We start from the raw sequence: 72089 nt of genomic DNA, 5'->3' as shown, positions 1-72089 counted from the left end.
CCAAACGTTTAAAACGTTACGAAACAAATCCAAACGTTTCATATTTTTAGTGATTTAAGCCAAACCTTTACAAATGCTAAGAAACAAAACCAAGCTTTTCACCTTTTCAGCAATATAATCCAAACTTTTGCAAACGTTATGAAACAAATCCAAGCGTTTCATCTTTTTAGCAATTTAAACCGAAAGTATACAAACGTTTCGAAACAAATCCAAGCGTTTCACCTTTTTAGTAATTTAAGCCATATGTTTACAAACATTACGAATCAAATCCAAGCGTTTCACCTTTTTAGAAATTTGAGCCGGACGTATACAAACGTAAGAAACAAATCCAAACGTTTCACCTTTTTAGCGATTTAAGTCAAACGTTTACAAACGTTACGAAACAAAACCAAAGGTTTAAAACGTTACGAAACAAATCCAAACGTTTCACATTTTTAGTGATTTAAGCCAAAACTTTTACATATGCTAAAAAACAAAACCAAGATTTTCACCTTTTCAGCAATATAATCCAAACCTTTACAAACATTACGAAACAAATCCAAGCATTTCATCTTTTTAGCAATTTAAGCCGAATGTATACAAATGTTCCGAAACAAATCCAAGCGTTTCACCTTTTTAGTAATTTAAGCCTAACGTTTACAAACGTTACGAAACAAATCCAAGCGTTTCACCTTTTCAGAAATTTTAGCCGGACGTATACAAACGTAAGAAACAAATCCAAACGTTTCACCTTTTTAGCGATTTACGCCGGACGTTTACAAACAATACGAAACAAAACCAAACATTTCACCTTTTAAACGATTTATGCCAAACGTTTACAAACGTTATGAAACAAATACAAATGTTTCCCCATTTTAGCGATTTAAGCCAAACGTTAAAAACGTTACGAAATAGATCCAAATATTTCAGCTTTTTAGCGATTTATGCCAAATGTTTACAAATGTTATGAAACAAATCCAAACGTTTCACCTTTTTAGCAATTGAAGCCAAACAGTTAGAAATGTTACGAAATAAATTCAATCGTTTCACCTTTTTAGCGATTTAAGCCAAACGTTTACAAACGTTACGAAACAAATCCAAACATTTCACCTTTTTAGTGATTTAAGCCAAACGTTTACAAACGTTATAAAACAAATCCAAATATTGAAACTTTTTAGCAATCTAAGCTAAACGTTTACAGATGTTACAAAAAAAATCCAAGCGTTTCACCTTTTTAGCAATTTAAACCAAACGTTTACAAATGTTACGAAACAAATTAAAGCGTTTCACTTTTTTAGCGATTTAAGCGAAATGTTTTCAAACGTTACGAAAAAAATCCAAACGTTTCACCTTTTTAGCGATTTAAGCAAAACGTTTACAAACGATGCGAAACAAAACCAAACGTTTAAAACGTTACGAAACAAATCCAAACGTTTCACATTTTTAGTGATTTAAGCCAAACCTTTACAAATGCTAAGAAACAAAATCAAACTTTTCACCTTTTCAGCAATATAATCCAAACGTTTACAAACGTTATGAAACAAATCCAAGCGTTTCATCTTTTTAGAAATTTAAAACGAATGTATACAAACGTTTCGAAACAAATCCAAGCGTTTCACCTTTTTAGTAATTTAAGCCAAATGTTTACAAACATTACGAAACAAATCCAAGAGTTTCACCTTTTTAGAAATTTGAGCTTTTAGCGATTTAAGCCAAACGTTTACAAACGTTACGAAACAAATCCAAACTTTTCACCTTTTCAGCAATATATTCCAAACTTTTGCAAACGTTATGAAACAAATCCAAGCGTTTCATCTTTTTAGCAATTTAAACCGAAAATATACAAACGTTTCGAAACAAATCCAAGCGTTTCACCTTTTTAGTAATATAAGCCAAATGTTTACAAACATTACGAAACAAATCCAAGAGTTTCACCTTTTTAGAAATTTGAGCCGGAGGAATACAAACGTAAGAAACAAATCCAAACGTTTCACCTTTTTAGCGATTTAAGCCAAACGTTTACAAACGTTACGAAACAAAACCAAAGGTTTAAAACGTTACGAAACAAATCCAAACGTTTCACATTTTTAGTGATTTAAGCCAAACCTTTTACAAATGCTAAGAAACAAAACCAAGCTTTTCACCTTTTCAGCAAAATAATCCAAACGTTTACAAACATTACGAAACAAATCCAAGCATTTCATCTTTTTAGCAATTTCAGCCGAATGTATACAAATGTTCCGAAATAAATCCAAGCGTTTCACCTTTTTAGTAATTTAAGCCTAACGTTTACAAACGTTACGAAACAAATCCAAGCGTTTCACCTTTTCAGAAATTTGAGCCGGACGTATACAAACGTAAGAAACAAATCCAAACGTTTCACCTTTTTAGCGATTTACGCCGGACGTTTACAAACAATACGAAACAAAACAAAACATTTCACCTTTTTAGCGATTTATGCCAAACGTTTAAAACGTTATGAAACCAATCCAAATGTTTCCCCATTTTAGCGATTTAAGCCAAACGTTTAAAACGTTACGAAATAGATCCAAACATTTCAGCTTTTTAGCGATTTATGCCAAATGTTTACAAATGTTATGAAACAAATCCAAACGTTTCACCTTTTTAGCAATTGAAGCCAAAAGTTTAGAAATGTTATGAAATAAATTCAAACGTTTCACCTTTTTAGCGATTTAAGCCAAACGTTTACAAACGTTGCGAAACAAATCCAAACGTTTCACCTTTTTAGTGATTTAAGCCAAACGTTTACAAACGTTATAAAACAAATCCAAATTTTGAAACTTTTTAGCAATCTAAGCCAAACTTTTACAGATGTTACTAAAAAAATCCAAGCGTTTCACCTTTTTAGCAATTTAAACTAAACGTTTACAAATGTTACGAAACAAATTAAAGCGTTTCACCTTTTTAGCGATTTAAGCGAAATGTTTACAAACGATACAAAAAAAATCCAAACGTTTCACCTTTTTAGCGATTTAAGAAAAACGTTTACAAACGATGCGAAACAAAACCAAACGTTTAAAACGTTATGAAACAAATCCAAACGTTTCATATTTTTAGTGATTTAAGCCAAACCTTTACAAATGCTAAGAAACAAAACCAAGCTTTTCACCTTTTCAGCATTATAATCCGAACTTTTGCAAACGTTATGAAACAAATCCAAGCGTTTCATCTTTTTAGCAATTTAAACCGAAAGTATACAAACGTTTCGAAACAAATCCAAGCGTTTCACCTTTTTAGTAATTTAAGCCAAATGTTTACAAACATTACGAAACAAATCCAAGAGTTTCACCTTTTTAGAAATTTGAGCCGGACGTATACAAACGTAAGAAACAAATCCAAACGTTTCACCTTTTTAGCGATTTAAGTCAAACGTTTACAAACGTTACGAAACAAAACGAAAGGTTTAAAACGTTACGAAACAAATCCAAACGTTTCACATTTTTAGTGATTTAAGCCAAAACTTTTACAAATGCTAAGAAACAAAACCAAGCTTTTCACCTTTTCAGCAATATAATCCAAACGTTTACAAACATTACGAAACAAATCCAAGCATTTCATCTTTTTAGCAATTTAAGCCGAATGTATACAAATGTTCCGAAAAAAATCCAAGCGTTTCACCTGTTTAGTAATTTAAGCCTAACGTTTACAAACGTTACGAAACAAATCCAAGCGTTTCACCTTTTCAGAAATTTGAGCCGGACGTATACAAACGTAAGAAACAAATCCAAATGTTTCACCTTTTTAGCGATTTACGCCGGACGTTTACAAACAATACGAAACAAAACCAAACATTTCACCTTTTTAGCGATTTATGCCAAACGTTTACAAACGTTATGAAACAAATCCAAATGTTTCCCCATTTTAGCGATTTAAGCCAAACATTTAGAAATGTTAAGAAATAAATTCAAACGTTTCCCCTTTTTAGCGATTTAAGCCAAACGTTTACAAACGTTACGAAACAAATCCAAACGTTTCACCTTTTTAGTGATTTAAGCCAAACGTTTACAAACGTTATAAAGCAAATCCAAATGTTGAAACTTTTTAGCAATCTAAGCTAAACGTTTACAGATGTTACAAAAAAAATCCAAGAGTTTCACCTTTTTAGCAATTTAAGCCAAACGTTTACAAATGTTACGAAACAAATTAAAGCGTTTCACCTTTTTAGCGATTTAAGCGAAATGTTTTCAAACGTTACGAAAAAAATCCAAACGTTTCACCTTTTTAGCGATTTAAGAAAAACGTTTACAAACGATGCGAAACAAAACCAAACGTTTAAAACGTTACGAAACAAATCCAAACGTTTCACATTTTTAGTGATTTAAGCCAAACCTTTACAAATGCTAAGAAACAAAACCAAGCTTTTCACCTTTTCAGCAATATAAAACGTTTACAAACGTTATGAAACAAATCCAAATGTTTCCCCATTTTAGCGATTTAAGTCAAACGTTTAAAACGTTACGAAATAGATCCAAACATTTCAGCTTTCTAGCGATTTATGCCAAATGTTTACAAATGTTACGAAACAAATACAAACGTTTCGCCTTTTTAGCAATTGAGGGCCAAACGTTAAGAAATGTTACGAAATAAATTCAAACGTTTCACCTTTTTAGCGATTTAAGCCAAACGTTTACTAACGTTACGAAACAAATCCAAACGTTTTACCTTTTTCGTGATTTAAGCCAAACGTTTACAAACGTTATAAAACAAATCGAAATGTTGAAACTTTTCAGCAATTTAAGCCAAACGTTTATAAAGGTTAAAAAAATCCAAGCGTTTCACCTTTTTAGCAATTTAAACCAAACGTTTACAAATGTTACGAAACAAATTAAACCGTTTCACCTTTTTAGCAATTTAAGCCAAATGTTTTCAAATGTTACGAAAAAAATCCAAACGTTTCACCTTTTTAGCGATTTAAACAAAACGTTTACAAATGATGCGAAACAAAATCAAACGTTTAAAACGTTACGAAACAAATCCAAACGTTTCATATTTTTAGTAATTTAAGCCAAACCTTTACAAATGCTAAGAAACAAAACCAAGCTTTTCACCTTTTCAGCAATATAATCCAAACGTTTACAAACGTTACGAAACAAATCCAAGCGTTTCATCTTTTTAGCAATTTAAGCCGAATGTATACAAACGTTCCAAAACAAATCCAAGCGTTTCACTTTTTTAGTAATTTAAGCCAGACGTTTACAAACGTTACGAAACAAATCCAAGCGTTTCACCTTTTTAGAAATTTGAGCCGGACGTATACAAACGTAAGAAACAAATCCAAACGTTTCACCTTTTTAGCGATTTAAGCCAAACGTTTACAAACGTTACGAAACAAAACCAAACGTTTAAAACGTTACGAAACAAATCCAAAAGTTTCACATTTTTAGTGATTTAAGCCAAACCTTTACAAATGCTAAGAAATAAAACCAAGCTTTTCACCTTTTCAGCAATATAATCCAAACGTTTACAAACGTTACGAAACAAATCCAAGCGTTTCATCTTTTTAGCAATTTAAGCCGAATGTATATAAACGTTCCGAAACAAATCCAAGCGTTTCACCTTTTTAGTAATTTAAGCCAAACGTTTACAAACGTTACGAAACAAATCCAAGCATTTCACCTTTTTAGAAATTTGTGTCGGACGTATACAAACGTAAGAAACAAATCCAAACGTTTCACCGTTTTAGCGATTTACGCTGGACATTTACAAACAATACGAAACAAAACCAAACATTTCACCTTTTTAGCGATTTATGCCAAACGTTTACAAACGTTATGAAACAAATCCAAATGTTTCACCTTTTAAGCAATTGAAGCCAAACGTTTAGAAACGTTACGAAATAAATTCAAACGTTTCCCCTTTTTAGCGATTTAAGCCAAACGTTTACAAACGTTACGAAACAAATCCAAACATTACCAAACAAATCCAAACGTTTCACATTTTTAGTGATTTAAGCCAAACGTTTACAAACGTTATAAAACAAATCCAAATGTTGAAACTTTTTAGCAATTTAAGCCAAACGTTTACAAACGTTACAAAAAAAAATCCAAGCATTTCACCTTGTTAGCAATTTAAACCAAACGTTTACAAATGTTACGAAACAAATTAAAGCGTTTCACCTTTTTAGCGATTTAAGCCAAATGTTTTCAAACGTTACGAAAAAAATCCAAACGTTTCACCTTTTTAGCGATTTAAGCAAAACGTTTACAAACGATGCGAAACAAAGCCAAACGTTTTCCCTTTTTAGCGATTTAAGCTCAACGTTTAGAAATTTTACTAAACAAATCCAAACGTTTCACCTTTTTAGCGATTTAAGCCAAACGTTTAGAAACATTACGAAACAAATCCAAATATTTCGCCTTTTTGGTAATTTAAGCCAAACGTTTATAAACGTTATGAAACAAATCCACACGTTTCGCCTTTTTGGCTATTTAAGCCAAACATTTTCTAACGTTACGAAACAAAACCAAACATTTGCATTTTTAGCAATTTACGCCAAACGTTTGCATTTTTTTTACCCATTTTCATGAATCGTGACCGGCGATAGGGTATGGGTAATGTAGTACCAAAACCGGTTAACATACAATTATAATAAACCTGCAAGAAAACCAATGCTCGGGGGCAACCGAGACTACAACCTGATTCTAGCAGTTATAATATTCAACATTTAATATTATAAATACTCGTTCAACTACGAGTCTCCAATATGGCATAAAAATAAGCAGAGTAAACAGTATAAACATGCCAAAGCAATATATCCAGTCGGACCAATCCGACAAATAACTGCAATAAAAATAAAGACGTCTAGTCAACTACTGCGGTCTAAGAATAAAACAGTTTGATAGTTTTACTAAAATAAATGAAACCTCCGAGAAAAGTAAATACGGAGATCACCAGACTCTTTCAGATCATAACCCTGGGAAAAATTGGGAAAACAACGGGGTCAAATATATTGAGATGAGTTTATACCACTATTTACATTTATCAAGTGGAAAATCTTTAAATAACGATATTACGATTAATAGTTGGAACCCTAATCCACAATTCTATATAATAAACATAATACAATAGGCCTGGTCCCGAAAGCTGAGCTACACCGAGTTACCACTGACCACACTTTTACCATATCTAGAGTCCTGAGAGCTGTGCTACACCGAGTTACTCTATTTGGTCCCGAGAGCTATGCTCACACCGAGTTGCTCTATTTGGTCCCGAGAGCTATGCTCCCACCGAGTTACCATATTTCCATAAATACCTTACCCAGATCATTACCGGTGCGCACGCAGTCCTAATGATGCCCATTAGGTAGCATGTTCCAACTAAGAGCCATAATATAAAAACAGTTCGAAATATACGTGCAGTATATATATTTAATATTAAAATAACAATTTACTTAATAAAGCGGTAAATAGTAAGTAAAAACTTACTGCTTGCTAATCCACGTGATAACCTGACAAGCAACTAATCATGGTTCGTCTTCGAAGCACGAACAGTCGACGAGTCTAGACAAAATAAAAATAATTAAAACATACCCTAACTCTAGAGAGTACTAGACACCACATAGGACTAGCACAAACAACAAGTCAAGGTAAACCAATTCATAGTAAACACAATACTCAGATAATTAACAAATCATAAACAAGCCAAGTCTATTGAGTTCCCACTTACAAATTCGTTTCGTAAAATATTATTTAAATAATTATGAAATAATAAATCAAGTACTTTCCAAATAGTGGGTTAGCCGAGTTACCGATAACCACCAAGCTAACCTCACATGTCGGGTGACCCATGTCTAGCCCGACCCAACCATTTTATCAAAAATATAAACCACGGTCTATAATTCCAATAATAATAATAATTTGATAAAATAATCGATCATAATTGAAAATGGAACTCAATAGCTTTAAACAAAAGTAACCATTAGTTACCGACAATCACTTAACTAAATTAAGTTAAGAAAACGTTTTAAAGTTAGAAAGTAACTTTAGCCAAGATGGCACACCAAGCCAATAATTTCAAAACAATAATTACCCAAGTAATAATTTGATTTAATAGTTAACGTTTTCAAATATAATTATCAACACGATCCATTTATAATCCAAACAAACTTTATTTCAGATCTGAATAACTTTATTAATCGGTAGTTTAGAAATCAAAATGATGATCAAGCAACTAAACATGAATCATTCAAAAATCTCACACACTAGCTATTGAATTAAGGAATACCAACAGACATAACGTAAGTATCCATGCTGACAGCAAAAAACCCAATTCAACAAAATTCCATATCAACTAATGAACTCCAAGCTTAGCAGTAATGATAATGAGAACAACCAACAATGGCAGCCATAACATATTGATTCGAAATAGCAAATTCTAAACGAACAACGCACAACAATCACAACCTTAGCAATATACATATCAGCTAAGAACAATAGATCAGCCAAGGAACCCAAGGTAGCAACAAAATCAGAATACGGCAGCCAACAATAATGACACGATTCAGCATAAAATCGAGAGGTTCGATGAAACCCAAAACAGTTCAGACATCAAACCATAACATATCAGTTAATAACCTTAAGAACAAATAAATATCAATGACAAGGAAACGCAAAATCGGCAGCAACAAAAACATGAAGAGCATAGCCACAAAACTCAAAAACCAGTGAACCGAACGTCTCTTAAACGAAAAGATTGAACGTACCGAATTAAGATTTACAACGTCCAAGGATTTGAGAACAATAGAGGCTGATGCAATGATGAGTACATACTCACAATGATGCTAAAACAATCAGAGAATAACGAATAACGAATCGAGAACGAAGTGAACGAATGAATAACAATAAAAGGGATGCGAATAACTTACCGTATTCATAGCGATTGCGAGGGGAAGAGGAGAGTATGATCTCAGAGTGTCTAAGAGTGTTAGAGTCGGCTAGGGTTTTAAGTAAACGAAAGAAAATAGATTTAGTCTAGTTATGGGGTATTTTTATATGCTAATACATTAATTTTGACAGAGGGGCGCGATGGAAGGCGCGTTGGACCCATCGCGCCTTCCTCAGCAAAAGAGAACAAAACAGCCTGAGGCGCATACGCGCCCTCCATCGCGCCCCATCAGAAACACAATCCAACTGTACAATTTTTAGAAATTTCTTTTATAAAAAACATATTCGAACGGCAGCCCGATCCGACGGTGCAATTGGGAGATATGGACGTTTTACTAAAACATGACAGATTCAGAAGGCACACGATCACATCTTCAATAATTATTCGGAAACAAATCAAATTGACATCGAAAGCCCACACGACACATGTGACAAATACAAGATACAACTCATGCCCCAAACAAAGTGTCACACTTGCTAATTCCACCATAAACAATCCAAAACCAAGCCGGAATTGCAACGAAACCATGACAGAAAAACACGGGATATTACACCAAATGTTAACAAACGTTATAAAAAAAATCCAAGCGTTTCACCTTTTTAGCAATTTAAGCCAATCGTTTACAAACATTTTGAAACAAATCAAGCGTTTCACATTTTTTGGAATTTAAGCAAAACGTTTACAAAAGTTACGAATAAAATCCAAGAGTTTCCCCTTTTTACCAGTTTAAGCCAAACGTTTACAAACGTTATGAAACAAATCCAAATGTTTAACCTTTTTAGCGATTCAAGCCGAACGTTTACAAACGTTACGAAACAAAACCAAACGTTTCACCTTTTTAGCAATTTAAGCAGAATGTTTACAAACGTTACAAAACAAATCTAAACGTTTCCCCTTTTTAGCAATTTCAGCCGAACGTTTAAAACTTTACGAAACAAATCCAAACGTTTCCCCTTTTTAGCGATTTATGCCAAACGTTTATTAATGTTACGAAACAAATCTATATGTTTCACCTTTTTAGCGATTGAAGCCAAACATTTACAAACGCTACGAAACAAATCTAAACGTTTCCTAATTTTAGCAATTTAAGCCAAAGGTTTACAAACGTTACGAAACAAAAACCAAGAGTTTCACCTTTTTAGCACTTTAAGCCAAACGTTTACAAACGTAACGAAATAAATCCAAGCATTTCACCTTTTTAGCAATTTAAGCCAAACGTTTACAAACGTTACGAAACAAATCCAAGCGTTTCACCTTATTAGCAATTTAATCCAAACGTTTATAAACGTTACGATACAAATCCAAACATTTTACCTTTTTAGCGATTTAAGCGAAACGTTTACAAACAGTATAAAACAAATCCAAACGTCTCACCTTTTTAGCCATGTAAGCGAAACGTTAAAAAACGTTACGAAACAAATCCAAGCGTTTCAACTTTTTAGAACTTTAAGCCAAATGTTTACAAACGTTACGAAACAAATCCAAGCGTTCCACCTTTAGAGCAATTTAAGCCAAATATTTAGAAACGTTACGAAACTAATCCAAACGTTTCACCTCTTTAGCTATTTAAGCCAAACGTTTACAAACGTTAAGAAACAAATCCAAACGTTTCAGCTTTTGAGCGATTTAAACCAAACGTTTACAAACGTTACAAAACAAATCCAAACATTGAATCTTTTTAGCTATTTAAGATAAACATTTACAAACGTTACGAAACAAATTCAAACGTTTCATCTCTTTAGCGATTTAAGCCAATAGTTTACAAATGTTACGAAACAAATCCAAACGTTTCGCCTTTTTAGCAATTTAAGCCAAACGTTTCAAATGTTACAAAACAAATCCAAAAGTTTCCCCTTTTTAGTGATTTAAACGAAATGTTTACAAACGTTACGAAACAAAAGCAAACGTTTAAAACTTTACGAAACAAATTCAAACGTTTCACATTTCTAGTGATTTAAACCAAACCTTTACAAATGTTACGAAACAAAACCAAGCGTTTCACCTTTTTAGCAATTAAAGCCAAATGTTTAAAACGTTACGAAACAAATCCAAGCGTTTCATCTTTTTATCAATTTAAGCCAAATGTTTACAAATGTTCCGAAACAAATCCAAGCATTTCACTATTTTAATAAGGGTTAATTACTAAAAAAATCACGAACTTTACACGAAGTTTCACTTTAATCATGACCTTTAAAAGTTTCCATTTAAAGCCACAAACTTTCATATTGTTCCAAATTGATCATTTCAGTGTATTTTTATTGACTAAATTTGTCACTAAACCATTAATTAAAGATCCAAGTTATTATCTTCAAGTTAGAGTATCTAGGATAAGGAATTATTAGTCTGATAAAATACACCGAATTTTACTTTGGTGATAGATTTGAAATAAAATGAAAGTTCATGCCTTTAAATGACAACTTTTAAAGGTCATGATTAAAATGAAACTTCGTGTAAAGTTCGTGATTTTTTTAAGAATTAACCCTTTTAGTAATTTAAGCCAAACATTTACAAACGTTACGAAACAATTCCAAGCGTTTCACCTTTTTAGAAATTTTTATCCGAACGTATACAAACGTTACAAACAAAATCCAAACGTTTCCCCTTTTTAGCGATTTAAGCCGAACGTTTAAAACAATACGAAACAAAACCAAACCTTTCACCTTTTTAAGGATTTATGCCAAACGTTTACAAACGTTATGAAACGAATCCAAATGTTTCCCCATTTTAGCAATTTAAGCCAAACGTTGAAAACGTTACGAAATAAATCCAAACATTTCACCTTTTTATTGATTTATGCCAAACATTTACAAAGGTTCGAAACAGATCTAAATGTCTCACCTTTTTAGCGATTGAAGCCAAACGTTTATAAACGTTACGAAACAAATCCCAACGTTTCACCTTTTTAGCAATATAAGCCAAACGTTACGAAACAAATCCAAACGTTTCACTTTTTTAGCGATTTAAGCCAAACGTTTACAAAGGTTATGAAACAAATCCAAATGTTTCACCTTTTTAGCAATTTAAGCCAAAAATTTACAAACATTATGAAACAAATCCAAACGTTTCACCTTTTTAGTAATATAAGCCAAACGTTTACAAACGTAACGAAACAAATCCAAATGTTTCACCTTTTTAGCGATTTAAGCCAAATGTTTACAAACGTTACGAAACAAATCCAAATGTTTAACCTTTTTAGCGATTTATGCCAAACGTTTACAAACGTTACAAAATAAATCCAAACGTTAAACCTTTTTAGCGATTTAAGCCAAAGATTTACAAACGTTGTGAAACAAATCTAAACGTATGACCTTTTTAGCGATTTAAGCCAAACGTATACAAACGTTACGAAACAAATCTAAACGTTTTGCCTTTTTAGCAATTTAAGCCAAATGTTTACAAACATTACGAAACAAATCCAAACGTTTCATCTTTTTAGCGATTTAAGCCAAACATTTACAAATGTTACGAAACAGAACCGAATGTTTACAAACGATACGAAACAAATCTAAACGTTTTTCCTTTTTAGCTATTTAAGTGAAACGTTTACAAACGTTACGAAACAAATCCAAAGCATTTCACCTTTTTAGCGATTTAAGCAAAACATTTACAAACGTTACGAAATAAATCCAAACGTTTTACCTTTTAAGAAATTTAAGCCAAACGTTTACAAACGTTACGAAATAAAACCAAACGTTTAAAAGGTTACGAAACAAATCCAAACGTTTCACATTTTAAGCGAAATTAAGCCAAACGTTTACGAAGTTCATGAAACAAATCCAAATGTTTCACCTTTTTAGCAATTTAAGCCAAATGTTTACAAACATTACAAAACAAATCTAAGTGTTTCACCTTTTTAGAAATTTAAGCCAAACTTTAACAAACATTACGAAACAAATCCAAGCGTTTCACCTTTTTAGCGATTTAAGCCAAACGTTTATAAACGTTACAAAAAAATCAAAATGTTTTACCTCTTTAGCGATTTAAGCCAAACGTTTACAAACGTTACGAAACAAATCCAGACGTTTCACCTTTTTAGCGATTTAAGCCAAACGTTTACAAACGTTACAAAACAAATCCAAACATCAAACCTTTTTTGCGATTTAAGCTAAACATTTACGAACGTTATGAAACAAATCCAAACGTTTCACCTTTTTAGCGATTTAAGCCAATAATTTACAAACGTTACGAAACAAATCCAAACGTTTCGCCTTTTTAGCAATTTAAGCCAAACGTTTCAAATGTTTCAAAACAAATCCAAAAGTTTCCCCTTTTTAGCGATTTAAGCCAAACGTTTACAAACGTTACGAAACAAAAGCAAACGTTTAAAACTTTACGAAACAAATTCAAACGTTTCACATTTCTAGTGATTTAAACCAAACCTTTACAAATGTTACGAAACAAACCCAAGCGTTTCACCTTTTTAGCAATTAAAGCCAAATGTTTAAAAACATTACGAAACAAATCCAAGCGTTTCATCTTTTTATCAATTTAAGCCAAATGTTTACAAATGTTCCGAAACAAATCCAAGCATTTCACTATTTTAATAAGGGTTAATTCCTAAAAAAATCACGAACTTTACACGAAGTTTCACTTTAATCATGACCTTTAAAAGTTGCCATTTAAAGCCACAAACTTTCATATTGTTCCAAATTGATCATTTCAGTGTATTTTTATTGACTAAATTTGTCACTAAACCATTAATTAAAGATCCAAGTTATTATCTTTCAGTTAGAGTATCTAGGATTAGGAATTATTAGTCTGATAAAATACACCGAATTTTACTTTGGTGATAGATTTGAAGTTAAATGAAAGTTCATGCCTTTAAATGACAACTTTTAAAGGTCATGATTAAAATGAAACTTCGTGTAAAGTTCGTGATTTTTTTAAGAATTAACCCTTTTAGTAATTTAAGCCAAACATTTACAAACGTTACGAAACAATTCCAAGCGTTTCACCTTTTTAGAAATTTTTATCCGAACGTATACAAACGTTACAAACAAAATCCAAACGTTTCACCTTTTTAGCGATTTAAGCCGAACGTTTAAAACAATACGAAACAAAACCAAACCTTTCACCTTTTTAAGGATTTATGCCAAACGTTTACAAACGTTATGAAACGAATCCAAATGTTTCCCCATTTTAGCAATTTAAGCCAAACGTTGAAAACGTTACGAAATAAATCCAAACATTTCACCTTTTTAGTGATTTATGCCAAACATTTACAAAGGTTCGAAACAGATCTAAATGTCTCACCTTTTTATCGATTGAAGCCAAACGTTTATAAACGTTACGAAACAAATCCAAACGTTTCACCTTTTTAGCAATATAAGCCAAACGTTACGAAACAAATCCAAACGTTTCACTTTTTTAGCGATTTAAGCCAAACGTTTACAAAGGTTATGAAACAAATCCAAATGTTTCACCTTTTTAGCAATTTAAGCCAAAAATTTACAAACATTACGAAACAAATCCAAACGTTTCACCTTTTTAGTAATATAAGCCAAACGTTTACAAACGTAACGAAACAAATCCAAATGTTTCACCTTTTTAGCGATTTAAGCCAAATGTTTACAAACGGTACGAAACAAATCCAAACGTTTAACCTTTTTAGCGATTTATGCCAAACGTTTACAACCGTTACAAAATAAATCCAAACGTTGAACCTTTTTAGCGATTTAAGCCAAAGATTTACAAACGTTGTGAAACAAATCTAAACGTATGACCTTTTTAGCGATTTAAGTCAAACGTATACAAACGTTACGAAACAAATGTAAACGTTTTGCCTTTTTAGCAATTTAAGCCAAATGTTTAAAAAGGTTACGAAACAAATCCAAACGTTTCATCTTTTTAGCGATTTAAGTTAAACATTTACAAATGTTACGAAACAGAACCGAATGTTTACAAACGATACGAAACAAATCTAAACGTTTTTCCTTTTTAGCTATTTAAGTGAAACGTTTACAAACGTTACGAAACAAATCCAAAGCATTTCACCTTTTTAGCGATTTAAGCAAAACATTTACAAACGTTACGAAATAAATCCAAACGTTTTACCTTTTAAGCAATTTATGCCAAACGTTTACAAACGTTACGAAATAAAACCAAACGTTTAAAAGGTTACGAAACAAATCCAAACGTTTCACATTTTAAGCGAAATTAAGCCAAACGTCTACGAAGTTCATGAAACAAATCCAAATGTTTCACCTTTTTAGCAATTTAAGCCAAATGTTTACAAACATTACAAAACAAATCTAAGTGTTTCACCTTTTTAGAAATTTAAGCCAAACTTTAACAAACATTATGAAATAAATCCAAGCGTTTCACCTTTTTAGCGATTTAAGCCAAACGTTTATAAACGTTACAAAAAAATCAAAATGTTTTACCTCTTTAGCGATTTAAGCCAAACGTTTACAAACGTTACGAAACAAATCCAGACGTTTCACCTTTTTAGCGATTTAAGCCAAACGTTTACAAACGTTACAAAACAAATCCAAACATCAAACATTTTTTGCGATTTAAGCTAAACATTTACGAACGTTATGAAACAAATCCAAACGTTTCACCTTTTTAGCGATTTAAGCCAATAATTTACAAACGTTACGAAACAAATCCAAACGTTTCGCCTTTTTAGCAATTTAAGCCAAACGTTTCAAATGTTTCAAAACAAATCCAAAAGTTTCCCCTTTTTAGCGATTTAAGCCAAACGTTTACAAACGTTACGAAACAAAACCAAATGTTTAAAACGTTACAAAACAAATCCAAATATTTCACATTTTTAGTGATTTAAGCCAAATCTTTGCAAATGTTAAGAAATAAAACAAGTGTTTCACCTTTTTAGCAATTTAAGCCAAACGTTTACAAACGTTACGAAATAAATCCAACCATTTCATCTTTTTAACAATTTATGCAAAACTTTTACAAACGTTCTGAAACAAATCCAAGCATCTGACCTTTTTAGTAATTTAAGCCAAACATTTACTAACGTTATGAAATAAATCCAAGCGTTTCACCTTTTTAGAAATTTAAGCCGAACGTATACAAACGTAACAAAACAAATCCAAACGTTTCACCTTTTTAGCGATTTAAGCCGAACATTTACAAACAATACGAAACAAAACCAAACCTTTCACCTTTTTAGGGATTTATGCCAAACGTTTACAGACGTTATGAAACAATTCCAAATGTTTCCCTATTTTAGCGATTTAAGCCGAACGTTGAAAACGTTACGAAATAAATCCAAACATTAAACCTTTTTAGTGATTTATGCCAAATGTTTTCAAACGTTACGAAACAAATCTAAATGTCTCACCTTTTTAGCGATTGAAGCCAAACGTTTATAAATGTTATGAAACAAATCCAAATGTTTCACCTTTTTAGCGATTTAAGCCAAGCGTTTACAAAGGTTATGAAACAAATCCAAATATTTCACATTTTTAGCAATATAATCCAAACATTTACAAACGTTACACAACAAATCCAAGCGTATCACCTTTTTAGTCATTTAAGCCAAGCGTTTACAAACGTTACAAAACAAATCCAAATGTTTGACCTTTTTACCGATTTAAGCCAAACGTTTACAAACGTTACAAAACAAATCCAAACGTTTCACCTTTTTAGAGATTGAAGCCAAACGTTTACGAACGTTACGAAACAAATCCAAACGTTTCAGATATTTAGCAATTTAAGTCAAACGTTTACAAACGTTACGAAACAAAACCAAGTGTTTCACCTTTTTAGCAATTTAAGCCAAACGTTTACAAACGTTACGAAACAAATCCAAGCGTTTCCACCTTTAAAGCAATTTAAGCCAAACGTTTACAAACATTGCGAAACAAATCCAAACGTTTCACCTTTTTAGCGATATAAGCCAAACGTTTACAAACGGTACGAAACAAATCCAAACGTTTCCCCTTTTTAGCGATTTAAGCCAAACGTTTATAAATGCTACGAAACAAATCCAAATATTTCACCTTTTAGCTATATAATCCAAACGTTTACAAACGTTACGAAACAAATCCAAGCGTTTCTCCTTTTTAGCAATATAAGACAAATGGATACAAACTCTACGAAACAAATAAAAGCGTTTCACCTTTTAGAAATTTTAGCCAAACGTTTACAAAGGTTACGAAACAAATACAAACGTTTCACCTTTTTAAAATTTTAAGCAAAAGGTTTACTAAAGATACGAAACAAATCCAAACGTTTCTCCTTTTTAGCAATTTAAGCGAAACGTTTACAAACGTCACGAAACAAATCTAAACGTTTCACCTTTTTAGCGATTTAAGTCAAACGTTTACAAACGTTACGAAACAAATCCAAACGTTTCACCTTTTAAGCAATTTAAGCAAAACGTTTACAAACGTTACGAAACAAAACCAAACGTTTAAAATGTTACAAAACAAATCCAAATGTTTCACATTTTTAGCGATTTATGCCATACGTTTATAATGGTTATGAAACAAATCCAAATGTTTCACCTTTTTAGCAATTTAAGCAAAACGTTTACAAACGTTACAAAACAAATCCAAACGTTTCACGTTTTTAGCAATTTAAGCCAAACGTTTACAAACATTACGAAACAAATCCAAGCGTTTCACATTTTTAGAGATTTAAGCCAAACGTTTACAAACGTTACGAAACAAATCAAAGCGTTTCACCTATTTAACGATTTAAGCCAAATGTTTACAAACGTTATGAAAAAAATCAAAACATTTCCCCTTTTTAGCGATTTAAGCAAAACGTTTACAGACATTACAAAATAAATCAAGACATTGAACCTTTTTAGCGACTTAAGCTTAACATTTACAAACGTTACGAAACAATTCCAAACGTTTCACCTTTTTAGCGATTGAAGCCAAACGTTTATAAACGTTACGAAAGAAATCCAAACTTTTCACCTTTTTAGCGATTTAAGCCAAACGTTTACAAACGTTACGAAACAAATTCAAATGTTTCACCTTTTTAGCGATTTAAGCCAAACGTTTACAAAGGTTATGAATCAAATCCAAATTTTTCACCTTTTTAGCAATTTAAGCCAAATGTTTACAAACGTAACAAAAAAAATCCAAGCGTTTCACCTTTTTAGTAATTTAAGCCAAACGTTTAGAGAAGTTACGAAAAAATCCAAATGTTTCACCTTTTTAGCGATTTAAGCCAAACATTTACAAACATTACGAAACAAATCCAAACGTTTCACCTTTTTAGTGATTTATGCCAAACGTTTACAAATGTTACAAAATAAATCCAAACGTTGAACCTTTTTAGCGATTTAAGCCAAACATTTACAAACGTTACGATACGAATCTAAACGTTTCACCTTTTTATCGATGTAAGCCAAACGTTTAAAAACGTTACGAAACAAATCCAAACGTTTCGCCTTTTTAGCAAATTAAGCCTAATGTTTACAAACGTTACGAAACAAATCCAAACATTTCCCCTTTTTAGCGTTTTACGCCAAACATTTACAAACATTACGAAACAAAACCAAACGTTTAAAACGTTACGAAACAAATCCAAATGTTTCACATTTTTTGTGATTTAAGTTAAACCTTTACAAATGTTACAAAACAAAACCAAGCATTTCAACGTTTTAGCAATTTAAGCCAAACGTTTACAAACGTAACAAAACAAATCAAAGCGTTTCATGTTTTTTGAAATTTAAGCCAAATGTTTACAAACCTTCCGAAACAAATCCAAACGTTTCACCTTTTTAGCGATGTAAGCCGAACGTTTAAAAAAAATACGAAGCAAATCCAAACGTTTCACCTTTTTAGCGATTTACGCCGAACGTTTACAGACGTTAAGAAACAAAACCAAACTTTTCACCTTTTTAGCAATTTAAGCCGAACGTTTACAAACGTTACAAAGCAAATCCAAACGTTTCTCCTTTTTATCAATTTAAGCCAAACGTTTAAAACATTACGAAACAAATCCAAATGTTTCACCTTTTTAGCCATTTATGCCAAACGTTTATTAACGTTACGAAACACATCTAAATGTTTCACCTTTTTAGCGATTGAAGCCAAACGTTTCCAAACGTTACGAAACACATCCAAACGTTTCCCAATTTTAGCAATTTAAGCGAAACGTTTACAAATGATACAAATAAAAACCAAGCGTTAATCCTTTTTAGCAATTTAAGTCAAACGTTTACAAACGTAACGAAACAAATCCAATCATTTCACCTTTTTAGCAATTTGAGCCAAACGTTTAAAAACGTTACGAAACAAATCCAAGCGTTTCACCTTTTTAGCCTTTTAAGCCAAATGTTTACAAACGTTACGAAACAAATCCAAACAGTTCACCTTTTTAGCGATTTGAGCCAAACGTTTACAAATAGTACGAAACAAATCCAAACGTTTGACCTTTTTAGCGATTTAAGCCAAACTTTTACAAACGCTAGGAAACAAATCCAAACGTTTCCGCTTTTTAGCCATGTAAGCCAAACGTTTACAATCGTTACGAAATAAATCCAACGTTTCAGCTTTTTAGAACTTTAAGCCAAATGTTATGAAACAATCCAAGATTTTCACAATCCAAAAGTTTCCTCTTTTTAGCAATTTAAGTCAAACGTTTACAAAGGTTATGAAACAAATCCATGTTTCACCTTTTTAGCAATTTAAGCCAAACGTTTACAAACATTACGAAACCAATCCAAGCGTTTCACCTTTTTAGAAATTTAAGCCTAACGTTTACAAACGTTAAGAAACAAATCCAAATGTTTCACTTTCTTAGCTATTCATGCCAAACATTTACAAATGTTACGAAACAAAACCAAATGTTTCGCCTTTTTCGCAATTTTAGTCAAACGTTTACAAACGTTACAAAACAAATTCAAACGTTTCCTCATTTTGGCGATTTAAGCCAAATGTTTAAAACGTTACGAAACAAATCCAAACGTTTCACCTTTTTAGGGATTTAAGTCAAACGTTTACAAATGTTACGAAACAAATCAAAACGTTTCACCTTTTTAGCGATTAAAGCCAATCATTTACAAACGTTACAAAACAAATCCAAATGTTTCTCATTTTTAGCAATTTAAGCATAGAGTCTACAAACATTACGAAACAAAACCAAGCGTTTCATTTTTTTAGCAATTTATGCAAAACGGTTACAGACGTTACGAAACAAATCCAAGCGTTTCCACCTTTTTAGAAATTTAAGCCAAACGTTTACAAAAGTTACGAAACAAATGCAAGCGTTTCTCCTTTTTAGCAATATAAGAAAAATGTATACAAACGTTTCAAAACAAATCAAAGCGTTTCACCTTTTAGAAATTTAAGCCAAACGTTTACAAAGGTTACGAAACAAATCCAAACGTTTTACCTTTTTAGCGAATTAAGCCAAACGATTACAAACTTTACGAAAAAAATCCAAGTGTTTCACCTTTTTAGCAATTTAAGCAAAACGTTTACAAACTTTACGAAACAAATCCAAACGTTTCCAATATTTAGCGATTTAAGCCAAACATTTACAAACATTACAAAACAAAACCAAGCGTTTCACCTTTTTAGAAATTAAAGCCAAACATTTACAAACCTTCCGAAACAAATCTAAGCGTTTCACCTTTTTAGCAATTTAAGCCCAATGTTTATAAACGTTACGAAACACATACAAGCGTTTCACCTTTTTAGCAATATAAGCCAAACGTTTACAAACGTTACGAAACAAATCCAAACATTTCACCTTTTTAGCTATTTAAGCCAAACGTTTACAAACGTATGAAATAAATCCAAACGTTTCACCTTTTTTAGCGATTTATGCCAAACCTTTACAAAGGTTACGAAACAAATCCAAAATTTTCACCTTTTTAGCAATTTAAGCTAAACATTTAGAAACGTTACGAAACAAATCCAAGAGTTTCACCTTTTTAGCAAAATAAGCCAAATGTTTACAAACGTTACGAAAAGAATCCAAGCATTTCACCTTTTTAGAAATTTAAGCCAAACGTTTACAAACGATACGAAACAAATCCAAACGTTTCACCTTTTTAGCGAATTAAGCCAAACGTTTACAAACGTTACGAAACAAAACAAAACGTTTCACCTTTTTAGCGATTTAAACCAAACATTTACAAACGTTACAAAACAAATCCAAACGTTTCACCTTCTTAGCAATTTATGTCAAACGTTTACAAACGTTACAACACAAATCCAAACCTTTTTAGCGACTTAAGCCAAACGTTTACAAACATTAGAAAACAAATCCAAACGTTTCACCTTTTTAGCAAATAAGCCAAACGTTTACAAACGTTACGAAACAAAACCCAACGTTTAAAACGTTACGAAAGAAATCCAAACGTTTCTCATTTTTAGCGATTTAAGCCAAACGTTTACAAAATTTACGAAAGAAAACCAAGCCTTTCACCTTTTTAGCGATTTAAGCAAAACGTTTACAAACGTTACGAAACAAATCCAAGCGTTTCACCATTTTAGCAATTTACGCCAAACGTTCACAAACGTTACGAAACAAATCCAAGTTTTTCACCATTTTAGCAATTTAAGCCAAACGTTCAGAAAAGTTAGGAAACAAATCCAAGCGTTTCACCTTTTTAGCAATTTAAACCAAACGTTTATAAACGTTACGAAACAAATCCGAACGTTTTACCTTTTTAGCTATATCAGCCAAACATTTACAAACGTTACGAAAAAAATCCAAATGTTTCACCTTTTTAGCGATTTAAGTCAAACATTTACAAATGTTAGGAAAAAAATCCAAATGTTTCACCTTTTTAGCGATTTAAGCCAAACGTTTACAAACATTACGAAACAAATCGAAACGTTTCACCTTTTTAGTGATTGAAGCCAAACGTATACAAATGTTACGAAACAAATCCAAACGTTTTGAAACAAATCCAAATGTTTAAAACGTTACGAAGCAAATTCAAACGTTTCACCTTTTTAGCGATTTAAGCCAAACGTTTACAAACGTTACAAAACAAAGCCAAACGTTTACAAACGTTATGAAACAAAACCAAACGTTTACAAACGTTACGAAACAAATCCAAGTGTTTCACCTTTATAGCAATTTAAGCCAAATGTTTGCAAACGTTACGAAACAAATCCAAACGTTTCACCTTTTCAGCTATTTAAGCCAAACGTTTGGAATAAGTCCCATTTGAACCATAATTTTGAGTTTGACAAATCAATTTAAAGAGCCTAATCATATTTATTAGTGTGTAGGAACATATGGAAACCATCCAAGGTCGAATCGGAGCTTTCTAGCGAGAATCTAAAAAATGACACTTTGACTAGGTTATAGTATGTTTTTACGCCCGAGATGCCTAAAGCATCACGTGCGATATCCAACGATCTCGGGCGCGACGAACCTGTATCACGGGCGTGATGTAGCAGTCAACCAAACCTCTTAGGGCTTTGACTACGATCTTGTGCGCTACATATGTATCACGGGGGCGATGCATATGACTGTTGAAGGTCCAACGGCTTTATTAGAGCCTCACTCTCATTGCTTGACAAGTGGCCTTCAACCATTGGCTGAATCCCTGACTTTCAATGATCTCAGGCGCGAAATTGGGCATCTCGGGCGCGACAGACACTGATTCACTACAATCTTGAGTTTTCTTCTAGAAGATTCAAGGGTTTTTTGATGGGGTTATAAATACCCCTTGTCTACCTCATTTATGAGGTTAGACACTCTAGCAACAACCAACATTCTTAAGCATAAAATTTATTCTCTCTAAATTTATTGTGCATCATTTATTGATTTCTTATTCTCTTTGTTGATTGATTAATCATTGTGATTTAATCATTAGTACTGTAGGTTTGTGTTTAGCCTTAGAAAAGCACATTGTGAGTTTAACATTATCTCTTAGAAATCTCTTTGTAAAGTTTGTGTTTATCTTTAAAGCACAATCCTAATTAGTGGATTCTAAAATATCAATCTTTGATTGAGTAGTGGAGTAGGATCGGCTTGTGATCCGAACCACTCTAAATTGATTGTGTCAATTTCCCATCTCTTAAACTCCTACTATAATTTTAATTACCCACTAAACGTTATTCACCCCCCTCGAAGGTAGCTATTTAGGGATTTCAATTGGTATCAAAGCTAGATTACTCATCTTATTGCTTAATTGCGAGTTCTTCGATCCAAATGGCTACCGAAAACATCTCAAATATTCTTCTTCCTTTCTTTGATGGAACAGATTATCTTAATTGGAAATTCCGCATGGAAAATTATCTTAACATGGATGGTGTTTACTTGTGGCATATAGTTCTTGATGGTTATGTTGCTCCTACTCAAATGAAGTATGACATTATAATACCTTGGCCAAGAAAAGAGTGGACCAAGGACCACATCCAAGCTAATGCTCTCAACCGGAAAGCTATTTGTTTGATTTTTTCTTTTTTATGTAGAGAAGAGCAATGAAGGGTTCAACATTGCACAACGGCTAAAGAAATGTGGAAGATTCTTGAGAACTACTATGAAGGAACGGTTCAAGTCAAGAATAAGAAGGTTAAGCTTCTCATTGTGACAAATGAAGCGTTCAAGAACAAGCCAAATGAGAGTTTCACCAAAATTACCAATAGACTCTTTGCTATTACCACCAATCTCAAAAAGCTTGGTAAGAAATATACTCTTGGTGAAGTCAATGGCAAAATTCTTCGTTCATTGCCTCTCCTTGATTGGCAACCGAAGATAACCGCCATTAAGGAATCACATAACATAAAGAATTTGAGAACCGATGAGCTTATCGGAAACTTGCTTCTTCATGAAATGACCTACATGAAAGAAATTCAAGAATTGAAGAAGTCTCAAGAAGAGAAAACAAGGGAATTGCATTGAAGGCAATTAAAAATAAGGTTGAAAATGAGCTCAATGCATGTGTTGAAGATGATGATGAAGAAATGGTGCTATTGTCTAAGAAAGTAAGGAAATGAAGGACAAGGAAGAAGTCCCAAGCTCAAAGATATGAGCAAAATGGTGAGACCTCAAACCTCAAAAGATCAACTACTACTAAGCAAGATACTCCTATTCCTAGAAGGGATATCACTTGCTATGGTTGTGGAAAACTGGGCCACACTAAACTGGAATGCCGACAAGGGGAAAAGAAATCCTGCTATATGGATAAAAAGGGATTTATGACTACTTAGGATGATGATAGTGAATCCGATGAAGAGTGTCAAGAAGAGGGAAGAGCAAACCTTTGCTTCATGGCTCTAGTTGATGAGTCTCCATCCGGGGTAAGTACTCTACCCTTTATTTCTTGGGATGGTGTAGGGATAGAACCTCATGATAGCTCTAGTGATATTGTTGTTGTGAAAAATACCCCTAGTGCCTCTTGTGTTGTTAATGTGTTGGTTGATGATTCTTTGGTTTATGAGATTGATGATGAATGTCATGACATGATAAATGAACTAACTAGCAAACGTAGTGACTATCATGCAAAAATGAAGCTTTTCAAAAAGGAAGCCTCTATGGCTAAAATTGAGATGCTCAATTTGAAGAAAGAAATTCAAGACTTAAAGTCCTCTTTAGAATCTATCCTTAAGCAAGATGTCAATATCTTGCTTAAGGAAAATGAAACACTAAAGAGAGAAATTATTTCTCTAAATAGCTCTATCTCAAGATTTCACAAAGGGGAAGGAATCTTTGGACAATCTTCTTGAATACCAAAGAAACCCAACCATAAAATTTGGGCTTGGCTATAGTCACAACCCCTCTTGCTCAAGTGTGACCACTTTTGTGAAGGCTTCTTCATCTCAAGCTTCTTTTATAGAAGTTCCTCCTTCTTTGGTCAAACCAAAAGAGGTGAAGAACAGGTATGCTCAATCTCCCAAGACCAAGCCATTTGTGGCTCCTAAGCCTAAGAGCAAAGTGGGTACAAGACCCCATAGACATACCCATGTTTCTCAATATAGTCGCAAACGGGAGAAGAGAAGTATGAAAAAGGATCATGTTCATTCATATCCTTATGCTCATTCTCATAACAATGCACATGCACACACTTATGATCACTCTTGTGCACATTGATATGCTCACACATGTGAGGCTTCTAGAGCCAAGACTTATCCATCTTATGCTAACATGTCCACTAGACTTCAATGTGTTTATTGCATGAGATATGGTCATAAGAATGTTGATTTCTATGTTAGAAAGGTCCAATTGAGGTTAATTCCCTTGGACTATTCTAGTGCCAACTTCTAAGGACCCAATGTGATTTGGGTACCTAAAATTTGAGTTTGTTTGTTCTAGGTGCCAAAGGAAACCGTTGTAAATAAAACTAAATGGTATGTCGATAACGGTTCTTCTAGGCACATGACCGGCCACATCTCCAACTTCACCCATTTGGAATATAAAAAGTTGGGAAATATCACTTTTGGTAATGATTCCAAAGGTCAAGTTGTGGGGATAGGCAAGATAGGTAATTCTTCTTCTCCTTCTATAGAAAATGTGTGGCTTGTAAATGGTCTAAAACATAACCTTTTAAGTGTAAGTCAATTGTGTGATAAGGGCTATAATGTCAACTTCGATTCCAAGGCTTGCTATGTTATCCAACCAATGGATAACACGGTTATCTTGAAAGGAAATCGAAGGCAAAACACTTACATAATTGACTTGGATACGCTTGAAAACCGAGATGGAAAGTGTTTACTATCACTTAGCGATGAGTCTTTGTTGTGGCACCGTCGACTTGGTCATGCTAGCTTAGACCTTTTAATGAGGTGAGCAAGGATGAACTTGTCAAAGGTTCACTCAAGCTAAATTTTTCAAAAGACAAAGTTTGTGGACCTTGTCAAATGGGAAAACAACACAAGTTTTCTTTTAAAGCTAAAAATGTTGCTTCTACCTCTAGACCATTATAATTGCTTTACATGGACTTGTGTGGACCTATGGGAATTTCTAGATTGCGTGGCATGTATTATGCATTTGTTATTGTTGATGATTACTCCAGATTCACTTGGATTATATTATTGGCTCATAAGAATGAAGCTTTTTATGGTTTTAAAAGTTTTGCAAAATGTGTTCAAAAAGAAAAAGATTTATCTATTTCAAGTATTCAAAGTGATCATGGAACCGAATTTCAAAACGAATCTTTTAAATCTTTTTGTGAAGAAAATGGCATTTTTCATAATTTGTCTTCCCATAGAACGCCCCAACAAAATGGGGTTGTTGAAAGGAAAAATCGTACTTTGGTAGAGATGGCTCGCTCTATGCTCAATGAGTATGATTTACCTCATTACTTGTGGGCCGAAGCTATTTATACTGCATGCTATGTTTCAAACCGCATTTTTAAAAGACCAATTTTGAACAAAATTTCTTATGAGCTTTGGGCAGGAAGAAAACCTAAGATTTCTTACATTAGAGTATATGGATGCAAGTGCTTCATATTAAATACCAAGGATGATCTTGGAAAATTTGACTCCAAAACGGATGAAGGTGTGTTTTTGGGTTATGCCTCTAATAGCAAGTCTTTTAGAGTCTTTAACAAGCGTACCTTAGTTGTTGAAGAGTCCATGCATGTGGTATTTGATGAGTCCTCCAAGGATTTTCCGGAAAATGACTCGTTTGCTCATGAGTTTTTAGGTTCTCTTGAGGATCTCACTTTGGTTGAAAATCAAGAAGTTCCTACAAGTATAGTGAGGATATCTCACCAACTCAAGAGGAGAACAAAGTTGAATCTGAATCTCCTCCTCCGGTTCAACCTATTCATGATTTACCTAAGGATTGGGCTTTCAAGAAAAGTCACCCTCAAGAGTTGATTATTGGTGAGACTTCAAGGGGAGTAAGTACTCGCTCTCAATTCAAAACTTTTGCTAATGTTGCATTCCTATCTCAATTTGAGCCCACTAAAGTTAGTGAAGCTTTAATTGATGAACATTGGGTGATTGATATGCAAGATGAACTCAATGAATTCACAAGGAATATAATTTGGGAGTTAGTCCCTCCTCCTGATGGTCACACCATTATTGGACCGAAATGGATATTTCTGAATAAGTTGGATGAAAGTGGAGCAATAACTCAGAACAAGTCCCGATTGGTTGCCCAAGGCTATAACCAAGAGGAAGGCATTGATTATGAGGAGACATTTGCTCCGGTTGCTAGATTAGAAGCAATACGTATGTTGTTAGCATATGCATCATGCAAGAATTTTAAACTTTTTCATATGGATGTTAAAAGTGCCTTTTTAAATGGTTTTATTGAGGAGGAAGTTTATGTTAAACTTTGTCACGACCCGATTCTCGGATCGAGACAGGCGCTAGGGAATGGGAGTGGTTGCTCTGAAACCCGTAGTAAGCCGTAAAATAAAATCCATTTTCCAATTTAAAAACAATTGATTCTTTCTTTAAAAGTTTTCTCATCTTAAATTGTTTCAAAATTCACTATAAATTTTTCGCAGAATAAAACAATTCCTTTTTCAATTCCGAAACATTTTTATTTGGTCAACCATTTCATGGGACCGTCTTTCCATTTGCACAACATGTCATTAACTCTACCCTTTTCCGATACATATTAGGGTAAGACATGCAATTCACATTTATTCCATGTTGGGCCCACATTAGACTTTTCATCTCGATGCCAACAGTTTCATTACTGTTTTCCACATTTATCTCGGTATCACAAATACCCGAGAGGCATCGCAAAATAACATCGATAAGCATGCATTCAAATACATAATAATAAGGCGATGAAAATAAATAGAGTTATAACGTGACAATTCATCGCAAAATAAAAGCATGCTAAAAGTTTCGTCTAACTAGACAATTCTACTGCAGCGCTACGATAGGAAATATTCACAATACTACTACACCAAAATAGACACTTCACGGATCAAGAAAATGAAGTCTCGCCAAAAAGACAGCCTACGTACCTGAAACATGGTACAACAACGAGATCAGATTAACTGGTGAGTTTACAACTTACAAACACACATTAAATAATTTAACACGTTATAAAATAGACATATTAGAATATTTACTACCGGTTGAATCACAGAAACGTAATGCTTTAAATGAATGCCATTTGTTTTCCATTTTTTTCCTCTAAGTCTCCCTATAGACTTAGGTTACTAAACTAGTCTTCAGAACCCGTACATTCGCTCGACTCTAGTTTATTTTCTAATCATCCTTTCAGCTCTAAACCGTACTTTAGGCTGTTTTCCATCTCATCTCATAAACCTAACGACCGATAACATCATTGTTCCATGACGCCGTTCGTCCTTAAAATTAATAGGCCGAACTCTCTCGTTCCTTTACCGTTAATTTCTAAATCAATCGACCGAACTCTATCGTTCCATCGCCGTTAATCTGTTAGGGGTTCTAGACCGTCGTCTCAGAACTCTCCCGCTATGTCTGGGCCGTCGCCTCAGACTTACCACTTTCACACTTTACGCAAAAAAATAAATAAGCATGATTTAACTAGTGATCGCATAGTCCTATTATAGCCCAAATAGGATAGCACGTTTCGTAGACTTATTCCATAATAATTTTATTTACTCAAAGTAAATATACGATATATTTAAAATGCTTTATGATATTAATTTTCACATTAAAGTAGTAATAGTAATTTTATTACTTTAATGTATGCATGTAAAAATGCAAACTCACTCGCTCGACAAATAATTTTTACATCACGCTATTCCACTTTTAGCTCCTCAGCGTTTATTCACTCAACGCCCGTGGATGCATCTCATCCAAGATTGACATTTCGTCAAATCTTTTAATGTTTGATAATCTCAACGTTTCTCATCAATTCAAACGATAATCATCATAGCCCGTACATACGGAAAATCTTTCTACGTATCGGGTTCAATCTTAGGAATCCAATTTTAAACTCAAAGTTTAGTCCATTCAATATTCTTAGGTAATTTTTCCATTTTACCCTTTCGGAAAAATTAAAAATACATTCGGACTCTTCAATTTCCGTTTTATAAAATACCATTATTTTTCAATCCCTCTTTTATAAAAATATATCCTTTAATTAAAATTCTCAAATTTTAATTAAATAAATAATTAATTAGTTATGTCAAACTAATTAACACCAACCCATTTTTTTAAAAACAAATCTTTTGGGTCTAAACCCAAATTAAATGTTTAAAACTTAAAAACTTTTAACTAAAATAATTCAAGGCCCCACATGCCTTCCAAGTCCATCAAAATTCTATTTAGGACATATTAGTCCTTATACGTTTAAATTTCCCGTTTTAGTCCTTTTAACCAATTTTTAATTTATTAACTTACCTTTTTAAATTAACTTTGAGTCCAAACTTATTTAGTTCAAGTCTAAATCAAAAGGTCCAAAGTTCTAATTTCTGGATCTATTTATACGGCCTTGGCCCCACTTGGCCCCGGGTCCTTATCGGTGTGGGTTTTAACCTAACCGAATCTAGGCTCGGTAAAACAGAGCCACTGTGCTCCGTTTACCGGACGGTAGTGGTTCGCCGACCATTACCTACCAAAAGTATATCCAATCAATTTCAAACACAATGAAATCAATACCATTAAAAATATTTAATTCCACACTTGATTAAATATCACAACACCAAATTCACATTTTAATCTACTTTAAACAATCATGGATACACCAGATAATTTTCACTAAAATTATCAAAAATAATTTTAGTTTATTCGGCCAACACATAAAATTATCACTTGACTAATCTTTTTAACAAATAAACATCACCAAAGCATACTTATAACAATTGAATCAAATTAACTCCAATTATATTAACATTGAACTAATTCGGCCAATAGAATAAAATTAGTATTTAAACATTTAATCAATACAACACACAATCATGTTTTTCAATTAACATTTAACCATCAATTAAATCATACAACATTCACTACTTTTAATCAAATTTTCATTAAAATTCCTCAACACATTCGGTTTAATTTAAGTTAATCTAAAGCATGCTTTTAAATTTCTAACATCAACAATAATTCAACATCTCACACAACACATATTAGATAGCATGAAATTTCTATAAAATATAGCACAATGAAAATGAAAAAATTATAAGCATAATTCGGCATTTTCAAATAAAATATCAAATAATTTCTATTTTAAAATTCCAATTAAATTTCATACATTTTTGACCCATACATTTCGGTCTCAACATAAAATTCCACCCTTTAACTATTTTTAAAAGTTAAAATAAAATAATACCCCTTTAGACCAAATCATAGTTTAAAAATAATAATTATAATTTCTCCCCTAATTATTTCGGTATTTCCTTTTAAATATCCAAAATTCGGTCTTTTTTCCATTTTACATTTTTATAGCTAAAATAATTTAATTTGTGACCATTCCTAATTTATCATTACCGGCTCCACAAAAAGGCCAATTTTTAAACTTTAAACTTTTAAACCATAGAATTTTCTTAAAAAATTTGCCACATTTAAAACATAAAATTTTAAAGCCCTACTCCTTGAATATTTTATAAAAATATTCGGTTTCTTAATTCCATAATTTTTTTGCCTCTTAATTCATTTTTTAAAATATTTAATCTTTCTCAAAATCATCTTTTAATACCCAAAAATATCCATTTTCAGTTTTTTTATTTAACTACTAAAACTTTATTCAAATTATAAAAATTTTAAAACACAACTTCATAAAAGATTTTATTTTCCAAAAATACCTTCTACGCAAGTTTCATCTTACTCTCTAAAATCATAATCAACAATTGCATGTAAATTTTGAACCATAAAACACATTTTTATTTTAAATCCGAAAACTCCCAAAATTGATCAACACCCATAAATTTGATCATCCTAAAAACTCTTATTTTGTGAGAAAATCACATTTTTAATTATGTTTTGAAATCACCCACACAAACATAAAGTTTCAAAAGAAAACACCCCAAATTAAGAAATTTACTAAAATTCACTTAAAGCAATTTTTAATCTTACCTTTAAAAGCTTGAATTTTAACAAAATATGGGGCTTGGTCTTTGGGTTTTGGTTCGGCTAAAACAAAGGAAGAAGAAAGGGACTTTTGTTTCTTTAGCTATTTTTCTACTCTAAGAAAAAAGAGAGAAAAAGAATTTCTAATAATAGAAATTATGATAAGAAAACATGGTGTTTAATTTTTTTCCTTTTTGTCTAATCATTAATTAGACTCTTAGTCTCATGACACCTTTTTACATGCAACATAACATGTGTCCTCCTAGGTGTCTTATTCATGATAATTCCTTTTGTCCCAAGTCAAAAATTAACATAGATTCATTAATTATTTTTACGGTTTTTGAATTTCCGCAAAATCTTTCTCGAAAAACGTTTCCGCATTAATTTAATCTCTTACAAGGTCAAATCTCGTATAAATATATTTATAATTTTTTTTTATGTTTTAATAATTTAAAACGATTTTATTCTCTTATGGCCGAAAATTACGAAATTGGCACTCGTGCAAAAATAATCAAATCACGTAGCCATGCACACGTAAAATTAAATGATTAAATATAACACCATATATAAAGTAATCACACGAAATTGGCAATTAAAAATAGATCTCTCGGTCGATATTTCACCGCTACTAATTTCTGACTCGTCGCATTTCCGAAAATTCCACGTTTGGAAAATTAGGGGTATTACAAACAACCTCCCAGTTTTGAAGACTTTAAACATCCTCAACATGTTTCAAACTGAACAGGGCTTTATATGGTTTAAAATAAGGTCCTAGAGTTTGGTATGATAGATTGAGTAACTTTTTGCTTTCAAGTGGTTTTTCTAAAGGCAAGGTTGATACAACTCTTTTTACCAAAACTCATAAGCATGATATTCTTTTTGTTGAAATTTATGTTGATGATATCATATTCGGTGCTACTAATGAGTCTCTTTGTGGAGATTTTTGTAAGTGTATGACTAGGAATTTGAGATGAGTCTCTTGGGACAGGTTAAGTTCTTCCTTGGACTTCAAATCAAACAAAATGCAGATGGCATCTTCATCAATCAATCCAAGTACACCAAACAAATGCTCAAGAAATTTAGCATGGAGACCTCGTCAAGTAGCAAGACACCCATGAGTACCACAACAAAATTGGACAAAGATGAATCAGGTAAGTGCATTGACATTAAAATGTATAGAGGTATGATCAGTTCACTCCTATATCTTACCGCTAGTAGACCTGATATTATGCTTAGTGTATACTTATGTGCTCGTTTTCAAACTTGTCCTAAGGAATCCCATTTGCATGCCGTTAAGCGTATTTTCAAGTATTTTCATGGCACTTTGAACCTAGGAATTTGGTACCCTAGAATTATGGACCCAAGGTTGCTTGGCTACTCCGATGCCGACCATGCGGGTTGTCTTTTAGATCGTAAAAGTACCTCCGGGACTTGACAAATTTTGGGTCATAGTTTGATCTTATGGAGTAGCAAGAAGCAAGTATCCGTGGCTTTGTCAACCGCGGAAGCCGAGTATGTAGCAGCCGGTTGTTGTTGTTCTCAAAGCCTATGTATTAAGCAACAACGTTTTGATTATGGTGTTGCACTTAGTCATATTCCCATCAAATATGACAACACTAGTGCAATCAATCTATCCAAGAACCATATTCAACATTCTAGGAGTAAGCACATAGATATTCGGCATCATTTTATTCGCGATCATGTGCAAAAAGGTGATGTAGTAATCGAATTCATCGATACTACTAATCAATTTGCGGATATTTTTACCAAGCCTCTAAATGAAGATCATATGCATTTTATCATTTGAGAGCTTGGTATGCTTGATGGGAGTACTTTGAGTTAATGTGCTTATTGTCAAATTTATTTCAACTTATCCTCGATTGACTATGTGTTTCCTTTGAATTGATTGGACCAATATACATGTCAATCCGATTTTTATGATTTTTACATGATTTTGGTGTTTGTCTACAATTAATTATCTATATGTGTTGGAATCAAGGCTTGGCATTGTGAAAACTTTTCAAAATTTGTTGAAAATCGAGATTTCTATGAATCTCGGCCGCGATCTGCATATCTCGGTCGAGATATTCAAATAGAAACAAAAAAAAATTGCGCTCTTGTGTATCACGGCCGAGATATACATATCTCGGGAGAGATACAAAGGCAAACACCTCAGATTTTTGCCCCTGTAGATATCTCGGGCCAGATATGTATATCTCGGGCGAGATATCAATATAGAAACCTTGATGTTTCTGGCCTCCATGAATCTCAGGCGCGATATGAGCATCGCGGGCGAGATACATCCGACTGTTTGAAAATAACGGCTAGTTTGATGAATCTCGAGCGCGATGAGCACATCTCGGGCGCGATTCATGCAGATTCTTCAAAAATATGACCATTTTGACAGTTGTCCAAACGGCTAGGTTTTCAAAAACTAGCTGTTTATGACCGTTTTTGGGACTCTTTAATTCGTATAAATACCCCATTTGAGAGCATTTCTTATTTACAAAACCTCTCAAACTTTTCTAAAGTATTTTTTGTGCAAAATTGCCTTTTAGTCCCTCAAAATCTTCAAATTTCTTGCATTTTTATCCTCACTTCTCTCATTTATACATACATCATGGCACCAAAAGCTTCTTCTAAATCAAAGGGAAAGACTTCGGCTCAAGCTTCTACACAACTTCCTAAATTGGACATGGAGGAATTGGCCATTCGAAGGGAAGATATGGAAAAAGCGGAAATTGAAGGCACTCGCTTTCCTTCTCTTGTGGATATGGCTTTTGACGGATTGAGGGTTCAAGTTGAAGCTTACATTGATGCTTTAGGATGGCGAAAATTTGTTCTTGAGAATAGAGAAGAAACTATTGAAGATTTGACGAAGGAAGTGATTGCTTCGCTTCAATTGGTCACCCTCGAAAATCATCGCTCCGGGTTCTATGGAGTGATATTTCAAGTTCAAGGCAAGACCTACAAGCTCACACCAAGGGAGATAGATGAGTGCTTTGGGTTTGAAGAAGGTTTTGCCACAAACTATCTTTGTGTTGAGGGGTTCCAGATCAATGAATTTTGGGCGGAAGTTAGCAACGACGTGGCACATGAACCTCGCACCACAATTACCAAGTCTATTGCAACTCTTCCTTTGTTCGTTTCCATCGAATAATCACTTATTCGATCAATGGAAGACACGAAGGCAATGAGAAGGTCCCATTCAAAGACCTATTTTTTATGTGGTGTGCGGTACGAGGAGAGCGCTTCTATTGCGCTAGGTACTTTATGGAACACCTTCATGCTCTTGGAAAGAAGAGGGCAACACTTCGGGTCGGCTCCTGTGTAACAGCGATGGTCAAGAAGGCCAAAGCCTATACTTCGGCTCTACGCCAAAATCATGGAGTTGTGATTAGATGGAATAAGTCCCTCCTCGATCTTGACTACTTTGCTAATCGGGTGGGGGCTTTTAATGTTGTTAAAGATCACTATATCTATCTTTTTGGAGATAGAGTTATTGGACAAGAGGTCAAAAGGCTTGCAAGGAAACGACAAAGGCAATTGAGGGAACCGGCTCATTCGGTGGAGTTTGCGGCACAAGTAGTGGAAGAGGCTCAAATGGGCTTACAAGGTCCGGCAATTCCGGCCGGCAATGGATCCTACTTGGCTACCTCCTCAAGGTTCAAGTACGAATGAGATGCTTTCGCTCATTTACTGTCAAAATGAACGAATGTTCGAGAGAATGACCATTCTTGAGGCGAATGTGGATTCTCGCTTCTCTATGATGGGAACGGAGTTTGGGATCCTTCGATCCGATTTTGGAAATTTAAGAAACCGGTTTGATCCATAATTTCCTCCATCTCCCGACGCTCCAATTATTGAAGAAAAAGACTCGGATGAGGAAGATTGATCTTTTCATTTCATATTCATGCATTTTCACATTTTTTATTACTCCTTAACTTTTGCATTTTTATGTCTTTTGCCTTCAATGCCTTTTAATTCCTACCGTTGTTTGGATTACATTACTTATGTGTTTTATTTTTATGCCTCGTCCTTGTATCGCCCTTTCATTCGAACAATTTGTGTTTTGTGCTTAATTTTCCTTCTAAGTGTTGAATTTTTATTATTTTTCGCACTTAATGTTTATACTTTTACTAATTCCGCAATTATATTACTTTGATCTATAGGCTTTAACTCTTTTTATTTTTGACAAAGGGGAGAGATATTTGCATTTATAAAACTATTTTGATATCTCTCAAAAATTGTAAATTTTACGAAAATGACTAAGCTTTGAAAACTGTATTTATTTTATGCTTGTCTCAATTTATTTAAAATTTTAGTGCATATAGTGAGGGGGAGCCAAAGTTCATTTGAACTCCCACAAACTTAGCCATTTGAGTAAATTGATTGTCAAAATCAAAAAGGGGGAGATTGTTGGACCAAGTCTCTTTTGAACCCTAATTTTGAGTTTGACAATCAATTTAAAGAGCCTAATCATGTTTATTAGTGTGTAGGAACATATAGAAACCATCCCGGGTCGAATCGGAGCTTTCTAGCGAGAATCGAAAAAACGACATTTTGACTGGGTTATAGTAAGTTTTCGCGTACGAGATGCCTCAAGCATCACGGGCGAGATCCAACGATCTCGGGCGCGACAAACCTGTATCACAGGCGCGATGTAGCAGTCAACTTAACCTCTTAGGGCTTTGACTACGATCTCGGACGCTGCATATGCACCACGTTCGCGATGCATATGACCGTTGAAGGTCCAACGACTATATCAGAGCATCCCTCTCATTGCTTGACAAGTGGCCTTAAACCATTAGTTGAATCCCTGACTTTCAAAGATCTCGGGCGTGACACTGGGCATCTCGGGCGTGACAGACACTGATTCAGCACAATCTTGAGTTTTCTTCTAAAAGATTCAAGGGTTTGTTGTTGGAGTTATAAATACCCTCTGTCTACCTCATTTATGAAGTTAGACACTCTAGCAACAACAAACATTCTCATGCATTCAATTTATTCTCTCTAAATTTATTGTGCATCATTTATTTATTGCTTATTGTCTTTTTTGATTGATTAATCATTGTGAATCAATCATTAGTATTGTAGGTTTGTGTTTAACCTAAGAAAAGCACATCGTGAGTTTAAGATTATCCCTTAGAAATCTCTTTGTAAAGTTTGTGTTTAACTTTAAAGCAGAATCCCAATTAGTGGATTCTAAAATCTCAATCTTTGATTGAGTAGAATCGATTTGTGATCCGAACCACTCTAAATTGCTTGTGTCAATTTCCCTTCTCTTAAACTCCTACTATAATTTTAATTACCCACAAAGCCTTATTCACCCCCCCTATAAGGTAGCTATTTAGGGATTTCACAAACGTTTACAAACGGTATAAAACAAATTCAAGCGTTTCACCTTTTTAGAAATTTAAGCCAAACGTTTACTAACTTTACGGAACAAAACCAAACGTTTCACATTTTTAGCGATTTAAGCCAAATGTTTACAAACGCTACGAAACCAATCTAAAAGTTTTAACTTTTTAGCGATTTAACCCAAACGTTTACAAACGTTACGAAACAAATCCAAACGTTTCACCTTTTTAGCGGTTTAAGCAAAACGTCTACAAACATTACGAAACAAAACCAAACGTTTCACCTTTTTAGCGATTTAAGCCAAACGTTTACAAACATTACGAAACAAAACCAAACATTTAAAACGTTACGAAACAAATCGAAACATTTGCAAACGTTACTAATAAAAAACAAACGTTTCACCTTTTTAGCTATTTAAGCCAAACGTTTACAAACATTACGAAACAAAACCAAACGTTTCCCCTTTTTAGCGATTTAAGCCAAACTTTTAAAACAATATGAAACAAAACCAAACGTTTAAAACGTTATGAAACAAACGTTACGAAATAAATCCAAATATTTACAAACGTTACAAAATAAAACCAAACGTCTCACCTTTTTAGTGATTTAAGCCAAACGTTTACAAAAATTACGAAACAAAACAAACATTTCACCTTTTTAGCGATTTAAGCCATACGTTTACAAACGTTAGGAAACAAAACCAAACGCTTCACCTTTTTAGCGATTTAAGCGAAGCGTTTACAAACGTTATGAAACAAAACCAAATGTTTAAAACGTTACGAAACAAATCCAAACGTTTGCAATCGCTACAAAACAACACCAAATGTTTTCCCATTTTAGCGATTTAAGCCAAACGTTTATAAACGTTACGAAACAAAACCAAACTTTTCTAAACGTTGCGAAACAAATCCAAACTTTTCACATTTTTAGTGATTTAAGCCAAACGTTTACAAAAGTTACGAGAAACATCCAAACGTTTCACCATTTTAGTGATTGAAGCCAAACATTTACAAACGTTACGAAACAAATGCAAACGTTTCGAAACAAATCCAAACGTTTCGAAAAAAATCCAAACGTTTAAAAAGTTACGAAACAAATCCAACTGTTTCACCTTTTTATCTATTTAAGCCGAACGTTTACAAAAGGTACGAAACAAATCCAAAAGTTTCACCTTTTTTAGCGATTTAAGCCAAACGTTTACAAACGCTACGAAACAAATCCAAATGTTTCCCCTTTTAGCGAAATAAGCCAAATGTTTACAAACGTTACGAAACAAATCCAAGCGTTTCAACTTTTTGTCAATTTAAGCCAAACGTATACTAACGCTACGAAAAAAATTCAAACGTTTCACCTTTTAGCAATTTAAACCAAATGTTTAAAACGTTGCAAAACAAATCTAAACGTTTCACATTATTAGTAATTTAAGCCAAACGTTTACAAACGTTACGAGACAAATCCATACATTTTACCTTTTTAGCGATTTAAGCCAAACGTTTACAGACGTTACAAAAGAAATTCAAATGTTTCACGTTTTTAGCGATTTAAGCCAAACGTTTACAAACGTTTCGAAACAAAAACCAAACGTTTCACCTTTTTCGCGATATAAGCCAAACGTATTCAAACATTTCGGAACAAATCCAAACGTTTCACCTTTTTAGCGATTTAAGCCAAACGTTTACAAACGTTTGGAAAAAAAATCCAAACGTGTCACCTTTTTAGCGATATAAGCCAAACGTTTACAAACGTTACGAAGCAAATCCAAACGTTTAACCGTTTTAGCAATTTTAGCCAAACGTTTACAAAGGTTACGAAACAAATCCAAACGTGTCACCTCTTTAGCAATTTAAGCAAAACGTTTACAAATGTTACAAAACAAATCCAAACGTTTCACCTTTTTAGTGATTTAAGCCAAACTTTTACAAAGGTTATGAAACAAAACCAAACGTCTCATCTTTTTAGCGATTTAAGCCAAACGTTAATAAAGGTTACGAAACAAATCCAAACGTGTCACTGTTTTTAGCAATCTAAGCTAAACGTTTACAAACGTTACGAAACAAATCCAAATGTTTCACCTTTTTAGCAATTTAAGCCAAACGTTTACAAACGTTACGAAACAAATCCAAGCGTTTCACCTTTTTAGCAATTTAAGCCAAACGTTTACAAACGTTATGAAATTTCAAACGTTTCACCTTTAACGATTTATCCAAAACATATACAAACGTTACGAAACAAATCCAAACGTTTCACCTTTTTAGCGATTTAAGCCAAAAAGGTGAAATGTTTGGTTTTGTTTCGTAACGTTTGTAAACGTTCGGCTTAAATCGCTAAAAAGGTGAAAAGTTTGGATTTGTTTCGTAACGTTTGTAAACGTTTGGCTTAAATTGCTAAAAAGGGTGAAACGCTTGGATTCATTTTGCAACATTTGTAAATGTTTGGCTTGAATTGCTAAAACAGTGAAACGCTTGGATTTATTTCGGAACGTTTGTATACAATTGGCTTAAATTGCTAAAAAGGTGAAACGCTTGGATTTGTTTCGTAATGTTTGTAAACGATTGGCTTAAATTGCTAAAAAGGTGCAAAATTTAGATTTGTTTCCTAACCTTTGTAAACGTTTGGCTTAAATCGCTAAAAAGGTGAAACGTTTGGATTTTTTTTCGTAACGTTTGTAAACGTTTGGTTTAAATCGCTAAAAAGGTGAAATGTTTGGATTTGTTTCATAACGTTTGTAAACGTTTGTCTTAAATTGCTGAAGAGGTGAAACGCTTGGATTTGTTATGCAAGGTTTATAAAGGTTTGGCTTAAATCGCTAAAAAGGTGAAACGCTTCGATTTGTGTCTTAAAGTTTGTAAACGTTTGGCTTAAATCGTTAAAAAGTTGAAATGTTTGGATTTTTTTCGTAACGTTTGTAAACGTTTGGCTTAAATTGCTATAAAGGTGAAACGCTTTGATTTGTTTCGCTACGTTTGTAAACGTTTGGCTGATATTGCTAACATGGTGAAAGGCTTTGTTTTTTTCGTAACATTTGTATATGTTTTGCTTCAATCGCTAAAAAGGTAAAACGTTTGGATTTGTTTTGTAATATTTGTTAACGTTTGGCATAAATCGCTAAAAAGGGGAAACGTTTGGATTTGTTTCATAAAGTTTTAAACGTTTGGCTTAAATCGCTAAAAGCGGAAATGTTTGGATTTGATTTGTAACGTTTGTAAACTTTTGGCTGAAATTGCTCAAAAGGTAAAACGTTTGGTTTTGTTTCGTAACGTTTGTAAACGCTCGGCTTAAATCGCTAAAAAGGTGAAACGTTTCGATTTATTACGTAACGTTTGTAAACGTTTGGCTTAAATTGCTAAAATGGTGAAACGCTTGGGTTTGTTTTATTACATTTGTAAACGTTTGGCTTAAATTCCTAAAAATGTGAAACACCTTGATTTGTTTCAGAACGTTTATAAAAGTTTGGCTTAAATTGCTAAAAAGGTGAAACGATTGGATTTGTTTCGTATCGTTTATCAGCGTTTTGATTAAATTGCTTAAAAGGTGAAACACTTGGTTTTATTTCGTAACATTTGTAAAGGTTTGGCTTAAATCGCTAAAACTAAGAAACGTTTTGATTTGTTTCGTAATGTTTTAAACGTTTGGTTTTCTTTCGTAACGTTTGGATTAAATCGCTAAAAAGGGGAAACATTTGTATTTGTTTCGTAACGTTTGTTAACGTTTGGGTTAAATTGCTAAAAAGGAGAAACGTTTGGATTTGTTTCGTAATGTTTGTAAACGTTTGGGTTAAATCGTTAAAAAGGCGAAACGTTTGGATTTTGTTTCGTACCGTTTGTAAACATTTGGCTTAAATCGCTAAAAAGATGAAATATTTGGATTTGTTTCGTAACGTTTGTAAACGTTTGGCATTAATTGCTAAAAAAATTAAACGCTTAGATTTGTGTCATAACGTTTGTAAATATTTGGCTCAAATTGCTAAAAAGGTGAAATGTTTAGATTTGTGTCGTAACGTTCGGCTTAAATTGCTAAAAAGGTGAAACGCTTGGATTTTTTTCGTAACGTTTGTAAACGTTTGGCTTAAATTGCTAAAAAGGTGACACGCTTGGATTTGTTTCGTAACCTTTGTAAATGTTTGGCCTACATTGCTAAAAAAGTGAAATGTTTGGATTTGTTTCGTAGTGTTTGTAAACATTTGGCTTAAATCACTAAAAAGGTGGAACGTTTGGATTTATTCCCTACCGTTTGTAAACGTTTGGCTTAAATCACTAAAAAGTTGAAATGTTTTGATTTGTTTCTTAACGTTTGTAAACGTTTTGCTTAAATTGCTAAAAAGGTGAAATACTTGGATTTGTTTCATAACGTTTGTAAACGTTTTGCTTAAATTGCTAAAAAGGTGAAACTCTTGGATTTGTTTTGTTACGTTTATAAACGTTTGGCTTAAATTGCTAAAAAGGTGAAACACTTGGTTTTTGTTTCGTAACGTTTGTAAACTTTTGGCTTAAATTGCTAAAAAATTTAAACGTTTGGACTTGTTTCGTAACTATTGTAAACGTTTGGCTTTAACCGCTGCGAAGGTGAAACATTTGGATTTAGAATAGGCTCCACCCCAATGATACTTGGGGATACTATGACAGGATTTTAGTTGGTCGCTTTTTCCTTTCTTCGGTGCTACCTTTTTCTTTGCAAGGGATGGGGTAGAAAGACTAGCACTATTATAGGAGCGCTTATGAAATCTATCTTTTCTATTTCTTGTTTCCTAACATTTGTAAACGTTCGGCTTAAATAGCTAAAAAGGGGAAACATTTGGATTTGTTTCGTAACCTTTTAAACGTTTGGCTTAAATCACTAAAAAGGGGAAACGTTTGGATTTGTTTCGTAGCGTTTGTAAACTTTTGGTTTAAATTGCTAAAAAGGTGAAACGTTTGGTTTTACTTCGTAACGTTTGTAAACATTCGGCTTAAATCGCTAAAAAGGTGAAACATTTCGATTTGTTTCGTAACGTTTGTAAACGTTTGTCTTAAATTCCTAAAAATGTGAAACGCTTGGATTAGTTTCGGAACGTTTGTAAACGTTTGGCTTAAATTGCTAAAAAGGTGAAACGTTTCGATTTGTTTTGTAACGTTTGTAAACGTTTGGCTTAAATCGCTAAAAATAAGAAACGTTTGAATTTGTTTCTTAACGTTTTAAATGTTTAGTTTTGTTTCGTAACGTTTGTAAACGTTTGGCTTAAATCGCTAGAAAGGCGAAATGTTTGGATTTGTTTCGTAATGTTTGTAAACGTTTGGCTTAAATCGCTAAAAAGGTTAAACGTTTGGATTTGTTTCGTAACGTTTGTAAACGTTTGGCTTGTATCGCTAAAAAGGGGAAACGTTTGGATTTGTTTTGTAATGTTTGTAAACGATTAGCTTAATTCGCTAAATAGGTGAAACATTTTGGATTTGTTTCGTAATGTTTGTAAACGTTTGGCTTAAATCACTAAAAAAGTTACACGTTGGATTTGTTTCGTAACGTTTGTAAACGTTCAGCTTAAATTGTTAAAAAGGTGAAACTCTTGTATTTGTTTCGTAACGTTTGTAAACGTTTGGTTTAAATAGCTAAATAGGTGAAATTCTCGGTTTTGTTTCGTAACGTTTGTAAACGTTTGGCTTAAATTGCTAAAAATATGAAACATTTGGATTTGTTTCGTACCGTTTGTAAAGGTTTGGCTACAATCGCTGAAAAGGTGAAATATTTGGATTTATTTCGTAACGTTTGTAATCATTTGGCTTAAATCGCTAAAAAGGTGAAACGTTTAGATTTGTTTCGTAATGTTTTAAACGTTTGGCATAAATTGCTAAAAGGGGGAAACGTTTGAATTCGTTTCGCAAGGTTTGTATACGTTTGGCTAAAATCGCTAAAAAGGTTAAACGTTTGGTTTCGTTAAGTAACGTTTGTAAACGTTTGGCTTAAATTGCTAAAAAGGTGAAAAGTTTTGATTTTTTACTAACGTTTGGCTTAAATTGCTAAAAAGGTGAAACGTTTTGATTTGTTTCGTAACGTTTGTAAACGCTTGGCTAAATTTGCTAAAAAGGTGAAATGCTTGGATTTGTTTCGTAATGTTTGTAAACGTTTGGCTTAAATTGCTAAAACGGTGAAACGCTTGGATTTGTTTCATAACGTTTGTAAACGATTGGCTTAAATCGCTAAAAAGGTGAAACATTTGGATTTGTTTTGTAACCTTTGTAAACATTTGGCTTAAATCGCTAAAAAGGTGAAACGCTTGGATTTTTTTCGTAACGTTTGTAAACGTTTGGCTTAAATTACTAAAAAGGTGAAACATTTGGATTTGTTTCGTAACGTTTGTAAACGTTTGGCATAAATTGCTAAAAAGGTAAAACACTTGGATTTGTTTCGTAGCGTTTGTAAATGTTTGGCTAAAATCGCTAAAAAGGTGAAATGTTTGGATTTGTTTCGTACCGTTAAACGTTTGGTTTAAATCGCTAAAAAGGTGAAACGCTTAGATTTGTTTCGTACCATTTGTAAACGTTTGGCTTAAATTTCTAAAAAGGTGAAACGCTTAGATTTGTTACGTAACGTTTGTAAACATTTGGCTTAAATTGCTAAAAAGGTGAAACACTTTGATTTGTTTCGATACGTTTGTAACGTTTGGCTTAAATTGCTAAAACGGTGAAACGCTTGGTTTTTGTTTCGTAACGTTTGTAAACGTTTGGCTTAAATTGCAAAAATGGGAAACGTTTGGATTTGTTTCGTAACGTTTATAAAGTTTTGCTTTAATCGCTAAAAAGGTGAAACGTTGGATTTGCTTTGTAATGTTTGTAAACGTTTGGCATAAATCGCTAAAAAGGTGAAACGTTTGGATTTGTTTCGTAACATTTTAAACGTTTGGCTTAAATCGCTAAAAAGCAGAAACGTTTGGTTTTTTTCGTAACGTTTGTAAACGTTTGGCTTAAATTGCTAAAAAGGTGAAACGTTTGGTTTTGTTTCGATACGTTTGTAAACGTTTGGCTTAAATCACTAAAAAGGGGAAACGTTTGGATTTGTTTCGTAGCGTTTGTAAACTTTTGGTTTAAATTGCTAAAAAGGTGAAACGTTTGGTTTTACTTCGTAACGTTTGTAAACGTTCGAATTAAATCGCTAAAAAGGTGAAACGTTTCGATTTGTTTCACAACGTTTGTAAACGTTTGGCTTAAATTCCTAAAAATGTGAAATGCTTGGATTTGTTTCGGAACGTTTGTAAACATTTGGCTTAAATTGCTAAAAAGGTGAAACGATTCAATTTGTTTTGTAACGTTTGTAAACGTTTGGCTTAAATTGCTAAAAATAAGAAACGTTTGAATTTGTTTCTTAACGTTTTAAATGTTTAGTTTTGTTTCGTAAAGTTTGTAAACGTTTTGCTTAAACCGCTAAAAAGGCAAAATGTTTGTAAACGTTCTGCTAAAATCGTTAAAAAAGTTAAACTTTTGAATTTGTTTTGCAACGTTTGTAAACGTTCAGCTTAAATTGTTAAAAACGAGAAACTCTTGGATTTGTTTCGTAACGTTTGTAAACGTTGGGCTTAAATAGCTAAAAAGGTGAAATGCTTGGATATATTTCGTAACATTTGTAAACGTTTGGCGTAAATCGCTAAAAAGGTGAAACGTTTGGATTTGTTTCGTAACGTTTGTAAACGTTCGGCTTCAATCGCTGAAAAGCTGAAATATTTGGATTTGTTTCGTAACGTTTGTAATCGTTTGGCTTAAATTGCTAAAACGGTGAAACGTTTGGATTTGTTTCGTAATGTTTTAAACGTTTAGCATAAATTGCTAAAAAGGGGAAACGTTTGAATTCGTTTCGCAACGTTTGTATACGTTTGGCTACAATCGCTAAAAACGATAAACGTTTGGATTCGTTTCGTAATGTTTGTAAACGTTTGGCGTAAATTGCTAAAAAGGTGAAAAGTTTTGATTTTTTTGTAACGTTTGGCTTAAATTGGAAAAAAGGTGAAACGCTTTAATTTGTTTCGTAACGTTTGTAAACGCTTGGCTAAATTTGCTAAAAACGTGAAACGCTTGGATTTGTTTCGTAATGTTTGTAAACGTTTGGCTTAAATTGCTAAAACGGTGAAACGCTTGGATTTGTTTCGTAACGTTTGTAAATGATTGGCTTAAATCGCTAAAAAGGTGAAACATTTGGATTTGTTTCGTAACCTTTGTAAACATTTGGCTTAAATCGCTAAAAAGGTGAAACGTTTAGATTTTTTTCATAACGTTTGTAAACGTTTGGCTTGCTAAAAAGGTGAAACACTTGGATTTGTTTCGTAATGTTTGTAAACGTTTGGCTTAAATTGCTAAAAAGGTGAAACGCTTGGATTTGTTTCATAGCGTTTGTAAACGTTTGGCTTAAATCGCTAAAAAGGTGAAATGTTTGAATTTGTTTCGTACAGTTTGTAAACGTTTGGTTTAAATCGATAAAAAGGTGAAACGGTTAGATTTTTTTCGTACCCTTTGTAAACATTTGGCTTAAATTGCTAAAAAGGTGAAATGCTTAGATTTGTTACGTAACGTTTTTAAACATTTGGCTTAAATTGCTAAAAAGGTGAAACGCTTTGATTTTTTTCGATACGTTTGTAAACGTTTGGCTTAAATTGCTAAAACGGTGAAACGCCTTGTTTTTGTTTCGTAACGTTTGTAAACGTTTGGCTTAAATTGCAAAAATGTGAAACGTTTGGATTTGTTTCGTAACGTTTGTAAACGTTTGGCTTTAATCGCTAAAAAGGGGAAGCGTTTGGATTTATTTCGTAATGTTTGTAAACGTTTGGCTTAAATCCCTAAAAATGTGAAGCGCTTGGATTTGTTTCGTACCGTTTGTAAACGTTTGGCTTAAATCGTTAAAAAGGTGAAATGTTTGGATTTGTTTCGTAAAGTTTGTAAACGTTTGGCTTAAATTGCTAAAAAGGTGAAACCCTTGGATTTGTTTCGTAACGTTTGTAAACGTTTGGCTTAAATTGCTATAAAGGTGAAATGCATTGATTTGTTTCGCTACGTTTGTAAACGTTTGGCTTATATTGCTAACACAGTGAAGGCTTTGTTTTTTTCGTAACATTTGTAAACGTTTGGCTTAAATTGCTAAAAATATGAAACGTTTGGATTTGTTTCATAACGTTTGTAAACGTTTTGTAATATTTGTAAACGCTTGGCATAAATCGCTAAAAGGGTGAAACGTTTGTATTTGTTTCGTAAAGTTTTAAACGTTTGGCTTAAATCGCTAAAAGCGGAAATGTTTGGATTTGTTTCGTAACGTTTGTAAACTTTTGGCTGAAATTGCTAAAATGGTGAAACGTTTGGTTTTTTTTCGTAACGTTTATAAACGCTCGGCTTAAATCGCTAAAAAGGTGAAACGTTTCGATTTGTTTCGGAATGTTTGTAAACGTTTGGCTTAAATTGCTAAAAAGGTGAAACGCTTGGGTTTGTTTTATAACGTTTGTAAAAGTTTGGCTTAAATTCCTAAAAAAGTGAAACGCTTGGATTTGTTTCAGAACGTTTATAAACATTTGGCTTAAATTCTTAAAAAGGTGAAACGATTGGATTGTTTCGTATCGTTTGTATGCGTTTTGCTTAAATTGCTAAAAAGGTGAAACACTTGGTTTTATTTCGTAACATTTGTAAAGGTTTGATTTAAATCGCTAAAACTAAGAAACGTTTGATTTGTTTCGTAATGTTTTAAACGTTTGGTTTCTTTCGTAACGTTTGTAAACGTTTGGCTTAAATTGCTAACAAGGGGAAACGTTTGCATTTGTTTCGTAACGTATGTAGACGTTTGGGTTAAATCGCTAAAAAGGTGAAACGTTTGGATTTGTTTCGTAATGTTTGTAAACGTTTGGATTAAATCGTTAAAAAGGCGAAACCTTTGGATTTTGTTTCGTACCGTTTGTAAACATTTGGTTAAATCGCTAAAAAGGTGAAATATTTGGATTTGTTTCGTAACGTTTGTAAACGTTTGGCATAAATTGCTAAAAAAATCAAATGCTTAGATTTGTGTCGTAACGTTTGTAAATGTTTGGCTCAAATTGCTAAAAAGATGAAACACTTAGATTTGTGTCGTAACTTTTGTAAACGTTTAGCTTAAATTGCCAAAAGGTGAAACGCTTGGATTTGTTTCGTAACGTTTGTAAACGTTTGGCTTAAATTGCTAAAAAGGTGACACGCTTGGATTTGTTTCGTAACCTTTGTAAACGTTTGGCCTACATTGCTAAAAAAGTGAAATGTTTGGATTTGTTTCGTAGTATTTGTAAACGTTTGGCTTAAATCACTAAAAAGGTGGAACGTTTGAATTTGTTTCCTACCGTTTGTAAACGTTTGGCTTAAATCACTAAAACGTTGAAATGTTTGGATTTGTTTCGTAACGTTTGTAAACGTTTTGCTTAAATTGCTAAAAGGTCAAATTTATTTCAACCTCGATTGACTATGTGTTTCCTTTGAATTGATTGGACCAATATACATGTCAATCCGATTTTTATGATTTTTACATGATTTTGGTGTTTGTCTACAATTAATTATCTATATGTGTTGGAATCAAGGCTTGGCATTGTGAAAACTTTTCAAAATTTGTTGAAAATCGAGATTTCTATGAATCTCGGCCGCGATCTGCATATCTCGGTCGAGATATTCAAATAGAAACAAAAAAAAATTGCGCTCTTGTGTATCACGACCAAGATATACATATCTCGGGAGAGATACAAAGGCAGACACCTCAGATTTTTGCCCCTATAGATATCTCGGGCGAGATATCAATATAGTAACCTTGATGTTTCTGGCCTCCATGAATCTCGGGCGCGATATGAGCATCGCGGGCGAGATACATCCGACTGTTTGAAAATAACGGCTAGTTTGATGAATCTCGAGCGCGATGAGCACATCTCGGGCGCGATTCATGCAGATTCTTCAAACCAAACGTTTACAAACGTTACTAAACAAAACCGAACGTTTCACCTTTTTAGTGATTAAAGCCAAATGTTTACAAACGTTACTAAACAAAAAGGTGAAACGCTCGGATTTGTTTCGTAACGTTTATAAACGTTAGGCTTAAATCGCAAAAAAGGTGAAACATTTGGATTTGTTTTGTAACATTTGTAAACCTTTCGCTTAAATCGCTAACCTGAGGAAACGTTTAGTTTTGTTTCATAACCTTTGTAAACATTTGCCTGAAATTGCTAAAAAGGTGAAACGTTTGGATTTGTTTCGTAACGTTTGTAAATGTTTGGGTTAAATTACTAAAATGGGGAAACGTTTGGATTTATTTCGTAACGTTTGTAAATGTTTATCTTAAATTGCTAAAAAATTGAAACGTTTGGATTTGTTTTGTAACGTTTATAAATGTTTGGCTTAAATTGCTAAAAAGGTGAAACGTTTGGTTTTGTTTCGTAATTTTTGTAATCATTTGGCTTAAGTCGCTAAAAAGGCGAAATGTTTGGATTTGTTTCGAACGTTTGTAAACGTTTGGCTTAAATAGTTAAAAAGGTGATGTCACGACCTGTCACGACCCAATTTCACGAATCGTGACCGGCGCTAGGGTATGGGTATGGTCGTCCCAAAACCCGTAGCAAGCCTTGCGAAAAACAAATAAACATTAAACCTGCAGAAAACTGCTCGCGGGCAACCGTAGCAAGCCTTGTTTCGTAACGTTTGTAAAATGTTTGGCTTAAATAGCTATACATGTGAAACATTTGGATTTGTTTTGTAACGTTTTAAACGTTTGGTTTTATTCCGTAACATTTGTAAATGTTTGGCTTAAACTGCTAAAAATGTGAAACGTTGGGATTTGTTTTGTAACATTTATAAACGTTTGGCTTAAATTGCTAAAAAGGTGAAACGTTTTCTTTTGTTTCATAACGTTTGTAAACGTATGGCTTAAATCGCAAAAAAAGTTAAACGTTTGGATTAAATCGCTAAAAAGGTGACACGTTTGGATTTGTTTCGTAACGTTTGTAAACGTTCGGATTAAATTGCTAAAAAGATGAAACGTTTATATTTTTTTCATAGCGTTTCTAAACGTTTGGCTTAAATTGCTAAAATGAGGAAACGTTTGGATTTGTTTCGTAACGTTTATAAATGTTTGGCTTAAATCGCTAAAAAGGTGAAACGTTTGGATTTGTTTCGTAACGTTTGTAAACGTTTGGCTTAAATTGCTAAAATGGTGAAACGCTTGGATTTGTAAACGTTTGGGTTAAATTGCTAAAAAGGTGAAACACTTGGACGTTTGGCTTAAATTGCTAAAAAGGTGAAACTTTTGGATTTGTTTCGTAGCGATTGTAAATGTTTCGCTTAAATCGCTAAAAAGGTGAAACGTTTGGTTTTGTTTAGTAACGTTTGTAAACATTTGGCTTTAATCGCTAAAAATGGGAAACTTTTGGATTTGTTTCGTAACGTTTTAAACGTTTGGCTTAAATCGCTAAAAAGTTGAAACGTTTGGATTTGTTTCGTAACGTTTGTAAATGTTTGGCTTAAATCACTAAAAAGGCGAAACGTTTGGATTTGTTCCGCAACGTTTGTAAATGTTTGGCTTAAATCGCTAAAAAGGTGAAACGCTTGATTTGTTCCGCAACGTTTGTAAACGTTTGGATTAAACGTAACGTTACAAAATAAATTCAAACATTTCCCCCTTTTAGAAATTGAAGCCAAACGATTACAAACGTTACAAAACAAAATTACGAAATAATTCCAAAACTATTACCTTTTTAGCTATTTAAGCCAAACGTTTACAAACATTACGAAACAAATCCAAATGTTTCACCTTTTTAGCGATTTAAATCAAACGTTTACAAACGATACGAAACAAATCCAAAAGTTTCCCATTTTTAGCGATTAAAGCCAAATGTTTACAAACGTTACGAAATAAACGTTAATAAACAAATCCAAACATTTACAAACGTTACGAAACAAAAACAAACGTTTTTTTAGCGATTTAAGCCGAACGTTTACAAACGTTACGAAACAAATCCAAATGTTTCATCTTTTGAGCGATTTAAGCCAAACGTTTACAAAAGTTATGAAACAAATCCAAATGCTTAACCCTTTAATGCTATTTAAGTGAAACGTTTACAAACGTCACGAAACAAATCCAAACAATTCACCTTTTTAGCGATTTAAGCCAAACTTTTATAAAGGTTACAAAACAAAACCAAATGTTTCCCCATTTTAGCGATTTAAGCCAAACGTTTACAAACATTACGAAATAAATCTAAACGTTTTATCTTTTTAGCGATTGAAGCAAAATGTTTACAAACTCTACGAAACAAATCCAAATGTTTCACCTTTTTAGCAATTTAAACAAAATGTTTACAAACAGTACCGAATAAAACCAAGCGTTTCACAATTTTAGCGACTAAAGCCAAACGTTTACAAACGCTTGGAAAAATCAAAACGTTTCCCCATTTTAGCAATTTAAGCCAAATGTTTACAAACATTATGAAACAAATCCAAACGTCTCACATTTTTAGCGATTTAAGCCAAACGTTTACAAACTTTACGAAATAAAACATAACGTTTATAATTTTAGCGATTTAAGCCAAACGTTTACAAACGTTACGAAACAAAACCAAACGTTTAACCTTTTTAGTGATTTAAGCCAAACGTTTACAAACGATACGAAACAAATCTAAACGTTTCACCTTTTTAGCGATTTAAGCCAAACATTACGGAACAAAACCAAACGTTTCACATTTTTAGCGATTTAAGCCAAACGTTTACAAATGTTACGAAACAAATCCGAACGTTTACCCATTTTAGCGATTTAAGCCAAACGTTTACAAACGTTACGTAACAAAGCCAAACGTCACCTTTTTAGCAATTTAAGCGAAACGTTTACAAACGTTACGAAAATAAACCAAACGTTTACAAACGTTACGAAACAAATCCAAACGTTTCACCTTTTTAGCGATTTAAGCCGAACGTTTAAAACGTTACGAAAAAAATCCAAACGTTTCACATTTTTAGCAATTTAAGCGAAACGTTTACAAACGTAAGAAACAAATCCAAACGTTTCCCCTTTTTTGCAATTTAAGCCGAACGTTTACAAACGTTTGGATTTGTTCCGCAACGTTTGTAAATGTTTGGCTTAAATCGCTAAAAATGTGAAACGTTCGGATTTGTTTCGTAACGTTTGTAGACGTTTGGATTAAATTACTAAAATGGGGAAACGTTTGGATTTATTTCGTAACGTTTGTAAATGTTTATCTTAAATTGCTAAAAAATTGAAACGTTTGGATTTGTTTTTGTAACGTTTATAAATGTTTGGCTTAAATTGCTAAAAAGGTGAAACGTTTGGTTTTGTTTCGTAATTTTTGTAATCGTTTGGCTTAAGTCGCTAAAAAGGCGAAATGTTTGGATTTGTTTCGAACGTTTGTAAACGTTTGGCTTAAATAGTTAAAAAGGTGATGTCACGACCTGTCACGACCCAATTTCACGAATCGTGACCGGCGCTAGGGTATGGGTATGGTCGTCCCAAAACCCGTAGCAAGCCTTGCGAAAAACAAATAAACATTAAACCTGCAGAAAACTGCTCGCGGGCAACCGAGACTCCAACCTAAGTCTAACAATTTATATTTCAGTTCTAATAAAAATAACTTAAATATCTGAAATGCTCAACAGCATGCCTTAAATATAATAATAAAATATTCCAGAGTAAACATGCCAATAATAAATAATCGAACAGATCGACAATCCCAAAGTGCAATAACAATGTAATATATAAACTAATTCTACTGCAGTCTAAGAGTTCGAAAACAGTAACTAGTTTAAATAACATAAAAACCTCCGATGAATCAAAAGAATCGGAGTGGACCAGCTTTCAAATCATAAACCTGGAAAATTTGGGAAAACAACGGGGTCAGATATACTGAGATGAGTTCGCAATACTATTTACATTTATTAAGTTTAAAACCCTTAAATCAAAACATTTTATACTAATATAACATGATTATGGAAAACAGTATTGAAATGATCCCAGCGTAAGTATGACATAGTATACTGATAAACCCAGAGTGGACGGGAACAAATCCTCGTCATATATATATATACCAGCGTGAGCAAGACTTTAGTCTGCCGATTCCCAGAGTACTTACCGGTGCACACAGTATCGATACAAGCCTATCGAGCAGCTCGTTTCAATCCAGATCCATAATCCGTAAAAACAGTTTAAAAGCATTTATAATATTAAAATATGATGCGGTACTTAATTAAGCGATAAATAGCACTACAAACTCACTGCTTGCTTATCCACGTGAACTTTGACAAGCAGCTAACCCTGGTTCGACTCCGGAGCGCGAATAGTCGAAGAGTCTAAAAATAAACCATAAGTTAAAATCACTCCAACCCCTAACTCTAAGAATACTAGACACTACGTAGGACTAGCACAATTAATCAGACTAATAAATATCACACAGAGAACACAATTCTCAAATAAAATACATTGCCGTAAAATAATTCAAGCTTATTGAGTTCATAATTTAAAATCCAATCTGAAAATATTAATTAAATAATATTTAGTTAATAAATAAAATTCATTCCTCAAATAGTGTGTTAGCCGAGTTTCTAAAACTATCAAGCTAAATTCACATGTCGGGCGACACAAGTCTAACCCGACCCAATCAATATTCCAAAATTATAAACCACAGTTTATAATTAACATTTAAAAATATTAATCAAATATCAACATGGGACTCAATAGCTTTAGGCTCAAGTAACCAATATTTTAAATAAATTACTTAAACCAAATAATTTAAGAAAATAATTTAAAAGGTATAACGTAAATTAGCCAAATTGGCACAACAAGCCAATAATTTAAAATTGAAAATTGCCCAAGTAATTGTTTTATAAAAATAAAATAAAAGAAATTACTATTTTTTTTTAAATATATATATATAATAGTCAAAAACAATTTAAATTATAATCGATACTAGTATTTTTTTGATTTAAAATAATTTAATCGACCAAATTGATATTTAAAAATTTGGTTCCAAAATCAATATTTAATCAATTGATAAATTAGAAAGAAAACACATGGAAATAAATTGAGACCAACCAAGTAATTGACAAACAGAAACAATTCAATATGGTTCATAACGTTTTCACTGAACCAAGCAACACCAAAGAATCAAACTATGAAACCACTACCAAAAGGATTAATGCATTCACAAATTAAACAATTAATTAACTTCAGTAACCACACCTCATGCCACATGATTACTTTAGCCTAGATAATAACAATTTCAACAAAAATCAAACAATGGCCATCAATATTTAAATATCAAAACTACCGTCAAAACCCAATTCTCATGAATTCACGACCCAACGATGAAACCGATTAACAGTATCCAATTTTTTTTCTTTAAATCAAAAAGAACACCAAACTTAAGGTAACCTTAAACTACTAAATCAAGAATGATCTCCTAACAAGCATGAAACACACTAACAAAACATGAACGGAATTGGCAGCATAAATTAAAGAGCAAAACCGAGCAAACCAAAATTAATATAACATTTAAAGAAATAAATATTATCAGTAATCAATCGGTTAAGATTAATACATATCAGTTACTACTCAAGGATCAACATAAATGGCCATAGCCAGAAAATAAGAATCGACAGTCCAACAAAAGAAACGCAGCCAAGAATACCGCTCAAAACGATAAACAACGGCGCGTATAACGGAGAGATTAACGTACCAAATTACAATTTCTAAGCGTAGGATCGTAGAGGACTGAGTTAAATATGACGGCAAGCAAACGGAACTTGATTCGATGCTAAAACGAATGAGAACGAGTTAATAAACGAAACGTTGCGCGATAGAACTAAAACAGAAAATAGACGACAATCTTACCGATTTTAGAACTCGGAGAGAGGACGATGGCATGAGATTTTCAGAGCATAAAAAAAATATTTGTGACGGCTAGGGTTTGCTAATGATGAAGGTAAAATTAAGGATTTTAAGTTTGTTTAAAATACTAAGGAAACGGGATAAAACCGTTGCACATAATCTGCAGCTATCCATTTAGCTACTGCTTCCAAATATACAAGATTAAAACAACGTATAGGGCTGCATGTATTATGGGCCAAAATAGTAATGAATGGGCCATTAAGGTGTAGGAAAAATAATGTAAAAGAAATGGGTTTAATAAATGGATTAAATAAAATATGGGTTAACCAATCCAACATAAATTAGAACACGAATCAAACCACGACCGAATCAACGAACGAATCAAATAAAATTAAATAAAAATATTTTATAAAAATTTAAATAAAAAAATTTAATAATAATATTAATAATAAATTAGCTAAAGCTCGATGGAATACAAAAACTAAAAAAAAAATTAAAATAAAATAAAAATAAAAATAATAAAAGAAAAATACAAGATATTACATTCTCCCCAACTTATTAAAAATTCGTTCTCGAATTTACCACAAAACCAAAACTAAAATAAATCAGCAATAGTGCGCACCAAAAACCACCCCTAACACATAAATAAAGAATTAACGAATTCCAAGTAGAACGGAAAAGACAATTACTCATAACAATTTCCGATTCTCAAATCACTTTACGACCAGGTGATATCCCAATGTAAACAAAATAAAAGGTGCATAACTCAACTTAATCAAAAACAAAATTGTAATCTCAAAAGATTTAACAAATTTTCCCAAAAAGAAAAAATTTACTACAATTAAAATTGAGGAGAGTCAAAGCTAAACCTAAAAATTGATTCGAATTTAAAACTAGTAGAAACACGACTTCAAATTTAAAACCGAATCGAAAATTCGAATGATCACCACACGCATACGCGAAAAATTCTTAGTTCAAAAATTTGGTACCTCAAACGACTTCTTAAACACCACGAGTGAACGAATTAGAAATTTATTTCCATTTGAAAAATAACCGATATGCTAACGAGGAAAATTTAAATTAACAGGCTCAAATCCCAAAGACTACCAAAGTAACACTACAATTGTAGGGAAAATCTCAAGATTCAAATGGAACCAAACTAATCTAAACTCCAATGTTACAAACCGAAACATACCGACACTCTTACGTGAATTAGTTTTACATCCCTTAATGCCTACGCACTATATCACTTAAAGTGGTCACAACACTAATCACCTCACAGAAAAGACTTAACAGCAAATCAAAATGTCATTCTGATCGAATATGCTCTCATAAAATAACGACTGAAAACTAAATACCGCTAGACTCTTCCTAGTTCAACTAACTAAGATCAGAAGCACACCAATTCTAAGGAATACATAACTTAAACTCCTGACAATAAATATTTCATCCTCAATTTTTTTTTTCACGATAACCTCGAATCTTACAGAAGATCAATTAGAATCCAGTCGCAATTAATTTGTTTATTGGTTATGCTCAAAATAATTTTTTTATAGAAATAACGCTTTCCCTAAACACAAATATAAATAACACCATCTGCCTTTAATTTGAATTTAGTATCATCTCCAGTTTAAATTTCATTTTCAACCGAAAATAATTAACCTGTTGAAAAATCCTCTATTTTCGTAAACGCGTCAACATAATCAAAACACTACCAATTTGAAACCATAACCGACCCTTACTTTTAATATAAATTCACGATTAAATTGTTCATTTAGAAAAAAAAAATCTTAAAATCCATTTTTAAATCAAAACTGACATTATTTCATCACTTTTTTTAAAAAGAAATTTTTTACAAATGAGAATCCCTTTGTTTACGAAATAGTTTCCATACCGGTATCAAAACTTTTTTAAACAGATATTAAATCTGTAAAAATAAAATTGCTTTTAGTTTTTTTTTTATAAAAACACACCAGAGCATAACCAATGTTCTTCAAAACAGAACTCCTCAAATCAATACTCTAAGCTGACACAACTCTTTAATCCGAACTCAATATTTTTCCGCACCTACCACAATTAAACCTCGAGTGCAACTTATAACCATAACTCCTATTTACCAAACGCTGATACTCCAACAATATAGAATAAATCCTTACAATGTCATTTCTCTTAAATCACTACCGTCGTCACAGAGTATTTATCTAGTTTCCAACCAAATAAAACTTTCAAAACCGTTTGAAATTTAATAACATTTTAAACACTATTTTCACAATATAACTCGCGAGTTTTAATTTATAAGTCTAAGGTAAGTGGAATTTCTCAATTCACAAAATATTTCTTGAAAAATCTCACTGACAAAATTTATTTTACATAATTGTGCGCCAGGGTGATGATAGCTCTCATCCCCAAAGAGTTGCATTCAACCCTAATAATTTAATGCCGTGATGAATGTTCTAAATGCATGTATCAATTATTTATTTCTTTTTTAATTAGTGATCATGCTCAATGCTCTATGCAGTTTCCTATTCGTGGCATTCCAAAATGCATATTCATGACATGTCTGGGCACACTTATGTGATAAAACATTTCAATGAATTTTAACACATTAACATTTGAAATCAATTTTTTTTGAACATTCTCTAGACATTACCCTCTGTGAGACGTACACTCGTACATTTTGACATATTTGTCCATCTCCATTATCCTAGTCCTCCAATTTGAATTGTCAAAACGAAATAACCTAAAATCAACAACGAAACTAAAATTTACCTAACAACGAATTTCTCTTCAAATCAATTTGAAAATTTTCCAAAGGCATCAAAGCAACACGACCGCCTTCAGAACTTCAATATCAGTTTCGATATTTCACCGATCTATCTAAGTAAACACCATTGTATTACTACACTGATCAACCTTGATTCACAGATTCCATATCTAATTCTAGAACACTAACAGCTGAACTTTCGACTACAACAAATTATCACAAACGAGTCCGACGTAGAAACACGCAGCGTTCAAAATTTCACGCACGAGGTAAACCCACACGAGAAGAATTATTCCACCGGTGCTGAGTAGTATAATTAATTCGCCTTCCTCCGACCAGGACATTTTCGGGATTCGAATCTGCGAACAGCTCTTGAGAGTCGCTTCTCAAATTTATTGATAAGAAAATTAATCACGTCGATTTCCAGGGTCAAACGCTAGATCCGGCTAAAACAATTATAACATCAAAACTAATCGCATGGTAAAAGAAAACAAAGGTTCGAATCGTACATCGACACCAATACCAAAATTAAGCCAAAGAAAACTAGCGAGGAATACTCTCACGTGTTACTCCACACAATGAGGCCAAAGAGGAAAATAACTAATATGGCATAACTTAATCAAACATGAGAGACAAGAATAATAACACAATAACATAGGTCATGAATTTTCACGCGACCGACAACCACTCAAGCAATCAAATATGATAACATTGTTATATCATATAATAACTTGATCAAAGCGCCAAATTAGATCAAAATAAGTAAAGATATTGACCAAAAATAGTTATCAAAATCCATTTCGAAAAGTAAAAATCACAAAAAAGATTTCAAGTTTATGTCGAGGCCCACAGTTTTAAAAATCATTTTCCGTAAAACCTCTTTTATAAAACAATATATATAATTGTTCCCAAACGCCTCAATTTAAAATCATTGAGTTAGCCGAGTGATTACCACTTCCAAGCTCAACTTCAAATTTGGGTGACCCAAGTCAAACCCACAATAACCATTTATAAAAACATATACAACACATTTTCAAATCCGGAAAATACACATTCAAAACAAATCTCAGTATTTTCAAGACTGATAGCTCGACGTCACCTAATAACAACATCAGACTCATTACTCAAGTGAGAAAAACAATTATTCTTTAACAACCTTAAAAAAAACACAAGTTGCACTCAAAAACTAGTAAATCGAGCATAATACCAACAACACCAAAGTGTTGACAAATAAAAATTATGGTAAAATGACAAAAGTAATATTAATTTACTAAAACTGTAACACCTTTTAAAATAATTTTATTTCAAAACAATAATTTTAAAAACACCAAGCTAGACGTAACATTTTAATTTTTAAAATTCGAGAAATTCATTTTATTTCAAAAGAACAACCTTTTTTCAATTCTTAGTCAAACGTAAAATTTTAAAATACATAAATTTCATTTCTACTGGCAAGATACTGAAAATATATCACAGGGTGTCGTGTCCGGACTACCCATTAGACTATTTACGTCAAAACACCAGTTAGGCCAAAAATAATTTTCTTAAGGAATTTAAAACCAATACGTGGCCAGCAACGTAATCCACAAAACGTGATAAAAAAATTTCAGTTAAAATCATTTCAACCCGAACCAATGTCTAAGCCTGACAAAATATCATTTTTAAAATCAAGGTTCTCGTCTAACGCCATAAATACTCACAAAATAATTCATCATCAACAATTTTATTAAAGGGATAAAAGCCAAAATACTATCACCGAGTAAAACGCATCATCAACATGATAATAAAATAACATTATGCCCAATCATGAATTAAAGCAAACTATCAATATAAGACTTTTCGAGAAATTAAAAGCAATTAAAAACCACCCAAGTGAAAGAGCATCAACAACAAAATATTAGCATCGAATCAAGACATAAAAATGACACACAATCCTATCGGTGTAGGCAGAAATTTCAAAAATCAAAAGATGACGTTTCAAAGACAAGACATGAACCTAATTCCGCAATAGATCCTATGACACGACAAAAACACTTAACATGCCTTAAAGCGATAAACACATAACATGCAAAAATTTGGCCTTAGTTCGAAACTAAAGCTCTGATACCAACTTTGTCACGACCCAATTTCACGAATCGTGACCGGCGCTAGGGTATGGGTATGGTCGTACCAAAACCCGTAGCAAGTCTTGCGAAAAACAAATAAACATTAAACCTGCAGAAAACTGCTCGCGGGCAACCGAGACTCCAACCTAAGTCTAACAATTTATATTTCAGTTCTAATAAAAATAACTTAAATATCTGAAATGCCCAACAGCATGCCTTAAATATAATAATAAAATATTCCAGAGTAAACATGCCAATAATAAATAATCGAACAGATCGACAATCCCAAAGTACAATAACAATGTAATATATAAACTAGTTCTACTGCAGTCTAAGAGTTCGAAAACAGTAACTAGTTTAAATAACATAAAAACCCCCGATGAATCAAAAGAATCGGAGTGGACCAGCTTTCAAATCATCAACCTGGAAAATTTGGGAAAACAACGGGATCAGATATACTGAGATGAGTTCGCAATACTATTTACATTTATTAAGTTTAAAACCCTTAAATCAAAACATTTTATACTAATATAATATGATTATGGAAAACAGTATTGAAATGATCCCACCGTAAGTATGACATAGCATACTGATAAACCCAGAGTGGACGGGAACAAATTCTCGTCATATATATATATACCAGCGTGAGCAAGACTTTAGTCTGCCGATTCCCAGAGTACTTACCGGTGCACACAGTATCGATACAAGCCTATCGAGCAGCTCGTTTCAATCCAGATCCATAATCCGGAAAAACAGTTCAAAAGCATTTATAATATTAAAATATGATGCGGTACTTAATAAAGCGGTAAATAGCACTACAAACTCACTGCTTGCTTATCCACGTGAACTTTGACAAGCAGCTAACCCTGGTTCGACTCCGGAGCGCGAATAGTCGAAGAGTCTAAAAATAAACCATAAGTTAAAATCACTCCAACCCCTAACTCTAAGAATACTAGACACTACGTAGGACTAGCACAATTAATCAGACCAATAAATATCACACAGAGAACACAATTCTCAAATAAAATACATTGCCGTAAAATAATTCAAGCTTATTGAGTTCATAATTTAAAATCCAATCTGAAAATATTAATTAAATAATATTTAGTTAATAAATAAAATTCATTCCTCAAATAGTGTGTTAGCCGAGTTTCTAAAACTATCAAGCTAAATTCACATGTCGGGCGACACAAGTCTAACCCGACCCAATCAATATTCCAAAATTATAAACCACAGTTTATAATTAACATTTAAAAATATTAATCAAATATCAACATGGGACTCAATAGCTTTAGGCTCAAGTAACCAATATTTTAAATAAATTACTTAACCCAAATAATTTAAGAAAATAATTTAAAAGGTATAACGTAAATTAGCCAAATTGGCACAAGAAGCCAATAATTTAAAATTAAAAATTGCCCAAGTAATTGTTTATAAAAATAAAATAAAACAAATTACTGTTTTTTTTAAATATATATATATAATAGTCAAAAACAATTGAAATTATAATCGATACTAGTATTTTTTTGATTTAAAATAATTTAATCGACCAAATTGATATTTGAAAATTTGGTTCCAAAATCAATATTTAATCAATTGATAAATTAGAAAGAAAACACATGGAAATAATTTGAGACCAACCAAGTAATTGACAAACAGAAACAATTCAATATGGTTCATAACGTTTTCACTGAACCAAGCAACACCAAAGAATCAAACTATGAAACCACTGCCAAAAGGATTAATGCATTCACAAATTAAACAACACCAAAGAATCACACCTCATGCCACATGATTACTTTAGCATAGACAATAACAATTTCAACAAAAATCAAACAATGGCCATCAATATTTAAATATCAAAACTACCGCCAAAACCCAATTCTCATGAATTCACGACCCAACGATGAAACCGATTAACAGTATCCAATTTTTTTTCTTTAAATCAAAAAGAACCCCAAACTTAAGGTAACCTTAAACTACTAAATCAAGAATGATCTCCAAACAAGCATGAAACACACTAACAAAACATGAACGGAATTGGCAGCATAAATTAAAGAGCAAAACCGAGCAAACTAAAATTAATATAACATTTAAAGAAATAAATATTATCAGTAATCAATCGGTTAAGATTAATACATATCAGTTACTACTCAAGGATCAACATAAATGGCCATAGCCAGAAAATAAGAATCGACAGTCCAACAAAAGAAACAAAGCCAAGAATACCGCTCAAAACGATAAACAACGGCGCGTATAACAGAGAGATTAACGTACCAAATTACAATTTCTAAGCGTAGGATCGTAGAGGACTGAGTTAAATATGACAGCAAGCAAACGGAACTTAATTCGATGCTAAAACGAATGAGAACGAGTTAATAAACGAAACGTTGCGCGATAGAACTAAAACAGAAAATAGACGACAATCTTACCGATTTTAGAACTCGGAGAGAGGACGATGGCATGAGATTTTCAGAGCATAAAAAAAATATTTTTGACGGCTAGGTTTTGCTAATGATGAAGGTAAAATTAAGGATTTTAAGTTGGTTTAAAATACTAAGGAAACGGGATAAAACCGTTGCACATAATCTGCAGCTATCCATTTAGCTACTGCTTCCAAATATACAAGATTAAAACAACGTATAGGGCTGCATGTGTTATGGGCCAAAATAGTAATGAATGGGCCATTAAGGTGTAGGAAAAATAATGGAAAAGAAATGGGTTTAATAAATGGATTAAATAAAATATGGGTTAACCAATCCAACATAAATTAGAACATGAATCAAACCACGACCGAATCAACGAACGAATCAAATAAAATTAAATAAAAATATTTTATAAAAATTTAAATAAAAAAATTTAATAATAATATTAATAATAAATTAGCTAAAGCTCGATGGAATGAAAAAACTAAAAAAAAATTAAAAATAAAATAAAAATAAAAATAATAAAAGAAAAATACGGGATATTACACGACCCAAATTCATGGATCGCGACCGGCGCTAGAGAATGGGAGTGGTTGCTCCGAAACCCGTAGCAAGCCTAAAAACCTTTATAATTTTTTCGCAAATCAAGACCATACATCACGTATGATCAGTTTTCAGAAAACATCGTTAAAACATTTCTCTCGTTTAACGAAAACACAATTCTGAAAAATGGGTTTTTAAAACCCCGATTGTATTTCAAGAAACCTGAGCGCAAACATCAATCTCAATTGACGCACTCGCTCTGTTTCCAAACACATGAAACCAGTGTATCTCTCAAACAACTGGTCATAGCATTTTAGAAAACACGCATGTTTTCAAACATATATTATATACAGTAGTTCAATCAGAGTTTATTAAAATAAGTTGAACTGCTGTAAACAGAAAGACAAACTTCTCAGTACCCGACTACTTGCAGCTCTAGAGGTATGGCTGACATTGACTTCCAAAATTATTGTGGAAGTCAGACCTCGTACTTGATAACCTGAAAAGGTAAATATTGGGGAGGGTCAGAAATATAAATATTTCTCAGTTAGTATACAATTTACAGTTGAATATTCAAATCGCAAATACATAAAACATTTGTATATGTAAAATATTACCAATCAGTCGATCCAGATGAAACCTTACAAGGTAGACTATTGTATGGGTCTCAACCTACACAACCTAGAACTTAGACCGTAAACTGAATCACTGCCGTCTAAGTCTGGTGTCTGGACCGTAACCGAGAAACTGCCATCACAGTATTGCCTGTGACCGTAACCGTTACTGCCGTCTCATGCTGTTAAGTCAGGGTCGCTAGCACTTCCAACGCCCAATGATATTAACTGACCTCTATGTCAGACACAGTCTCGTATCTATCGTAATACTGGTGATCACACAGTCCTATTGAAAACCAATAGAAAGTTTGTTCCAATAGATCTTTCATGGTCAATTATACTAGTGCGATTTGTTATTTAAAAACAGTTTAAATATAAATATTCAAAAGTAAAAACCACAAAGTAAAACTCACAGTACTGTCGTCCCCATTTTAAAAAACATAAGTTCCAAACAAGCTTGTCAGTCAAACACGTTGGTGTTTGGCTCGCTAGATCGACCACTCGTCGGATCTAATTAAAATTCAAATGTCAAAACACATTAGACACTGAATTTCTAACTCTAGTCCTATCGTATAAACGATAGACTCAAACAACTATTGTTTATAGACAACTCTATAAACAAATACATGAACTAATCTCAATATTGAACTTCTCGTTCAATATATAATACCACTCTTGGTATAGACTTATAGTTCTTTTAAAATTAATCATATTGATAAATGTAGAGCCTAGTTAAAACGTCATATCGTTTTAACGTATAGACTTATACCATTTTAATATATTCACCTTTAAACATTTACTAACTGACGGTAAACACACCGTCCTACTAGACGAAGTCCCCACGGATTCGCCGCATGAAAAAGACCCCGTCGGAGTCGGATTACACGTCCGTGCACTGCCAGTGCACGTTCGTGCACAGTCTTGGCCAGTGCACGTTCGTGCACTGCCTATGCACGTTCGTGCACTTCCTTGGCCAGTGCACGTTCGTGCACGGCATGTGCACGGTCGTACAAACGTGCATGCACCGGGATTTCATTCTCGAGACACTTTCCGACGTGCTCGATTGATTTTTCCCGCTCCAAACATTTAACCACAATCCAAACAATTCAATTTTATAATTAAAACGTTGAATCGATACGCACACGATCGATTCAATATGTTTACCATTTAATATTGAATATATAATAATTATATATTGAAATAAACATCGTATACGAGATTAATACCTCAATTACTTGAATAATCATTGAAAAAACGGAATCGGAATCGCGAAATGGATCGCGCCGCGGCGGGACCTAATTTCCCGCGCACTGTGTGCGCCTCACCTCTGCTTGCTAAGCAAGCAGGTGTTTCATTCTTGAAATGAAACACAATCAATTGTGCCGTGCCCTCTCTTCTATTTATAGTGAAATGATTTGGCTAAAGTACCATTTGGTACTAGCTCAATCATGCACTTTAATTCTGATTTTAATTAGTCGCCCGTAGTCCAAACGGAGACTAATTCCAAATTTTACAAAACTTTACCCAAAAATACAATAAAATATAAAACGAATAAAAATATAATTTTTATTCGCATCCGACTTATATTTTATTTTTAATAAATTCCGGAAGATTTAATAGGTGCAAATCAGTCCCGCTTAATTAAAATTACTATGTCCAAATTCCATAAAAATTTGACGGTAGCTTCGTCAAATTATTTCACGAATATTAACACCAAAATTATTCGCTCGGGACTTATAAATTATTTTATTTTAATTTGGACTAACAAATAATATTTAATTAGTTAATAATTAAAAATTAATTGAAGTAAAAGTTAGGGACTAAAGTAGACATTTTTCCTTTCCATTACTTCATCCCCACTCCTACTCCACCGCCCCTTCTTTTCTTTTATTTTTTTCTTTTTTATGTATTTAATATATATATATTTATATATATCTTAACGTATATTCGTCCATAACTCGTCGACCTTTCCGAGTTTCGATATTTTAATTTCGGGATTTTGTCCGAAATCTTAAACTCTCCATTTAGAGTGGTACATTGATATTTTAATTATCAATATATCAATTTATACGACGCTAAAGAGTATTCTCAAATTTATTACTCCCGTTCACACTCGTTCATTAAAATTTAAATTCCCGATTTAAATTTTAAACTCATATTATTACGATACTTTTTTACGGATTCATATAAATTAAATTTACGTTTAAATTTAATTTACGTATTCCGAATCTATTAAATCACTTCCCGTGATTTAATAATCTTAAATAGTCAAACCTACAATTATCTTTTGAATATTAAATTTAGTCTTTCCGAATATTTTTTTAATATTCGAACCCGCAAAATATTATTTTTAATATTTTGATTACTCCAATTTGACATCGTGGCATATTCTAATTACTTAAAATTACGGGGTATTACATTCTCTCCTCCTTATAAAAATTCGTCCTCGAATTTAAAATCCAAAGCCACGTACTCAAATGACTTCATTCAAAGCTTTTATACGTCAATTCTTATGCTTTATGTAGCATAAGCTTAACTCTAAATATAGGTAGGTTCTAAGCCCTATCCTTACAGTAGTCGTGTACGAAGCACGAAATACTTATCACAACACTAGCTCATCGGTTGCATGTTCATGCAATATTCTTATATGTCATGATTCATCATGACTTGGAGTTGACGCTCCACATTCTGTTATAACTTAGGTTATATTCTTTATCGTATTTCTCTCAACTTCTTACTTACATTTTCTCCTTCGATCAGTATCTTTTACTGAATGTTCTTCGTCTGTCAACGAAGTGTAAATCCTTACACTGTTCAATCGTATATACTTACACGATCTCTATCTTTTTCCATTTTCCTTTCCCTCACTTTTCTTAACACAAAGAAGATCTACTTCTTTGATTGCCTAATGCTTCATATAGCATTAGTTAGTATTTAAACGATTCTCTTAGTCGTATATACTATCTCAATTCCACAATTATCATACACTTAGGGTTGTGTATAATCTTACTACTGGGTTTACCCCTTTAAGTCGCTTGTTATTTATGGGTAACAAACGATACTAGTGTCTATTTATTGATCTAAAACTTATCAAGTTTTAGTCGTCCGTAGACTTCACCTTTATCGTTTTAACTCTCATCAACTTGCTGTTATTTGCAAAGTTTTGAGAGTATGGAACATATGATCTCCATCATACTGTTCACAATCACTTATATCGAGTCAAAACTTTTCTAATACTTAGGTATTTTGACTACCAAATCCTTTGACATCTCTTCTTATTTCCATTAGGGATTTGATATTAATTGTCAAAATCCGTATAGTCACTGGCGTTCCAGTTTGACTTACTATCCCTTTGGACATTTAACTATTATCCTTTTCTTATCATCCCATCGATACACTTCTATGATGTCATAGTACCTCTTTATGGTACTAAAACAAAATACTTTATAGTGACACTCAGACTATACATGTCTGGTTCATACACTCTATCGTCTTGTTTCAGTATTTTGTCAATAATACTGAAATAGCAAACTTCTCTTTGCTGATCTACATCTAGCACATACTCCAGTTGAGTAATTCTAACTTATACTCTCTCTGAGTTAATCACTCCATATTGGTCTCATATTTGGTTGAGCCAATAGAATTCTAAGGTTTAAGACTTTACGTCTAACACCTTATCATACTTGACAATTCAAGGTATGAACGTCTTGTTTAATAATCACTAGCACATTATTGTAGTATGCATGTACTTTCTACAAATCTCCACACTTTCACTGCGCTACTCTGATTAACAATTCACTAACTACTAACTTTACAGTTAGATCACATAATCTCTACACGATATTCTTCTTATGTCAAAGATTCAACTTTCATTGACTTTTGATCCGTAGGCAATTTACTCATTGTATAATACAAGTAGTGCCTCCTCACTCTTATCACAATACCTCTTATTCTTATAAATAATTCACACTTTATATCACACTACTAGTGTCTTTTGACTTTCAGTGCGACTATAACTATTGTCAATTTCCAATTCATACATTGGCAGTTACCTCGTGCTTTCTCGGCCATCGAGGAACACTTTCTATATCTCAATCATGTTATATTATAACATATCTCCGCTTGACTCTGTTAGTAGTTTGTGCCCTAGGGCCATTTTGTATTTATTCTTGTATAAACAAATCCCATTGGCAATGATATATATGTTTTTATTAGAACTAAGTGTCTCATCAACTAAGTGTTTATTTAATACATATTGTCCTTATCACATTGTGATAGAATCTATTCTTAAGGTAGTAAGAATATGAGTGACAGATTCTATTATACAAGTGATCTAAATTATCGTTCACGATCGATGGGGTCCTATGAATAAGGGCATCGCATTATCCCGGAAAGATCGTCACCTCTGTTTATTCTCATGATTAGTAAAGAGTTACTAATTATAGGAAGTAGTGAGTCTCATACTACTTGATGGGGATCAGAATAAACATGTGGACACTCAAGTTGTTGAGTGAGTCGAACAAGTGACGATAGATGACTTATACATGGTAATTCATCAAAGTCAATTTAATGTCATCTAGTTCATAATTGTACATATGTCCTTTGACTTGCGGTGACACTATCTTGTATATAGGTGATTAGAGTTTGATACTCCTTAACCCTAGATCTTTCATGAGCTAGGGCCGCGGGATGTGTTGGCTCTAATTAGTTGCATATGGAGATATGGGTTTAACCTAGAAAGGATTCATCACTCTGGATGAACGGAGACAAGATTCTATGCTATCTCGAATTGTTCTTGATGGATGATAAAACCTGCGCAGGTGTATATGACTTACATAGAAAGTTGTTTCTAGTGGAAGTCATATTTATCAAGAATTAGAACTGAGAGATGAGGTCATATGATCAAGACAAACAGTGTTTGACTTAACCGTGACACTAGTCGAGATTGGAATCTTAGATGAAGGGAATTTTGAGTGTACGGTATTATGAACAATGGTTCATAAAGAATGCATCGAAACATTCATCTCTATTTGGGGGTCGTGATATGTTGCTAGACGTCACTCTCGATCTATGAGAATTAATAATTAAATGGGATTTAATTATTTAATATAAGAAATGTGTTTCTTATGTCTCTCGTTGCCATATAGATGTGAACCTAGTTAGTCACACACAATAGAGTGTGCAACCGATTGAGTTTACGAAAGATCGATTTCATATAGATACTAGCATATCTCGGAAATTAATCTAAGATGAAAAACAAGTACAAATTAAGGACTAATTTGTAAGAGTTATAAATTAGTAAGAACCTAATTGTACTATGTCCAAGTTAATTAGGGACTAATTTATAAGAGTTATAAATTAGTAGGAACCTAATTATATTTTAACCAAGTTTTATGATTAAAAGGTTTAAGTAATTAATTAGTGTAATTAATGATACTTAAATCATTAATCATAAGCTAATGGAATGATGATGTCATGGTGATGAATTTAATGAGATAAGCCTATGTCATATGTGTGATGTCATATGATGACATCACTTATATGATGTCACCTATGTGATGTCACCACATGAAAGGTGTCATGTGGTGGCAACACCTTTGCTTGGTGTGTGACACCTAGCATGCAAGGTGTTGCATTCTTAAGACATGCTCTAACCTATAAATAGAGCATGTCCTTGCTCATTTCACTACACCACACAACACACATCTCACTACAAAGTTGTAGAGAGAGAAAGCACTTGAAGGAGTTCAAGTATTCATCAATCACGGGAAAAACTTGGCGACGTTTTTCATATATCTGAGCAAGGTAGTGATCGCGGCGAGAGTTTGAGCTTAGGGCTGCTCGGCAAGAGGAACTCTTACGGATTACTTCAAGGCGAGGATTCAATCGGACGCATACTCGTGTGGACGAGCTTGAGGTCGCCGTACTTTCGGGACTGCAAGAATCGTTGGAGAATCAACATAGGTATTCCTCTTATGATTCCTAGATGCGTGCTTTAATTACTAAATGATACGACGATCCATTTGTTGTTGATATGATTAACTTTAGGATCCGAATTGTTGGAATTTCGATTTTGAATTGAAATATACGATCCGGACCCGCGCCTCCCGCTGCGCCAACAGTGGTATCGGAGCCACCGTATCATCGAGTATTAACGCTTTACGATTGAATAAATGTATAAATAATCATGGACTTAGGAATTATTATTGGGCATGTAATTTATAATTTCGAGGGATTTTTTTTTTCAAGATGAACAAACGCTATTGTGATATTAATTACATTTGAATAAATTATGTCTAGGAGATTGGTACTTAAGTGGTCCGCTCGTGACCCTCCAATCTATCCTGGGAATTTTTCTAATGTGATCATTTAACACAATACGTGATTCGCTTGTGCATTATGTTGTCATCAACGGGATGTGCGGAAGAAGGCGAAACCCGAGAAAAAAAAACCCAAAAAAAATAATAATATTTTTTTTCATAAAAACCAAAAATGCTGAAAAACGGGTTTTACACCCGGGAAAAAGTTTTCAGCCCGAAAAAAAAATATTTTTTTTTTCCGTAAAAACCGAAATGCTGAAAAAGGGGTTTTACACCCGGGGAAAAGTTTCCGACTCGGAAAAAAAAACCGTAAAAAAAACGTAAAAAAAAAATAATTTTTTTTCGAGCATCAGCTATCGGTTGAGGCTTTCGGAGGTTCGAGGATGAATCCTCGATACCTAAAGAAAGTAGATATTGCATAGTAAATGATTAGAGAATCATTTCCGAGACATGTAATTGTTTGCTCATTCTTTTGTGGCTAAAGAATGAGACCTAGGAAGTCCATGATCATACATGTGTGATTGCATGATTCATTTTAGCTTTAATATGTATGAGATGCATGCTAAAATGTGTTGTGTGCTTAGTGAGACCGGAATAACTTAAAACCCTAAGAAATCTTCCTAAAAGTTTAAAGATTAAGTTTATATTGATTAATCATTAAATTGATTTATCAATGGCTCTCCATTGGAGCAATAAACTAACACACTTTGAATTATCATTTTGTCGGCTATGGATACATAGGGGTGAGATGATATCGTCAAGAGGCTGTTGTTGAGTTTATTGTTAAGCAGGAGATGTTACAGGTGTATCGATATAGTACACGGCAATAACGGCAATTAGGCGTACCTGAGTCGTGTATTATTCAAATTGATATATCTTAGTTGATTCAATGGGTTAAACTTAACTAATGCAGAAATCCAATAACGACAATGGGTATCTGAGGGTGAAAGCATTAGGAGCCGGAAATGATTGAAGCTCATATGAGAAATGATGAACAAGTGTTGTTCACTTGTAGTACATTGTGATCCCAATAACGGCAATTAGGCGTACCTAAGGGAAAGATCAATGACTATAAGAACTCAATCACCCGCTTGAAATCTTTTCCAACAAAGATTCACGTTTCCTATTTTGGAAGTGTAGGATTCGAAAAAGATAGTGGGAGGCCATTTTGATAAAGACCAAATCATTATGGTTAAATATACAAAATAACACGAATACTAATTAGAGATCTTTGCTATCCATAGGTTGATAAGATAAGATGAAATCGAATCCATTAAGTAGCATTCTCGACAATAATCGACTAGTGGGTCCTAACTTTGTTGATTGGTTAACAAATCTCAAAATAGTTCTTGCAAGTGAACACATAGCATATGTTCTTGAGGCAAATGCTCCGGGACCATTGCCGATTGAGGCACCTCCTGAGGAACATGAGGCATTGCGCAAGTGGAAGTTAGATGACGAACAAGCCAAGTGCTACATGTTGGCATCTATGAATAACGAGTTGCAAAAGCAACACGAGAAATATCCGGGAGCCCGCGAAATATTGTTTCACATACAAGAGTTGTATGGTGAATCAAGTCGTTCTGCTAGATATGAGATATCTAAGCAATTATTTCGAGCAAAGCTCTCAGAGGGAAAGGATGTTGGAGAACATGTGAACATGATGATTCGATGTATCGAACGTCTAGAGGGTCTAGATTTCATCATGGACTTCAATCTCCAAACGGATATGATCCTTCAATCCCTTCCGGATTCGTATGGTAATTTCATCACGAATTACTATATGAATCGGATAGAATGTACACTTGCCGAGTTATCAAGCATGTTGATAACTGCTCAAAAGAACAATGTTAAGGGAAAGGAAGTTTCTCTTGTGGTTGCTTCTTCTAGTAAGACTAAGAAGAAGAAAACTAAGAAGAATGTTTTGAAGGCCCAAAAGGCCATTGCAAAAAGGAAGCGCACCTCAAAGAACAAAGGAAAGTGTTTCTTTTGCGAGGGCGAGGGACATTGGAAACGAAATTGCCCCAAGTATAAAGAATTTAAGGGCAATAACAAGAAGAATGAAAATCCCGGTGAGGGTATGTCTATTTCTTGTTCTTTCAATTCCAATAACGATAGCTCGTCCAAAGCTTGGGTATTAGATACCGGAGCTAGTTCTCACATTTGTTCACCCTTACAGGATCTAGCAAATGAGAGGAAGTTGGACAAGGATGAAGTGATCTCGAAGCTTGGAAATAACGCAAGTGTTGCGGCTAAAGCTATAGGATCGTCTTCTATTTTGTTGTATAAGCATGTTTTGTATTTGAACAATGTTTTGTACTTACCGAACGCTTATAGAAATATCATGTCTATTTCTTGTATGACAAGATTAGGATATGATTTTCTATTTACAAAGGATGTTTGTAAAATTATCTATAATAATGAAATCGTTGGTTATGGTTATGTACAAAATGGTCTTTATTGTATAAATGAAGATGTTCGTAATACAAATAATGTTATAGAAATAAATACCGTAAGTAATCAAACCTCGAAACAACTTTGGCACTTACGATTAGGACATATTGCGGAAGATATACTTAACAAGTTGGATAAGATGGGAATATTGATCAATCTTGATTCTGCATCAATTTCGACTTGTGAGTCATGTCTTAAAGGCAAGATGACCCGATCACCCTTTGTTGGACAAAGTGGTAGAGCCAAAGATGTTTTGGAGATCATACATAGTGATGTATGTGGACCATTTAAAGAAATGGCACGAGGTGGTTATGTATACTTCATTACCTTCACCGATGATTTATCACGGTATGGATATGTTGTTCTTATGAAGAACAAGAATGAAGCTTTTGAAAAATTCAAATATTTCAAAAATGAAGTAGAAAACAAAATTGGAAAAGGTATTAAAATCCTTCGATCTGATCGAGGAGGTGAATACTTGAGTACCGAATTTGGTACATTCTTAAAAGAATGCGGTATTATTTCCCAACTGACTCCTCCGGGAACACCACAATTGAATGGTGTATCAGAACGGAGGAATCGTACATTGTTAGACATGGTACGATCAATGATGAGCTATACTGATCTACCCATTTCATTATGGGGTCATGCACTTCTTAGCGCAAATTATATTCTAAATCGAGTTCCAACTAAATCCACTCCAAGAATACCGTATGAGATATGGTATGGTAAGGAGCCAAGTCTTAAGCATATTAAGATTTGGGGATGTTCGGCATATATTAAAAAATTGATAACCGACAAGTTGGAATCGAGATCAATCATGGGAAGGTTCGTTGGTTATCCGAAGGACAGTTTAGGATATTATTTCTATATTCCATCCGAACAAACAATTGTTGTTAGTCGAGATGTTGTTTTTCTTGAAAATCAATTTATTCAAGAAGGGGGCAAAGGAAGGAATATAGAATTAGATGAGGAGTCATCTAAAGACCGAAAAAATGATACAATGGAGTTTGATCAAACCCATAGTGAACCAGAATTAGTAAAATCTACAGAAACACCTCGAAGATCAAGTAGAGTATCTCATCCACCAGAGAGATATGGTTTTCTTCATGATATACAAGAGTTGTTTATTCATGGAGAAAATGATCAAATAGTTGATCCCTCTACTTATGAGGAAGCTATATGTGATATAGATTCTTCAAGATGGCTTGAAGCTATGAAATCCGAAATGGATTCCATGTACAGTAACCAAGTATGGGAGATAGTTGATCCACCCGAAGGAATTATACCAATAGGGAACAAATGGATCTTCAAGCGTAAAATTGGTGCTGATGGAAAAGTGGAAACTTTTAAAGCTAGGCTTGTTGCGAAAGGGTTTCGCCAGAGGCAAGGAGTCGATTATGAAGAGACTTTCTCGCCGGTAGCCATGCTTAAGTCCATCCGGATTCTTCTTGCCATAGCTGCACATTTAGATTATGAGGTTTGGCAAATGGATGTCAAGACCGCATTCCTTAATGGAAATATTGAGGAGGAAATCTATATGGAATAGCCTAAGGGTTTTGAATCCGAAGAAGGTTCCAAGGTGTGTAAACTAAAACGATCCATATATGGATTGAAGCAAGCTTCGAGAAGTTGGAATCGTTGTTTTGATGAAGCTGTAAAGAGTTACGAGTTTATCAAAAACGAAGATGAACCATGTGTTTGCAAGAAGGTTAGTGGGAGTGAAATTACTTTCCTAGTCTTGTACGTAGATGATATTTTACTAATAGGAAATGATGTCGGTATGTTAACCTCTGTAAAGCTTTGGTTGTCCAAAACTTTTTCCATGAAAGACCTCGGAGAAGCGACTTACATTCTCGGAATTAGACTCTATAGAGATAGATCTAAGAGAATGATTGGTCTCTCCCAAAGGCTCTA

The sequence above is a fragment of the Mercurialis annua genome, linkage group LG4 (genome assembly GCF_937616625.2).
Source record: "Mercurialis annua linkage group LG4, ddMerAnnu1.2, whole genome shotgun sequence".
Classification (NCBI taxonomy): domain Eukaryota; kingdom Viridiplantae; phylum Streptophyta; class Magnoliopsida; order Malpighiales; family Euphorbiaceae; genus Mercurialis; species Mercurialis annua.
This window is presented reverse-complemented; position numbering follows the sequence as displayed.